Source organism: Emydura macquarii, unplaced genomic scaffold (assembly GCF_026122565.2).
Source record: "Emydura macquarii macquarii isolate MOO-44397 ecotype Brisbane River unplaced genomic scaffold, CSIRO-AGI_Emac_v2 contig_705, whole genome shotgun sequence".
Lineage (NCBI taxonomy): Eukaryota > Metazoa > Chordata > Testudines > Chelidae > Emydura > Emydura macquarii.
Window position 1 is genome coordinate 3,004,125 of NW_027130842.1, and position 69,598 is coordinate 3,073,722.

At 41.7% G+C, this 69,598-nt stretch overlaps 1 protein-coding gene and 1 long non-coding RNA gene across 2 annotated transcripts; one reads left to right on the plus strand and one right to left on the minus strand.

Annotated features, from left to right (window-relative positions):
- The first annotated feature begins 9,375 nt into the window (after window positions 1-9,375).
- On the plus strand, window positions 9,376-31,027 carry LOC137149045 (uncharacterized). The gene is made up of 3 exons (XR_010918655.1): window positions 9,376-9,411; window positions 18,144-18,372; window positions 30,834-31,027. It is a non-coding gene; the product is annotated as an uncharacterized lncRNA (long non-coding RNA).
- On the minus strand, window positions 11,352-40,253 carry IL20RA (interleukin 20 receptor subunit alpha). Its single transcript, XM_067542298.1, has 7 exons — window positions 39,665-40,253; window positions 23,491-23,617; window positions 21,276-21,454; window positions 20,489-20,664; window positions 18,818-18,962; window positions 17,817-17,956; window positions 11,352-15,059 (listed from the first exon to the last, which is right to left on the minus strand). The coding sequence occupies exons 1-7, from the start codon at window positions 39,753-39,755 to the stop codon at window positions 14,109-14,111; spliced, it is 1,809 nt and encodes a 602-aa protein (XP_067398399.1). The 5' UTR covers window positions 39,756-40,253; the 3' UTR covers window positions 11,352-14,108.
- Window positions 40,254-69,598: the final 29,345 nt, after the last annotated feature.

Here is a 69,598-nt window from a genome sequence, read left to right on the forward strand (position 1 = left end):
CACTTTGTTGACTAGAAATGACTAAAAAGTGATAAATGGAGTTGTTTTGCCTAAATCGGCCAATTAACGGAAGAAGGTGGTATTAGACTACATCAAGAGGGTGGCAACTACCTACGTCAAAAGGAGCAGAACGAAATTGTATGAAACAACGTATAAAAAGGGTGTCAGAGGGAATACCGATGTCCGGTCTAGGGGATAATGGAAAGTCCCGCCGTTGGGCCGTGGCCATTGTAACGCTGCCTATACGAAACTGACCCAGAGATACTCTGTAGGTCATTTCTTATTGTGCCGCACGCAATAAACCTGGCCTGGGTGCCTTCGTTGCTCAGCTAATCCGTGGTCGTGTCGATGCATTCGATCGTGAGAGCCGTCTCGGTTTCCTGGCCAGAGCTGGGACAGCATCTACACAGGGACACACGCATGCAGCCTACACTAATAAGCATCGGTGACCAACACACCGTACCACACTGGTGACCCCGACCACTGATCTGGTAAGTAAACGAGCTATCTTCTGGAAGGAATCGCGATCTAACATGACAGAAAAGTGCGAGCTAGGTAATCCCCTTTTGTCCTCCCTTCACATACCCACAGAGTTTGATGAATATTGGAAGCACTGGGTAGCAAGTAAAGGTGGTCCATATGATTTTAAGAAACAGAGTGGGGAAACCTGGACAGGAATATGTAGGTCAATGGCTGAGAGCGTTGCCCTAAAAGAGAATAATAAGAGTAAGAAGTTTAGAGTACTCCAAATCATGGCCATGGCACTGAGATGGTTAAGGCAGCATGCTATTAAAGTATCAGAGCTAGCAACAAATACAATGAAAGAGTTAAATCAGATAACAAACGGCTGAACATTGGAAAACTCAGGCTCTGCTGGCAGGGTAACAAGCCATTCAAATACATAATATGCTCGAGCAATTAAAACAGGAAAATCAACATCTAGAAACAGCTGTAGAAAATGTACAAAAAAGAGAAGTACCGTCCCCCATAATACATTTTGAAGGACAACAGCAAAATCCAAGTACTTTTATAGCACTTGGTATGTGGGGACAGAAATGGAAAAAGGTGATCCTAGCAAAATTAAAAAATGAACCAGGGGCCACCACATTGCAACCATCACCATATGATAAAAGCCAGGTTCCGGTAAAACTTAAATCGAGACCTAGACTGGTGCCTGTCAGAATGGGAGAAGTAAGTACATAGGAGGGAGAAGTAGCAAACAATACTTTCACTAGATTGGTAAATCAGATAAAGGAGAAAATGGAACAGTTCACAGAGCACGTTAGAGCACAGAAGCTGCGACTTGATCACAGGGAAATAGATAGAAAAGAATTTCTAAGTGAAAAACTAAGAGTAAGGAATTTAACATCTAAAATTAATGCATTAACACATGGAGTTGCCCAGAAACAGTTAACTACTGCAGGCAAGGGCACTCCTGCAATCCATTTGGCATGCACACAAAAGCAACACACACTGGGGAACAAATTCAAGTTTTACAAAACAGGTGACAACCCCCACTCTCCTCTCAGAACCAGGATAAAAACCAGGGGTGCGGGTTCCCAACTGCTTTAACCCACTCCCACTCCTCATTTAGAGCTAAAACCTTCTTCTTAAATATTTTTACATACCAGTTAAATTTTCCCATATATCGTCTCTGTTTGCTAAAATCTTTGTTGCAGCCTGTGCTTTCAGATACCTGGATAGAGTTAATCTCTCTCTTGGCTGAAGGTTTCCTCCCTTCTGAGATTGCTCGTCCCCCACTCTCCCACGTCTGCTCACTTATGGCTTGTTCTTTTTTTTTTTTTTTTTTAATAACAAAACAAAGTAAAAAAATATAGTTATTACAGAAACCACCACTCCTAAAAAGACGAAGCAACTGAAAACCGAACAGAACAAAAACCAAAACAGGTAAAAAACTTTACTTCAGGAGAGTTCGGAATGTTTCCAAGGGATGCCAGAGAACTCACCTGAAGATATGGTTGCAAAAATGTTGAAGCAGCGGAGATTCGTACTGCCCTTCTAGTCCTAGTCACTTACTAATATTTAAAACATGGGCATTCCTTGGTCCATATAATACAGTTTTGAAGTAAAGTGAATGGTGGAGAGGAAGTTCATATCATGTTATTTGTCAATTAATACAACAAATTTGATGGGTGGCTTGATGTGAATTTTTTTTTTTAATCAATTCTTATGAAAAACATTTAGGTAAAAGGGTAATAACTTATTTATTTAAATGTTTAATTCTTTGGTTTACCTGTCTATTTTCTAATATGTATTGCCTTAATAATTTAGCTCTTAATATCTTGTAAATTAACTGGCGCCGTTTGTTTTTAATTGTAAATTTGTCCTGTATGTCATGTATGTTGTCCGGTGTTCTGTGTTGTGTGTCACGTAATTTTCTTGTTGCAACAAAAGTCAATTTTATACTTTTTTTTAATATAAGTGGTACCACACTATTTTAATGTTAGGATCAGAGTATAACCATCATAATATCAATTTTTCTCCAAAATTCAAAAGGCCTTATTTATAAATATATGTACATATATATTTTTGCCTCAACAAATAATGCAATTGCAAACAAAAAATTTTTTTTTTAAATGATCAATCATAATTTTTTATTCAAAGGAAAAAATGTAAGGGGAAATCTCAACAGTAATGTAAAGGTAATATTGGCAAATATCGGTTTTTTGTTTGGGTGTTTATAAACTTGTTTTCACCTTTATTAAATATTGAAATATAGTTATAAGAATGTTATAACAAAAATGATAAAATGTATAACAACATATATCATGTCTGGTTCTGTTATGGGGATGTTGGAGATAACCAAACAAATTCAACAGGTTTCCACTTTTACTTCCCCAAATACAACTAAACATTATAAAAGTTTAATACCCTCAAAGTATTTGCATAGACTTGTCTTAACATTAATTTTGATTTAATTTATCTAATTTTAATTTAAATTTGATTTAATTTCAATTTAACTTTTATGCTATGTTGAAGGGAAGTAATGGTTATTAAAATCGGTGCCTCTAAACAGTTAACAAAAGTGGAATTGGTATTACAACCACAGTAACTCTAAAAACCTTGGGTAAATATTCTGTTACCAACTTTTTTGCTCAAACAGAGACTATAAGCAGGAAGGGGCAAGTAAGGTGATTGTAAAAATCCCCCATGCCCTAGGAAAACTATTGAGTCAGGAGAATTTGTCTAAAGGCAATGGAAGGGTGGACAAAGCTATTCAATAGGTTTTTGCTCTCATGAGAGAGAATGTTCAATTAGTTGTCCTGAAAGAGCCTGAAATATCTGTTTGGGGTCTAACTATAACAGGTCAGGAACATATCTGTGAACCCCAAACAAACTCTAAAGCTCACCCCATTTTTAAAGCAACCCCGATAGACCAAGTGCTGGAAAAAACAATTTGGTTTGTAAATGGAAGCTCATATTATGAAGAAGGTACACGGGTCACAGGCTTTGCTGGAGTTTGTTTGACAGGGAACATGCAAGCTGTGGACTCCTTCCAATATAAATTGACAAAGGGGGGAACTCAAGCGGCCGAAGTATCAGCAGTTGTTGAGGTATTAAAAAGAATGGAAAATAAACAAGCTGAAATAGTGATTGGTACTGATTCAGATTATATGTATAAAGGCACCACTGTTTATTTGCCATGGTGGGCTACCAAGCATTTTGTGGGCACAGATGGATCTGAAATCAAACACAAAGCCCTCTGGCAACAAATGGAGGAGTTGGCAACAAAATGTGAAAAAATCAGAATGGTTAAAATAAAATCACATAAGGGAAAAGAACTATTGCAGCGGGGAAATGAACAAGCCGATAAATTGGCTAAAGAGGCAGCAATAACTGGCACCCTTTGGGAAATTCTGCCCGTGGCGATAACTACTCGGGCACAGATGAAACAAGAACAAGTTAAAACTGAAAAATTACAAATGTTACAAGAGATATAGGGAAAGGATGAGTTAATCCAGCAGTGGATTGTGGAATGCCCTTCCTCTTGGCAAGGAGTTCCTCTCAAAAAAGAAAAGGGCTTAATCGTAGCCAAATCTGATAGTGAATGGGTGTTAGTAATACCTCAACAGTTTAAAAATTTTCTGTTAAGGTGGATTCATGGTTCTGGTGTGGGGGGAGACACCCAAAATTGGAAGAAGCATTAGAAAAACTTAAAAAGATAGGTTGGTGGCCAGGAATGAGAGAGGATTTAGATATTCATATCCACCAATGCCTCACTTGTGCCAGACAGGACCCTGCTCGAAGGAAGAGAAGGGGTGAATTAATGCATCAGAGTTTAAAAGGACCCTTCCAATGATTGCAGGTAGATTTGGTAGGACCGTTATCCACTACGTCCAAAAATTGATTTCTGTTTGTAATTGTGGATAGTTTTAGTAAATGGGTGGAGGCTTTCCCCACCAAAAAAGAAGACAGTCGCACTGCTGCGAGAACGCTTGTGACTGAGATATTCCCTAGATGGGGCCTCCCGCTTAGCATTGATTCAGATAACGGACCAGCCTTTTTTGGAAAGATGTACCGAGAAATGGGAACTTGGGCAGGAATTCCATTACCATTACACATCCCCTACCACCCTCAAGCTGGGGGATAAGTGGAGAGAATGAATAAATCTCTAGAGGTTGAACTGTCTAAGGTATGTAATGAATTGGGAACAAATTGGGATGCAATATTCCCCTGGGTACTTATGAGAATCCGAAGTCGCCCAAATCGTCTGATAAAATTCAGCCCCTTTGAAATTTTGTTTGGGAGACCAATGCCAGGTTGGGAAAATCTAATGTGCCCGCCAGAGTGGGACACATTACAAGAATTAGCAAAAACTACCTGGATGAATAGCCTTAAGTATTGGCTGGAAACTGTTCAAGGAGCTGCCGCAGCACAGCAAGCTCTGGAGCAACAGAAAATGGATCAAGCCTTTGATGAGGCTAGTGATCATACACAGTGGCACATAGGGCAGGCAGTAATGGTAAAAATTGAACCACAGCCAAAGAAAAAATTTCCCAAAAAAGAATGGCATGGCCCCTGGCCAATTGTAGATAAAATTGGGACCCTCCATATATCTGGTAGAAATAGAAAAACAACCTCAGTGGAAACATGCAATGCAGCTGAAAAAGTATACAAAATAAAAGATATAGGGTTATAATTTTTCTTACAGAAATGCAGCGTAGGGAAATAATAAAAAATATACTGATGGAAATATCCTCGCTGGTCACATTCCAGTTAAAGGATGGAGGTTCGTTGGTTCTAGATCTCCGTACTACATCTGCATCCCTGACCCTCATCTATGTGGTTTGGGCACAGCTACAAAGGTTTGAAATCTGCAAGCCCTATGCAGTCAGACAATAGAGTGCAAGGGGACAATTTGACTGGGGATTAGGCAATAAAATTACCATTTGGTGGAATGATAAAAATACATCAGTATTGAAATTGGAGCAAGGAGGGACGGAACCAGTCTGGGTTATTGTGCCAAAAACTGGCTGGATTAATTTGAAACCCAGTGTTCCCCTGCTTGCCCGATTCCAAATTACCGGACCCTTAACTGAGGCCACAATTTTGGAAATATTGGACAGAGATTATAAACAGGAACAAATGATGGGTGGAAAAAGACCCAGACAGGAGTGAAAGGGGAAATTGCTGGAAACACTGCCCTTAGGAATCCGAAGCTTTTATTTAAAAAAAAAAAAAAAAAAAAAAGGGAGAAGCCAGTGTTGTGTTTTGTTTTTATAGATTATGAATCCAAACCTGATCTGGATATGGAAATTGCTGCTTGTGGCAGTCCTGATCCAAGGAGTAATCAGGCTATCTGATACCAAAAACTTAAACCAAACTCATATCGTGGTAAGAAGTTTGTGGACCGAAATTTCCAGTGCCAAACATCAGGAATTGTAATGCCGCCTATATGAAACTGACCCAGTGATACTCTGTAGGTCATTTCTTATTGTGCCGCACGCAATAAACCTGGCCTGGGTGCCTTCGTTGCTCAGCTAATCCGTGGTCATGTTGATTCATTTGATCGTGAGAGCTGTCTCGGTTTCCTGGCCAGAGCTGGGACAGCATCTACACAGGGACACATGCACGCAGCCTATACTAATAAGCATTGGTGACCAACACACCGTACCACATGTAGTATGAGGAAGGGGCTAGAAATGGTGCCCTAAACATTGTCTGCATACCGCAGCTGATGGGGATCCCACTGCAGCAGTTGAAAAACACACAAAAAGACAAAAAAAAAAGACAAAAGTTACACCCCTCACCATCGGTGATTGGAATGTGTGCACATTAAAGACTGCATAACAGCAGAAAGACCAGAGAGAAGAACAGCGCTAGTTGGTAGAGAACTGGCCAGATGTAACATCCAGATAAATCAGCCTTGAGTGAAACTCGCTTAGCCGAAGAAGGACAACTTACTGAAAAAGGGGCCGGCTATACCTTCTTCTGGAGCGGACATAGTAAAGAAGAGTGATGTGAAGCTGGTGTTGGGGTTGCCATCAAAACACAGCTAGTCAGCAAGCTTACAAATTTCCCCAGGAGTGTGAATGCCAGCCTCATGCTAATGATATTCCCACCGTTTGGGAAAAGATGTGCAACTATCATCAGCGCCTATGCACCCACCATGATCAACCCAGATGCGATCAAGGACAAATTTTATGAAGACCTAGGGTCCCTTATCACAGAAGTGCTGAAGGCAGATCAGCTCAACATCCTTGGTGACTTCAACGCTAGAGTTGGCACAGATTACCAGGCATGGACAGGTATGATCGGGAAAAATGGCCTCAGGAAATGCAACAGCAACAGGCTCCTCCCACTGAGGAAATCATCACCAGTACAGTCTTCCGCCTATTAAACCGTAACAAGACGTCTTGGATGCATCCACGCTCCAAGCACTGGCATCTCATTGATAATGTCATCATCAGGAGAAGAGACAGACAGGATGTTAGAGAGACAAAGGCCATGAGAAGTGCAGAATGCTGGACTGATCACAGGCTCATAGTCTCCAGGCTGAATATCCAGATAAATCCTAGTAGACGACCGCAAGGTAAAAAAGCACCCAAAAAACTTAGTATCTCCAAAATGAAACAGGAGAATATGAATCAGGCTTTTGTTGAAGACCTATGCAACCAACTCCTGACAATGGATGAAAACTCCAACAACAACAAGGAAAACTGGGCATCTTTTAGAGACTCTGTGTACTCAGCTGCATCCTATACACTTGGTTCCATCACACGTAAACATCAAAATTGGTTTGATGAGGATGATACTGATATAGGGAGACTATTAAACAAGAAACATCAGCTACATAAGGCCTGTTTAGGGGATAGCACTTCAACATCCAAGAAAGCAGCCTTCAACAACATCAAGAGGATTGTCCAACGCAAACTTAGAGAGATGCAAAACTCATGGCTGAGTAGCAAGGCAGATGAGATTCAGCTCTATGCAGACAGGAATGATATGAAGAACTTCTATGATGCTCTGAGGACAATCTGTGGGCCACAGTCATCAGGAACATATCCAATACTGAGTGCCGTTAGCACTACACTGCTCACTGATAAAGAAAAGATAATGCAAAGGTGGGCAGAATACTCAACATCCTCAATCAACAACCCTCTTCAGTAGGATGTTTTCTGCCATGCTTCAGATGCCTTTTGTGACTGTGACACCGGGATTGGCATCTGATGGCAAGCTTTTCAACCTGAGGAGACTACAGGCAAAGACGAAGGTACAGGAAGTGACTGTTTGTGATCTTCTGTTTGCTGATGACTGTTCCCTGAATGCCAGATCTGAGTCTGACATGCAGCGGAGTATGAACTATTTCTCTTCAGCTTGTGACAATTTCGGTCTTACAATCAACATCAAGAAGACAGAAGTGATGTGCCAGCCTGCACCAGGGAAGCCTTATGTAGAACCTACTAACACAGTGAATGGCCAAACCCGTCAGGCAGTGGATAAGGTTACCTATCTCAGCAGTACACTGTCAAGTTCAGTTCACATTGATGATGAAACCAATGCCAGAATTGCCAAAGCAAATGAGGCCTTTGGCAGACTACGTGCACATGCATGGGAGCGCAGAGGCATTAGTCAACAAATGAAACTGAAGCTCTAGAAAGCCATCGTGTTGCCAGTTTTGATGCACGCATGCGAAACCTGGACAGTGTACAGACGCCATGTTATGAAGCTGAATCATTTTCACATGGGCTGTCTGAGGAAACTGATGAGGATAAGATGGCAAGCCAAGGTTCCAGATACTGAGGTTCTTATAGGGGCAGGTATGCCAAGCATCCATACTCTGTTGATGAAATCGCAGGTGAGATGGGAAGACCATGTCATCAGAATGTCAGATGAGTGACTGCCAAAGAAGATCTTTTATGGTGAGCTAAAAGAGGGAAAGTGCTCTCGGGGAGGCCAGAAGAAACGTTTCAAAGACACCCTCAAATTATCCTGGAGGTGTTTCAACTAGACCCAGAGTTTTGGGAAGATCTCACGCAGGATCATTCTACCTGGCAGTCTCATCCATACTGGAGCCACAGTCCATGAGCAGAGGAGATCTATTGAGGCAGAGCAGATCTATTGAGGCAGAGCAGAAGCACCAGCACCTCATAACAGCAGCATGTCCACTGTTAATCAAGTAACCCATAGCAGCAGCTTTTCTACAGCGTGCCACAGACAGTTCAAAACTCAAATTGGCCCGATCAGCCAATTTCACAGAAGCCAAACCACTCAGTGATGTCATGGTCATCTTTGAACTCGAAGGACAAACAAAACAACATCACAGTGTGGACCAATTCTGACTGAGACTTTGGGCACTACATTTTTATAAAGACCAACTACAAAACAGAAATTGAGGCAGAGAGAGGTTAAACAACTTGCTCAAAGTCACACAAGAAATCTGTGGCAAAGTTAGGAACTGAACCTAGATCTCGAGTCCCAGTCCTGTGCTACAGATGCTCGGGAAATGTAGATTACCTACAGCAACGGAAAAACCCATTTGGTCAATATAGGAAGGGTCTATACCACAGCACAACAGTGGCATAACTGCAGTGCCACAGCAGTGCCACTGAAATGCCTGTAGTGTAGACATGCCTTCATCAGCCCCTCTATTATAATGGTATCTTCTCCATATGCTGTTACTTATGGACCAGGATCAAGTCACACCTTAACCTTCTCTTCAAAGCCATCCTTGCCTAACCTAATCCACCCATCTGCTATGACATTTATACCACACATTATTTTGGTATCTGTAAAATGAATGGGTCTGAACTATGTTTTCCAGGTATGAGGAGGGAATACAACCATTTTGAGAATGTCGACTCCTGCCCATGTGAATAACTGCCTAACGCTACCAACTCATTTCACATGTGAGCAGCCATCAGATGGGTAAAGACTTGCAGGGTGCAGGTAGGATGTTGATGGAAACAGAGTGGTATGGAAAGCACAGTGGGCATTCCGCGTGGTCAACAAACAGGGGAGATACATTTGCCCAAGTGAATTTGGATTAGCCTTAAGAGATGCAGGAGTACAAAGCTTCTGCAGCCCGGAAGCCATTAAGCCAGTAGGTTAATTGTTTGATCCCTTGCGGAACAAGCCCTTTGTAAAATTAAAAATCCAAGTTGAACTGATCTCACATTGCATATAAAAGTGGCTTAGCTCACTGTCAATGGCTTTTGATTTTACTGTAGTACGAGTCACTGAAAGAGTTGCTTGGTACTTATTGGCAAGTCTATAGCTAGGCCAGTGGTCTCCTACCTCTCTGCAGGTTCTCACGTACTCCACTGAAAAGCAGGCAGAAATAAGTAGTAATCAAATCAAATCAGATAAAACAGAGCCATCTGCTGTGTATCTCAGCAGTTCACAGCTGATTAGAAGTTAGAGAATACACTAAATTTACAAAACAAGTGTCACTGAGGTTGCATGTTTGGTTCTTTAAACAAATTTCTCAGGAACTCTGGCAATGCTACAGAGGATAGCCTGGAGTTAAATGCAAACCAAATTATGAAAAACAGGTCTATCATATTACTGATGAAAACCATAAACAGTAAAAAGCAAGTAAAAACACTATGCCATCCAGTTAATTGATTTTATGGTTTTCCATTTACTGGAATATTTGGCTTTTGATCAAAAATGAAGATGTCACATCAGAAAAGAGCCTTCATTATCCACTCCTCCTCCCCCCATCTCCTGGAGATGGATATTTTAACATCATCTCTGGCACTTCTGATGCCAATCTTCTAAGGCAACCAGTAGCAACATTGCTGTTCACCTCTCAATCTGTGCCTGGTAGGTAGGATAACCTTTTCTCACATATACAATTTGAAGGGGTAGCAGGTATCGGAGGATAACACTAAGTAACATCTCAGCAGGTATTTCATTATGAGGCCTTAGACGCCCCTGGAAACCATTCTGCTCATATTCTTTAAATTTTCTTAGTTCCCATCTCCTCCATTACATTTTGCAACAGAGGTAGATATTTGTTCTACATAGAATTGCCCCACCCATCTGACTAACACTTCACAAAATACCACAGGGAGAGCCCTAATGATCAATCCCATAAACCAGGGGAAAGAAGACGTGGTCTTTGCTTCTGACCACTTTTCACATTCTCTACTGCTAAGGGAGGCTACAGAGCTCGACATCTTTCTGGTGAAAGTTCAGGGTGAAGCATGTATTCGATCACTGTCTATTTCATTGTTCCCCAACAGGCCCTGGATACAATGCATTGGGTCCGAGCCAGGCAGGGAAAGATCTTGCCAAGATCTGCCTAGAAGTTAAACAGTAACAAAAGAGAGCTAACTTTACTATTCACCGTGCTTAAGCCACGTAGCTGAACTTGGCGGTGATGTTTTGAGAAGTATGATAAAACATCTGTGGCAATAAGAAAGTAACAGTATTGGAAGAATTGGAAAAACAGAACCTGGAGGATATTCAAAAATAAAACACAATGAAGACTGATTTATTTAGGCCCTGATCCTGTAAAGAAAACCATGCAGGAGGGCTTCTATGCCCATGCAAATTCTCACTGAAGGGTCCATTTGCACAGCTCCCTTTGCAGGATCGGGGACTCAGAGACCAGGACTTGGCTTTTACTCCTGTGGGCCATTCCTCATTTTCAAGGATTTTTTCCAACAGAAATGGGCCTCAGCCAAAAGCCTGGATCAACAAGCCCCACCCTCTCCCTCCCACCAGCCAGGGCTGTGTGAGGGAAATCTGGATCAGCCTTTAAAACATTAATGAAAATGAAAAGCCAGGCTCTAACAGGTAAAGCTCCAACTATTTCAATATGCAAAACAGCTGGGATTTTTCTCTGCTGTTTGTGTTGGAACAGCTTGCCATGGATATCATCAGATTGCAAAATGTTGCTTTTAATTTCACTTTTAATTATAACAAAACTGCTTTAGGGACACAATTTTATATATATAAGATCTACAAATGTAAATTCAGGTTGCTGTGTTTGCAATTTAAAGGTAAATAAAGCACTGTTAGCAAATGAAGCGATTCCCCAGTTCGTCATACACTAAACAGAGGCATTACCTTCTACATGTTAAAAATAAACTTAAATCCTTATTAAATATAATGGCAAGGGGAAACATAACCTTAGTGGTTAAACACAGGTCTGCGGATCAGAATATCTGGGACTTATTTCTGGCTCCACAGTTTACAATACTTGTTATGTGTCTTCAGTCAAGTCACTAACCTTCCCCTGCCTCAGCTTTCCTGTCTGTAATAACACCTTCAGGTTATGATGATACTTTGTTTAATGTTTGTAAAGTGTTCCGGGGATCCTAGGAGAAAGCATTAAAATCCATACTAAAATATACAAATATTGGATTTAAGTATCAACATTCAGAATGACCACGTTTTAAACTGAGTTAACAAAGATTAAATTTCCATATGTTCCTGAGATGTGTTGATATTTACACACAACTATTTCAATAGGGAATTCGGCTTTTAAAAAAAGGGCATGATATTTGCAATGGGCAACAAGAAACCCCAAGTAATTTACAGCATTGGTATTATGCCAGGCTTCTGCCACCATGCTGACCTGCTTTTGACCAATGGGCACACAACATTTCTTAATGCCATTTGAGGCATTTATTGTAAATCAATGCTGATAATGCCTGTTTATGTCAGGTGCTGCCGCTGATCAGGTCAGCACCTGCACAAATCACTAAAGAAAATGAGAATTGATTATGGCACTGCAGGAGTCATGGTGGTTGACTATTTCTTTCTCAAGCTGCTATTGGACCGCAAGGTCAGTAGTATCTTTGACCTTGATGAATGAGTGTTTAACTTTGACAAGTGAATAATTAACAGCCTCCCCAGAGTCAGATTTATGCCACCCTTCCCCCAGAGCTGGAGTTTAACCCGCAGCATAAAGGCAGCCAGGTCAGCAGCAGAATTCTTTGGCTGATCTAGCTACAGAGGCTCAGGGGATGTGGATTACCTATAGCAATGGAAAAACCCTTTCAGTCGACGTAGGAAGCGTCTACACTACAGCACTACAGTGGCATAACTGCAATGCCACAGTAGTGCCACTGAAATGCCTGTAGTGTAGACATGCCCTGCTCTTGTTATGTCTTCATCTGCCCCTCTATTATAATGGTATCTTTTCCATATATTGTTACTTATTGGCTGAGATCGAGTCACACTTTAACCTTCTCTTCAATAAATTAAATGGATTGAAATCCTTAAGACCCAAATCGAGGACATCCCAATTCAGAACAGTACATAAACACAGGCTTAACTTTAAGATTTACCCTGAATTCAGTAGGACTTCAGCATGTGCTTAATGCTGTCTTGAATAGGGACAGACTTAGGCATATGCATTCCTGGGTAGGGGACTTGGTCTTTTATTGGAAGGTGTGTTTTCCAGACCTTGAAATGATTCTTGTACCTCTTTTTCAAACCCTTCTAATTTTTAAACATCTATTTTGAAATGTAGATGCCAGAACTGGACACTATTCCCATAACGGGCTCACCAACGCTGAATACAGAGGCAGTAGTACCAGCTTACTCCTATTTAAATATTCCCTGCTTATCTGTCCAAGGAATGCATTGATTCTTTTTATCTACAGCATTGCACTCACTACGAGCTCCTATTCATTTAGTTAACTCCAGTGACCCCCTAAAATTGCTTTCATGTGAAAGTCTTTCTTTTGTTGTGGATTATTTTGGCTTGATGAAAGTACCTAGCCTGACCATTTTAATAAGATTGATTTAGGGTAATTAGAATGTTTAAGGGTAATATATGCAGTTTCTTTGAGCATGTTAAAAGCATCACCAATAATTTACTGCTACTGTGTTGATAGAGACTGGGGTAGTGACTATGGCGTGGGTGGTCAAGCAATAACAATATTTCTATTTTTCCATTGCTGTCTGTTTAGACTGTAAGCATTTTGATGTAGGGACTATCTTTTACTAAGTATTTGTACAACATCTAATGCAATGGGGCCCAAATCTCATTTGGGGCCTCTAAGAGCTTTTGTAATATTAATAAATGACTAACAGTAGATAACGGTTCTGCAAAAACAATATACAATGGAAGTTGTTAATTCTCCCCACCTCTCAGCAAAAGTAGAAGCTGTAATGAGTTTATTTAAAGCTCAATCCAATTCCCAAGGAAGCCTACAGAAATCTCTCAAGTGACTTCTGTGGGAGCTGGGGATTGGGCCTTTAAATAAGTCTGCTTCATTTTTACTAAAATATGCTAAAGAACTTTCCCATGGAAATCTGTCCCGGCCATTAGAATCCTTGTGGCAGAAGATGCCTCATGTTCTCTCTCTGCTCCTTCCTATATTTTAATGAGATATTTAAGTGCATAGTGGAGAAAGCTTCCGAGCATTCTCTAAAAATAGCTGTTTTCAAGCACAGATTTTTTTTAATGTGTACAGCACCAGGAAGACACCAGAATAATCCTTGCAGCATTGTCTTTACAAGATAAATCTTCAAAAATATGACAGCATAGCAGAGATTAGGTAATTTCAGTACAAATCTAGCCTCTAGGCCAAATCCAGCCACGACTTGGATGCAATAAATACCACGTGAAAGTATAAACAAGAATTGACATTTAACGTTTTAAAACCTTGAAGGAAATCTGTTCAGTCTTCCATTTTTACATGCAGTCCCCACTGCTCCTTGAATTGCAGGAGATACGGTTCTTGGTCTTCTGATGGCTCATCAGATGCCTGCCTCTCATAGAGTTTGGACAAAAGCCCCTCTTTAGCAGGCTGATCACATTCTTCATGCTCAAATACTTGTTCATGTGCATCGCCCTCAAAACTGGACAAAGTAGGTATACAAAGTCTTCCAGTCTGAGGATCCCAATCTATTAATATGGTCTGTTCATCCTCCTCTTCTACCTCCGCTGTCCCAGTTTGATCCTGGAAGCTGTGTGTTATTGTTCTTAAGTGGGGGCAGTAAGGCAGTCCTATTTTTTCAGTACCCAAATTCGCCAAATCAATCTCTGGATCATCCAATAGTTCCTCTGGTGAAGCATCCTCCTTCCAATTGAGTTCTTTTAGTTTCTTCACAGAACAGATGTCTGTATCCTGCACATCAAGCTGGGGACAGTATGACTGTTCCATTTGATTGTCAGCCAACTCCCTCAAAGTGATGTGCGGCTCATCTAGCACTTGTCTTGGTGCACAAGACTTCTCTTTCAAACCATGTTCTTTTAGCTTCTGCACAGGAAAAAGGACTGCAGGCCTCACATCAAGTTCATACTCTACAATCGCTTCATTCCTTTGACCCAAAGCACAGTGGGATCCAAGTTGGCATAGAGGCGGCCAGTTCCCATACTGCTCAAGGTCAGGTAGAATTTTTACATCTCCACAAGTATCATCCAAGTGTTTCACTTCTAACGCTCCTTTCAGAGGCTTATCATCAGCTCTGCTTTCATCATGAATGGTACAGCAACTGTGACCTATTAAATTAGTGGTTTCCTGGGAAGTCTTGTACTCATCCACAATATTAATAGCGATGAAGTTAATCACTATTTTTTCAGATGGCATAAAAACACTTTCATCACTTTTGTCAGTGTAGCGCAATATCTGGAATGGAAAGACATTTTGATTTAAAAAAAATATAATTAAGAGATACCATCTAATTGCAACTTATTTGGTGTCTACTTTTAAAATGTACGATTAGGTCCCACCTGGTCAGGGTTCATGAGGAGGGGAAGGGAGAAGTGGTGGTATGCACCCTCAAAAGTGATAGTATGTGCCATCTATTTAATCTTATTCCTTTTTTATTTTAACAGAAGTAGGGATGTACTATGACCAGCTACACTTTCCCTTTTCTACCTTTCCCAGTCCAAGAAGTGGTCAGAGCAGCTGGGCTAAATTCTACCCTTGGTTATTTAGTACAGACTGGAGTAACTTCACTGAAGTCAGAGTTATCCTGGTGTAACCAAGTGCAAAATCCGGCCCACTATCTTTCAGCAGTGACAAGCGGAGCTGTAAGTCCATTGGCAGGATCATTTAGAAAGCTAAAGGCAAAGTTAACACTGGATTCAATACTTGGGCTTAACTTCACATCAGAAGTTGTGGGTTCAAACACAGGACGGAGAGTCCAGAGATGCTGGTTCTGCTTTTGTCTCCACCCCAGACTGCATTTGTGATCCTGGGGCAAGTTATTTCACCCTCAGTGCACTTCCATTTCTCCATTTGTAAAATGGGTATGACAGTAGTTACCTATTCCTCACAGAAGTTGTGTGTCTTAACTCGTGTGTTAGTGTTTGTAACGTGACTCAAGATCTTCAGTTAGAAGATGTTACAGGACTGCAAAGTACTAGTTACATAATAGCTATACTTAGGTTTCTTGCTATTAGAAAGATATTACTGGTGTCTACCAGCAATCCTCATTTTAAGTACAAGGAACCTCTCTCCAACCAGCAGACCCTTTCAAATGCAGTAAGTGCAGGTACTGTAAATAAAATGCAAGGAACAAAAAAGAAACCATGCAGTTGCCTTTTTTGTTGTAAATGTGTAGTGCTTTAATGCTCGGTGCAGCACGAAAGCTGTTCCAGGAAATCCTCCTAATGCTCTTCAGTCCTGACCTGAAACAACTTGGTTATTCCACCTCCCCATGTCTGGAGACTGCCAATCAGGGGAGGTGGTTTGCAGACGTGGAGAAATGGTGGCTGGGATAATGGAGTCATTTTCACTTGTCACTTAAATCAGGATTTTAACCCAGATGTCGAGAGGTGAAACTGCAGCTTTTGCAATGGAAGGAAGAGAGTTCAATAGCCATTACACACACAAACACCCCAGATGGGTGCGCAAGAGAGGTTGGAGATGTACCTTCATAGGGTCTGGCCACAACAGCAACCTTGAACTCCCCTGAGTGCAAAGGCTGCTCTATGCTAGTGACACTGCCAATTCCAGCCTCCCCAGATGAAGCTGGCCCTATATAAGAGGGATGGAGTGGTCCAGTGGTGGTCCACAAATAACAATGGTTGCACTGGATTTCTGAAACTATTGCACCCTCCTGAGGCACAATACCTCCAGGAACTCTTGTAAGATGCTGCATCTCCCGCACCAACCCTGCCATGGGCTGGCTTCTTTCAGATTTAATCCCATCATTCTCTCTACCTCCTTCAAATCCTCCATGCCATCCTCTGTCACGGAGAGTGCTTTAACATCACAACTGAGTGCTAGTCTACACTACAAAGGTAGAGCGGCTTAACTGTATCTATCGCTCAGGTCTATTAAAAATATCACACCCTGTGAGATGTAGTTAAACCTACCTAGTCACTGCTAGGTGTAGACATCACTAGTCGATGGAAAAATTCCTCTGTCGACCTAGGTATCACCTCTTGAAGAGGTGGATTTACTACAATGATGGAAAGACCCCCCTGTTGCTGCTGTAGCATTTCCAGTGTAGACATACCCTGAGTAATGTATTTTTTTTATGATGATGCATCAGCATTTGTGCAACTTGCTGAACAATATATATGAGATCAAGTTCTACTTTTAGGGATTAAAAATGAAACCTCCCATACCCACCTCGTTCTTTTAGATCTTTTCTTTAAAAAGTTGTTAACATCATAAAATGAAGGAGACAAACCTGTAAATGTTTTTACACGGAAATATCTTTGGACTATCTAATGAGTAGAACAGATCTGCTAGTACAGTTGGATGCTAGTAGATTAATATACAAAAGCAGACCTAAATGAGATTCCACTGTATTTGGAAATATACTAAAATTCAAAGTTAAGTAGCCTTAGTGCATTGCAGACCTGCTGAATCCTTCAAAAGATAATTAAACTGTGCACTGGAGTAATATCGAGCAATAGTCCAAGAAAACATCAATATTTAATTTGGTCTTGGCTTTTTGCATATTTTAATTCCCTCTCCTATTTAGTGATGAATTAATCGAATTAATAATTTTTGCTCCTTGAATCCTCTCCATGAGTGAATATAGAAATTGTGCCAGCTTACTAATGGTTTCTGCCTCGCTGCATCTTAGTCCGTGCTTACAGCAATGACCCTTCCCAAGACTAAGAGAATAGTTCCACTTCGATGCTTCTTAACTTTGGGCATCTTTTCAGGAAAGACTGCCAGGCAGTCATGCCTAACAGGCACAGTCATTCATTTGACTCATTCTTCTGTATTTCTTATATTAACATTCATCATGTGATGCCCTTTTCTTGATGTGAGTGGGACCTAAGGCACTGATCCTGCAGTATAGGGCATGGAGGCAGGCTATAACCCACACATGGAGGCTTAGTGAATTCAATGGGGCACTGCACAGGTGCAGTGTAAATGGCAGTACTGGGGCCTTACTGAGTAATGAGAAGCACTTACCAAGTTAGCTGGATGTTTTTGTTTGCTGACATGAATATACCCGTATACACAATAGCCTGCCATTGAGACAACGAGGGCTGTTAAAATGATGGGCAGAACATATCCAAATATGATTGTCACAGTCTGTGCTACAATTGGATCTGTTAATAAAACAGAAGTTATTGCATTATGTAGTTAACTTCTTAATATTACAAATTGTCACAGGCACCTATCACGCTGCTGTTTGAATGTGCTGCATTACTAAGGGATTTTTGGCATTTGTAGGGGATGAAAATGGTGGCATTTGTTACAGGGTCCAAATTTTGGCAATTCCACTTGTCTTTGCAGGTGGAACTAGCTAACCTAATTCACCCTCACTGTGAGAAAAATGCCTACGAAAAACTGTTTAAATCCAGATTTCTCTTGAATCTACGGCCCCAAATCCTTTTCTTCAGAGAAAACTCTGTTTTACCCAAATGCCTCAGCTTCATGTATCAGAGCTGAACAGTCTGCTGTGTTTCCTGCTGCTGCTGGTGTAGGCATACTCCTGTGAGCTCTGGATTTGAAGACTGGATGGGTGAGTGAAAGAGAAAAAGCATACCCGCACACAAACTGATTCCAGAATCCATTAAGAAAACTGCAGCAAGGACCATAGAGCTACTGGGGGAAAGAGAATGGAAGGTGGTGAGATTTATGCGTGGCTGGGGATGCCCTAAGGAACAGCCTGCTGACAGATGAAGTCATTTCAAGTGAGCCCCAGTCAGTAGGACAATGTGTGTTTTGCAGCCAGGGAAAAACATTTTGGGAGATTCTTTAGCAATGCAATGGATCAAAATCTAGTGGGAGAAGAGAGAAGAGGAAGCTTTCTAATCTCAGAGGTGCCCCTTTCGTTTGACACCGGAGGCAGTTTTACCTGCACCTATTTCTAGAGTTGGCCCTGTTTTAACAAGACATATACCTGTGACAATTTCAATCTCTGATCTAAGTTTCATTCTCTTCACATGTTGTTGATTTGTACATACCTTTCAGAGTAGTAACGCAATGTTCTTTGGAAAATCCACTGAGCAAAAGTGGTGTTGGAACATATGTTTGTACACTGACACAGTAATCTGTATTGGATTCCAACCGGGGCAAAACCAGTGTATTGTTTTTAATGGGGAAGACCCACTAGAAGAAAGAATATGGTAACTTTCATTTAGATCCTACCCTAAAAACACAAATTATGGGTTTTATTAAAACAAAAAACAAACAAAACTTGGAAAGAGCAACATTCTAACCATTATCATGACCTAGACCATGAATCTTAAATTATTTCCATATTGCTGAACACTAACGAAAACAGAATTAGTTATTACATTATCTCATCTGAGCATTTTACCTTCTATTTAATGTAATATTCTACAATATTATTCACCAATTCCCCCTTTATAGAAAGGGGAAAAAAATGGAACACCACTAGCATATGCTCAGATGAATATTGTGATATACAAGAAACATCTCTTTGGTCTTTATCAGACCTTGTTAGTGTGCCCTACAGAAAGTTACATTTAGTTTTCATTTTAGGTAAACACGTTGGGGCCAACCCTGCTATCTATCAGAGTTAATGAGAGTTTAAACTTTGACTTAAATAGGAACAGAATTAAGCTCTCTCCCTTCTGTATTGGCTTGGAAAGCTGGATCATTACTGAACAGCATTGGTGGAGTTCCACTACATTAAAAAAGCAAGCTGTGACGTCAGAGGAAAAAAATCTGCTAGGAATGTCTCTCCATAATTCATCTGTGGAATAACTGCATCTTTTAGGCATTTTAAAGAAACTGTGTAATATTAATATGGAGCACATGATAGGGCAGAATAAAGATTCATGGGTGTAGGTTGGCAGTAGTAGTTACAAGTGGTGAATCCACAAGTGAATTATGCAGGACAGCTCAAAAGAGCATCAATAAAACCTTAATGCTACAGCCTTTATTCTCTACGTGCCGGGTTGCAGAAAGACTGCTTAAGAGTCATGTTAGAGTTTTACAATTTTTTTTTTAAGTTAGGTAGTATTTTGTAACCCTCTGGCTTACTGAACTAGGTGCCTAAATTTAACAATAGTGATCTTGGAGGCAAATTAAAAGTAACGATTACATTTAAAACACTGCAGAAGAGTTCTAAAAATAACTTTCCTGTATATAAAACAGTTACAGTGTCATTGGCCAATATCTTGTCACTTTCCAGAGCTTGCACCTAGCAATGACCCCTTTGAAAGTTGGGAATCTCCCCTTTCCAATAGTATAATGCATAACCCATTTCTAGACCTGCAGAATTGTAAGAAATTAGACCTGGCCCATGACTAAATATTGTTAATCCTGAATTTCACAACATGGTAATTTGGAAGAGGTAGGGAGGAACGGGGGAATAAATATTTTTGTAGCAAGTCAATGTTTTTTCTTTTCCCATGTGTCTGTCTGAAGGTGCTCCATGACTTGGAATGTTAGATTGAATCTGGTGAAATGGATTGGTGGGCAGTGTTCAGATGTGATGGTCAAAGGATGTGGTTTATCACATAAGTATTACAACCAGCTATGTGGCATATACAGAACTACATTTAAATAAATGAAGTGCACCATCCATGTTATTACTTACATGCAAGTTCCATAAGCACGTGAAAAAGGTTTAATATGTACTGTTCTACAGCCTTTTTCAAGCTTACCCTTTTCTTTGTTTTTTTGTTGAGTACAGACACATTATATTGCAGGCCAGAGTAGACTTGATGCAAAGATATAGATTCCTCTTCAGGGCTTCTTTTCCATTTCTCAGGAGCAGTTAAAACAATTGATATAGATCTTTCAGTGGAAGACACAGTAACTGCTGGTGGATCGATTTTAGCTGGAAAAATAAGTGTACACACTTACATAAAGCAATTTCAGAGAGCAAAGGTACATTTGATATGACTACTGTGATTTTAAAATTTCCTAAATAGTGGATGATATTAAGCTTCATTATTCATTTTTGGGACTTAACTGTAACTTAGAATAATTCCTTTTATATTGTTAGAAATGTATTATCCAGAGAAGCAACTAAGCCTTAATATCGACAGTGTGGATGCTACTGGATTGGGAGTTTGGGCTAGGAATCCTTGTGCCTAGCAGACTAAAGAGCAGGGGTGGGCAAACTTTTTGGCCTGGGGTCCACATCTGCATATAGAAATTGTATGGCGGACCATACAGAGGGGCAGGGGCGGGGCTGTGGGGGGGGAGAAGATGCCACGCAGCACTGCTTGAGGCCAGGAGCAGCTCTAGTCAGGGCACCGCTGGGCCTACATGGTGAGAGAAGGATGGGGGGAAAGGGAGGGGGGGAGTGGCTGCTGTGCTCCGACCAGGGCGCCACTGCTATGAAAATCAAAATGCCTTCCTTTGCACTGGAGGGTGAATGTTAATAAATGCTCCATGATGTAATCACAGCTATGAACCCCTAACTTTGTTATTGTCTTTCCTTACTCTCTGTGAGAGGATTGAACCGTGTAGTTTCGGACCATCTGGAACAGTTTCCATTGAAGACGGCTTTAACACTTGCATAATATTGGTCCTCATGGTTATATGTTTCATTGGAGAGATCACACCATGTTCTATTGATGTTCTTGCATTCTGACTTTTTAATCCATTTACCTATGCCGTATCTACAATAGAGAGAGAGAAAAGAGCTGAACAAGAACCATAGCCACAAATATAGTAGTCACCTGGTAAACTGCACACATTAAGAACAGAACTCAGTCTTCTGCTCCCAAACCTCAGGCATCTACCATTTGTAGAGAGATTTCCCATTAGCTGGTTGTAATTACTAAGGGTTTACATCTTTTTGTATAAATCAGTGCAATATAATTACTCACATATTGGGTCCACCAGAGGGTAGCAGTGAACATGCATACTAGCTGATGAGCCACACCCTGGAGATGTTATTAAGGGTGTGTCATTGCTACTCTGGCAAACTCCCTATTTTTAGGGGAGGTTTATTTGGATGCAAAACACATGAAAGAGATCTGTTTAAATGATTACAAAGTTCTACTCATTGGGTCCTGTCTGGGCCATTTTGTTCCTGAAACCCGACTCAGCCAACTGACTTAGCCAGATTTAGGCACTGACGTCTCAGTTTTAGGCTGAGAGTCACAAAACTTCCACCAAACTCTGTATGTGCCTACACTGACTCAGTGCCTCAATTTTCAGGATAAAAGTTCCCTGGGTACCTAAGTTTCTGCCTCTCAGCACATGCACTGCCACTTTCCTCTAGGCATCAGGACACCTATCTGAGAGTCTACCTACTGGATCGGATCCCATTCAAAATCTGGTTGCCGGAGAAGGTTATGGAATCCGCCTTGCAACTGTTAGCTTAGTGGTTAGAACACCCAGCTAGGATGTGGGAGACCCAGATTCAATCCTCCCAATCCCAGGCATAGGGGAGAAAGGATTTGAACTTGGGTCTCCCATCTCTCAGAAGAGTACTTCAATCACTGAATATTGGGATATTCTGAAATGAGTCTCTCAGTCTCTCCTATTGAAGCTCTTTCGCTTTGGAATCATACTTAAAGAGTCATTGGGCCGGAGAGAGAATGGCTCTGTAGCTTGATGAGTATCAAAATACCTTAGTGACTAGGACAATGAGCCTATGCCATCCCTCCTCCCAGCACAGAAAGCCAGGCAAAGGGAAAATGGGAGTCTCCTATGCCTGGCTGCTGGAACAACTCTTTGAGACCTTTAGCAAAAGGCTTAATGTACAGCAACTTGCCCATGGTCTGAATTTGGCTTCATGTTATGATAAAGTTATTACAGTAAGGAAGGGGTAAAGTGACCTAATAGGAGGAGGGGAAAACGGAAGCACTGTGCTGTCCATCATCACTGTTATCTAAGGGCCAAACTGAATAGTACTTTACTCCACAAGTGGTAAAGGTGCTTCTGAATGTGGATAAGAGTAATCAGATTGTGGCCCTACACCACATTCTTAGTCATTCTGGGTCAGATGTAATGCTTCACAGTTTAAAGGCCTGATTCCCATGCTTAATTTGTAATGAAAGAGGTGGGGGGAGAGGGGCCCAATCAATTGGGTGCCAGGGCTCAAACAAGTTTTTTACTTTCATAACTTATGTGGCAAGCCCAGGGGTCCCGGGGTTATGAATTGCCAAGCCTAAAGATGTTGGGGTTCAACCCTGGCAAGCCCTAGCATAAATTAAGCATTGCCTGATTCTGATCTCACATCAGCATAATTCCATTAATTTCAGTGGAGTTACTCCTAATTGCCAACAATGCATATAAGATAATATTTGGACCTTCATTTTTTTCCATTAGAAAATTCCAAAGAACAATCAGGCACATTCTACCTTCCATCCACTAACATCCCATGCACAAGTGTTAGCAATTTACACAGTTCCTCTATGGTTTGGATTCTGCCTCTCCATAGCAGTCATCTCTTCATTTCATTTCTCCATAATGCCCCCATAAGCTCTCACTTTGTACCCTTCACATATTCGATCTTCACACTTCCTGTAACTGGGTCTAAACTAAGTAATATCAAAATAACAATTTAAACTTTTTTTTTTTTTTTTTTTTTTAACATCTCCAAGCACTAATTCATGTTCAAAATTGGTTTTCCATCCTTGCCTTTGCATAAAGATGCCTTTACTTAAGCTACTAAAATGGGAAAAGAGACAACAGGCAAACTTACATCAAATACCTCACCGTATAGAGTACTCCCTCTCCTAGTTCAGCTGGTGGTGACCAGTGCAGGACATTCTTCAGGTTTTTAGATTCAAAATGGACATGCCTAGGACTGCACAAAGAACAGTGCAGTTCTGCTGGAAACGAAAATTAAAAAGGAACAATATAGACTAACAATTGCAAAAGATATTTGCTTCAAAGCAAAGTTATTTATTTATTTATTAAAGAAATCCTAAATGTGCAAAAAGCAGAGCTGTTCTGCTCATGAAATCTGGATTATTTCCTGATGTTGTCTCATCGGAATTGCCCCACTGGATCGCACAGAAAGGTCCACTTAATCCAGTATCCAGTATCTGATAGTGGCCAGCACCAGATATTCAGAGGAAAGTGTAAGGACCACACAGTACACAGATATGGGATAACCTGCCCTTCCTATTAGGTCTCATTCTAATCTCTAATAGTTAGAAGATGAAGCAACTATTTCAACCTATTTGCCAGGAAGGCATACTGTTCTGTAATCCTCTGGAGACCACCTCCTAGAGCCTTTTAAAAATGTAGGTTACAACTCATTCTGAAAAATTCAGGTTAGAGAGTTTTTAATCTTCAGTCAACTACTTCCCAAAATAATAATTTGTGTGTGGTTTTTTTTTTGGAAGAACCCTGGGTAGCTCAAAAGCGTTTCTCTCTTTCATCAACAGAGGGTGATCCAATAAAAGATATTACCTCACCTACTTTGTCTCTCTAATTGTTGGCTTTTGTGAAGCAAAATTATTCTACATTAAGCTTGCATGCAGGGTTCCTATGTAATAGCAGCCTTTTTGGTTAAAAGAACATTGTTTTGAGTGATGCCGCTGCATAGCCTTATTATAATACTGCAATAGACTACAATCACTTATTATTATTATTACTGAGAGAGGCGTGTTCCAGAAGAGTAAGCTTCTATTGTACTGTTGCTGTGACAGTAATAATTTTGTTACATTATTATAGTTTAAAATGGGACGTTATTACCTTTAATGTTACTCGCTGAGGTTACAGTCCAGATTCTGATCCTACTTTCACGGATGTAAATCTGTATAACTCCAATGACGCCATTGTCTGTATTCACGCACACATAAGTGAGATCAGAATTTGACCCATTGTTAGCTACAGGAGTGTTACTGAACTAGATTACTAAACTACTCATTGAGCCAGTTCTTGAACTACAGGATTAAACAAGAAATTTAATATTGGTCTAATATGGGACCCAGTTCAGCAAAGTACTTAAATAAGTGCCTAATTTATAGCATATTTCCACGTCAGTGGGAAAACTCACGTGCTTATGTACCTTGCTGAATTGGTGTCTTAATGAGGATATCATACGCAAGAGCCAAACCTGCACTCTTTCCTCACAGCTCAATCCTATGTGTCTCCTGCCAGGTATTGTTTTACATCACTGGAAGCTGAAGGCACTCAGCAACACTTAGGATCAGGCCTGAAATTTCTGAAGTTGGACGACACCACTTCTTTGCATTACCTCTTGTCCTAAATATGAAACTATGAGAGTGTAAGTGGGAATTAAAAAAGGGAATCTGTGGTCATTCTGGACTTTTCAAGGCCCCATAAACCCATCCTCTAAGCATGCAGTTGTAGTTCTTTAGCTGAACAAAGAACCAGAAGAATGAGGAAGTAAAACATTATAATTTAATGAACAACAGGAATCTAACAGAAGAACTAGTCCTTGTGATTAAACCTGACCTTGTTACTGCCTTAAATGGCTTTAAATAATTTTCAGAAGTTTATTTTAGTATCATTTAAATATTTATTCTCCAGACGTGTAACACTTGATTATACTTATGACACTGGTCTATGAATCAAATCAATTTCACTCCTGCTCTCTTAACGGACTTCTCTCGCCTTAGGATGTCCTTACGTCAAACTTACTTTCTAAAAATCAATCTGAGAATATTATTGCAACTCTTCTGGAGGCAGAGTTAAGGTTGCTGTTCTTATTTGAAAGTGACTCTGGTTTAGGGTAGAAATGTAACCTTAACTCTGAATTTCCCAGTCTTCTAAATATATATATAAACATTTGTGAAAGATAACATACAGTCAAAACACTGGTATGTGCCTGCATGCTTAACTTCACCTTATAAATATCCTCTACAAATCTCTCGATTAATGTGGTCCCTGTTGGCTTGAATGGTTAGCCAATATTTGGGGCCTTGCAAGATTGTTGCCATTAGGAAGAGAAATTAATTATATGAACTATGCATTTGTTTGGTGCAATCCTGTATATTTACAAAGACTGTACACAGAGGCCAAGTTCCCTGAATACAGCAGAAACAAACCAACAGCAGGGAGTTTCCCTGCTCTCTATTTCCAAGTCTGCCTCTCCAGTGATTTCTGTGCCCAAGAAGCATGGTCTCTCTGCTCCCTTTCAGAGCCACACTCATGACTTCTTAGCTTGCTTTCTGCTGGCTTTTTCGGCATACATCTTGCAGATGCAGGAGCTACACGATTGTTAGACAACCACTCCCATAGAAACCCTCATAATTTCCTAGGTTTAATTTTTGCTCAGGCCTTGCCATGTAGCTTGTTGTCTTATGTGGTGACTTCTAAAGTTTCCAGTGATTTCAGAACATAAAGAAGCATTTAATTGCTCCTTCCATTTAGCCTGAAAGAAAGGGTGCTTAGCACACCCATTTGCATTATGCAAGTCTGTGATCTCTTATAGACCTGCTTGATGGCAGTCATTCATGCCTTCCAGCATAAGAACAACCAGGGACATAGGTATTGGAACTAGGGGTGCTGCTGCACCCCGGGCTTGAAGTGGTTTCCATCATATGCAGGGTTTACAGTTTTGTTCAATCGCTCTCAACACCCCCCACTATACAAATTGTTCCAGCACCCCTGACCAAGGATGATCTGGTTCGGACAAAATAATAACCAAGGGTAGATTTTCGAAGATATTTAGGTGCCTTACTCTCATTGACAGTCCATGGGAGTTAAGTACCTTCGAAAAATCTACCTCTCAGTCACAATTGGTCCTGATCCTCTTATTGAAAATGCCCATTTCCTCCTCCCAACTCTCTGGTGCTCAAGTCCCAAAGTCCCCAGCCTCTCCCTACCTTTGAGGATCACAGTGGAGCCCATCAGCCATGGTAATGTCATAGGCCAGGTCTACACTATAAACTTACAAGAGCATAACTATGTCGCTCAGGGGTGTGAAAAATCTACACCCCCAAGTGATGCAGTTAAAATGACCTAACCTCTGATGCGTAGGCTTCTCATGTCAACATAGCTACTGCTTCTTATGGAGGTGGATTAACTACGTCGACAGGAGAAGCTTTCCTGTTGGCATAGTAGCGTCTTCGCTGTCGTGTTTTAAGTGTAGACCTGCAGACCTGCCTCTAGTTGTGACATGCTACAGTTCCTCTCAAATTTCCCAGCACTCTGATGCATCCTTGTTAGGTTGCACCTCTGATGGGGAAGCTCCACAGCACATGGCCCAACAATCAAGTGCTACATACTCTGGGTCGCCCTGTCAAAAGCACAAAATGCACTGTGGGTTGCAACTAAATGAGGAAGTCTCAGAGTATACAGTGCGGTAGCCACATCAGTGCCAGGATATTAGAGAGACAAGGTGGGTGAGGGGATATCTTTTATTGGATCACTTCTGTTGGTGAGAGAGACAAGCTTTCGAGCTCACACAGAGCTCTTCTTCAGGTCTGGGACAGGTACTCAGAGTGTCACAGCTAAATACAAGGTCGAACCGATAGTTTAGTTTAAGTAGTTAGAATATGTGCTAAGGGAGCATTCAAGTGAAGTGTACAGCCAATAACAGCCCTGTAGTCATAGGACAGAGGGAGGGAGGGCGAGTGGGTTACAGATTGTTGAAATAAATCATAAATCCAGGGTCTTTATTAAAACTGTGATTTTCCAGTGTCTAGCAAAGTTATGAATTTAAGTTGTTTTGCCCTGACATTTATCTCCAAAGAGGAGGGAAGGGAAGCACAAGGCCTGAGGAGTCAAAGGGATATTTAAATGCTAGTGCTATTTCAGCCAAAGCAGCAAATGCTACACCACACTGCACTAGGAGGATCAGAAACTATATCCAGATGAAAAGGTGAAACCTCCTGACAAGGGGAACACACACACACACCGTGGTAAGAATTCTTTATATGCTAGATCACCATCTAACACACCAATATACATTCACTGCAAAAAAAAAAAAACCCCCAAACCAGCAACAAGCTAGCCTGCTAAAAGACCTATACCCACAACCACCACACAAGCAGGCTACCTCACTGCAGTGAAATGTACAAAGCTAAGGCAAACTCTCCCTAAAAGCAGAACCAGTGACCAGAAACTGGAGGTGAAAACTGGGAAGCAAACTTACAAAAGAACGATTGAGCAACCAATGTAACAAAAGGACAGCTTGAGAGACAGAGGCACTTTTCATTCCAATGATCAATGAGGAAGTACAAGAAAGGGATTTTCTCAAATTACCAGGAGTCATAAAAGACTTCTCACTAAAAGGCTATGAGGAAAACCTGTGCCCGACTCTAGCAGAAATACGGTAGACATGGCATCAGATTGTGAATCAGCCTGCCACCAGATCACAAATGGATGTTGCTGACAAACACACACAGAGGATCAAACTCTAAACACGGTGTTAAGACCTATCCTAGGTGGGCTGTAAATAAGTTTGACAGATCCCAAGAGCTCAGCTGGTCTTCTAAAAAGCATATTCTGGCAATGCTTGTATACTTGTCGTGCCAATAAAGTCTCATTGAATTGCATCAGATAGAGGGAATCAACTCCTGTTGCAGACACAGGAGATACCAAAACCTATGGAAGTCAAGCATCTGAATTTAATTTGCCCTGCCTACCTGAACCTTTTGAAGTTCGTCCATCACTACATGAAAACATTTATATTTTTCCAGCATATTTATATAGCAGAACTGAGTCATGTATTTGTTTACTATGCTAAAGTATCTTTACAAAATATACTAAAGTATCAAGGTAGGATTTTCATTTCATGTTTTGCATCCCTCCTCCTCCCACTGTGGTTTCTGCGAAGTAAGGAGTACTCAAGGCAGAGACATTGCCTGCAGCGGCTGAGGCAATCTCAGTGAGCAAACCCCACAGAACTTGCAAGAGAACAGCTTTTCTTCCAAGGAGGTCATGCTCCTGTTCCCCCTGAAGTCAATGAGAATTACACTATTGACTTGGAAGATGGAAAGATTTACTTTAACTGACACGCTCAGTAATGCACTGGATTGGTTTGGGACTCAGAAGATCTGATTTCTATTCCTGTTCTTGTCTCTGTCCACATACGCCATCTAAATTAATACAACAGTGCCATAGGAAAGCCTATAATAAACTAATTTAAAATTATATTCCAAGATTTCTATCCAAGTTAATGAGCATATGTAACTCATTCATTAGCTGCTTATTTCAGTGTCCTGTCATTACATATTTTGATCTCAGTTACACCACTGAGAATCAGGAGTAAATCCACTGTTCCCAATTTATGCCCACATAACCGAGATCAGAAGTTGGTCATATTCTCAACATGGCCAGATTTAACACACACATAAAAATGTTGTATTTCATAGGAAATGTCTGCGATGACCTTTATCACTTTCCATTATAATTAAGCCACTTCCTGTATTTCTCCTATGACTGAAGAAATTTGGAGCCCCTACTAAAGTTCAGTAGGGACCGTGTCTCCCTCTGCATTTGTACAGCACCCAGTACAACAGTCCCTGATCCTGACTGTGGGCTCTGGATAATATGCTAGTATAAATATTAAATCATAATAATATCTTACATTTCAGGACTCAAAAGAATAACTGAATTAGAAGGGAAGCACAAATACGGAATAATACATTTAACCACATAAAGAACAATCAAGCAATGACCCTAGAGTAAACTACTGCAGAATTTTTTAAAATAGAGAGACTAAACCTGGAACCCCCTTTCTCAGATGAGCAGTCCTTATTCAAATCCACTAAAGTCAATGAGACTACTCCCATGAGCAAGAATTTGCAGAGAAGGCATATAATTTGAAGTTGTCTTTCTTCACACGAGATTGTGTTTAGTCTAAAAAGCTGGTTAACTTTAATTACAGTTCATCACCATTTCTGCACTTTGCTTGAATCATATCTTTTCAGAGTGCAGTTATGGTTAAAACAGTGATCATGTAAAATGGGACCTGTTCAACAGATCTCATGACTCTTTATTTGAGTGACAAATAGCAAGCGTTTAGCACCTTTTATTCATATTAGAGCTGCAAAGCCCAGATAGCTACCAGACACTATCGGATTCTATTTGGGTACAAGCATCATCAAGAGGGTTGATAACCAAGGAGATAGGACTGAAGTGAAGATAAGAAGGATATTTGAGAGAGACAGCAGTGGGAGAAGGCACTGAAGCAATAGCAGGAAAAGTCAATAGAATTGGTGTAAAGGAGAGAGGAGGAGATGCTGGAAATCAGAGAGAGAGAGAGGGAGACAGAAGGGAAAGTTCTGAGGGGGCAGAAGGCCTGGAAGTGGGAAAACAAGCACAGGATTTACAATGGGAAAGTGGAAGGAGGCAGAGAAAGGCTCAAAGTGCACCGCTTCAGCAAGCCTCCAAGATATGGAGACACATGCTTTGGAAAGAGAGCATTAATTGAGGGGCCATTGAGAGGTTCCAGGGCAGTACGGGGTCAATCTACAGGCCAGCAGAGAGAAGTCCGTGCTTCCAGCTCTGCAGAAGGTTTGCTGGGAGGCTGCTGAGGAGGTGGTGAGGGAGGCTGGCATTTTGGAAATTAGGCATGACTATTCTTTTTGGCTAATTTTGCTGACAGGGCGAAACAAGTTGAGTGTTTGTCACTGCATTTTTCATGTTTGCTCCAACTCACCGGCAGGGCTGGCTCGACCAAACTTAGAGCTGGCTGCAAAGTCATGTGCTTGAATTGTACTCTATAATGAAGGGGAAGTAGTTATGGTCACTCGCTGTAGCTTTATTTTGAATTCAATTGATGAATTCAGTACTGGTCTCAGACATGTAAAGTGTGTGTGTGTGTGTCTGTGTGCGTGTGTGTGTGTGTAAGAAATGTTGACAACACAACTATTTTTGCAATGGAAACAACTAAAACTGAATTTCTATATGTTTTAAAAGCAAAACCATATTTGCCTAAAGATAAATAAAAAATGGCCTTTTCCTTTAAAAAAATATTATATGCCAGCAGTTTTTCAGAAAGAAGCTTATTTTGAATTTGTAACAAAACGTGGGGGGAGAGGAGGGAAATCCCATGTAATTAACCATTTATGAATATTTTTCAGGCCTCTCTCACATGCAACCTGTATTTTGCATTTTTAGTGACCACAGTGATAGAGGAAGCTTCATGGAAGTTACGGTCTGACTTTTGAACATGGATGTGCTGGAGCAGTTCCAAATTATACACATGGGACATCAGAATGAGCCTCTCTTTACATATAACCTCAGCAAAGGATGGTTATGATGGTCACACTTCAGAGCACTATTATCCATTAAGCAACAACGGTTCAATTAAAATTGCTAACTATATATTTATTGCTTGGTTGCTAACCTTATTCTTTGACCTATTAACAAAGGCTTTGTCTGGACTAGAGTTTTTGCTTCTGTGAAATTAGAGATAATTGACTGAGTTAAACTCCTATGCCTGAGTCGCCACCATTTCCTAGACCTAAAATAAAGCTTCTGGATGGTGGGTGAAGCCTTGTCCCCATTCTCCAGGGCTCATTGCTCTTTCAAGGTGTCAGATCAATATGCCTCTCTAGCCCAGAAACCCAAAGGTGAGACAAAAATGGCCCATAAGCCTAACAAAGGCTTCTCCATCTCCTGACCTCTTGCAGGCAGCAGAACTAACAGGTCAGTCTAATATGCCAGCTTGAAAGACAGCAAAACAACCTCCTTGAACATCTATCTTGAGCCTACAGTCAGACTTGCAAATAGCAGGACACTGTTCTGGGGAGACAGCAACTCCATCCCTCTGATGCAGCCCAGCAGAGCAGAGTGCTCCCAACTCAGTGTCTGCAGGGAACGTATATGAGCTAAACATCCATCAATTCCCCCAAATCCAACAGCCAAACAGCAGGTAGTGCCAGAGGAACCTCTGCCCTGGGTCATATCCAATCCAGAGAAGGCATTGGGACTACCTCCATGCCCACCCCAGAAGAGCACTACAGTTTATTCCCACAGGGTAAGCTCAACAACTCTGCTCTGGTGATCTCTCACATGAAATTAGGGGCCAGCGGGAAGTATCTCAGTAAACTCGAAAGCATCATCCTTCAGTTCACGCCACTGGGGTGCTTTTCACTGTTCAATGTGCACACAACTGTTTTCTCCTCCTTACGCCCCACATTCAAAATTTGACATATGGAGCATGTGACACAATCACATTTGACAAACCTGGTCCCACCATTCCCAAACCCCAAGGCCCCTCTGCTACCTCAGGTTTTCCGGCATGTCTGAACTAGCCTTGCTCAGTGGTGTGGTGAAAGGGAATTGCGTGAGAAGCTGGGCTGCCACATAAGCCTGAAGGAAAGGAGTACTGGAGTCTCAGATTGAGCAACTGTTCTCTGATAACACACAGGAAAAAAGGAATTGTTGAGGTGTCCAAACATTTATTTCATTCTGCTGCAGGGAGGAGTCCAGTCTGATCTGAGACACTGTGAGCTTCTGTCCCTGTTGCTTTAAATTTCAATTTTAGGTAAAGACCACTAACAATCCATTTACAGCTGAAACGTCGTTTTTAGTAGTCTGCCCGTATATTAAAAGAGTTTTCCTTTTGGAAAAGCTACCCCTCATGATTTTTACACATCTGCTGCTGTTTTAAATTAACCCACAGTTTTAAGTGACTGTTGCTGAACACGGAATCAAAAACGGGGAGGTATTTAGCCTAACCATCTGCCTGTTGCATATAGGTACTAGAGTAATGAACACCACCAAAAAAAAATGCCTTTAAATAAAATAGATATATACAGTAGGATGAGAGAGACAATGTTCTGCACTGACCAAGTCATGGTTTGCAGGAAAGGTACACATATTTCAATTACCTTCTGGACAGAACCCTGAATACCGTTCTTGCTATGACCCGTAAAAGGCTATGACTCTTGGATGGTGAAACTTGAAATACTGCCAAGTCCTGTCTATAAAGCTATCCAAGGCTGAATTATATTTGGACAGTTGAACAGCTCCATCCCCACTTTGGTCTGTCACCTTCTGAGGTCCAAACTTCCATGAACAAACACACGTGCCTCCACCTTCCTAGAGCATAGCTAGTTTTAAATGTTTCTGATCTACATCCTGTACATTACCAGTTCAGACATTTTACACTGTAAAAACAGGATGCTGCTGTACTTTCAGATAAGACAACGACAGACAAGCTAAGAACAGTTAAATCTTGTGCAAACCACAAGCAAGAACACTTACTACCTTCAGCTTCTGACAGTTCTGGGAATCCCCTGAGAATTAATAGAAAAAATTATCTCCTTTTATCTAAATGCTCCGATACCGATTCCTTGATGTCTATGTTTATATGGTGTACTGAAGCTCAAATGCAGAGACCAGCATAACCAGATTCAAGGTTCTACACCCCCCAGTAAAGTAACATTCTACCAGTCTGATCTCTCTTACGCCATTCCTATGTTCAGTCTAGGAACAGAGGTGGAAGCCAGAGGAGGCAAAGATGGCTTATGTCATCTTTGTGCTTCTTACAATCAAAGCTCATCCAAGGGCTTGCCTGTGGCCATTAGTCAGAAGAACCTCAGGAGCTGTGGGTAGCAGAGAATAACAGGAGTCCAGTGTGCTATGGTCATGCCCCCTATGCTAAGGACTGGGAGAAGGGTTAGTGCAGGCCAGGCAGATTGGGTAAAGCACCTTTACATTGCTGGAGCAGCTAGTTCAACTCAGAATTAGACCTACAAATCTTCTAAATAAGAATCTTTAAACAAAGGCTTATTTAAAATTTAGAGACGTATATACTGAAGTGAGAAATCCAGCTACAAATCTTAGCTTCCTCAATTTGATCTGGATCTGTAGCTTTGTCTTGGCTTCCCATCTTTACTTCAAACAGGTGTTTTTTGTCTCTTTTAATCATTCATCATATATTATTGGGAGGAGTTACCCAAAATTAAAAAAAATCCCCAAGAACAATGACATAGCTTGTAAATTCAACAGTCTCTTTAAGATGAACAGTAAGAATAAAGTTCCACACAAGCCACAATCATAAAAACAAACATAAATGAAGGCACTAAAGAAAAAAATTAAGACTCCAGGAACACCACATGATAATGGTTGTCTTGGAATTAAGATAAGCTACCACACTAGAGAGCAATACCCCAAGGAAAACAAAGTTAACAACTGAAATAATGAGGTGAAATTGAATGTTGGCATGTGAAGCTGCCATACAAACCCAGCTCTCTGATTTATTCCAAACCCCAATGTTATTTTATGTTTCTATGCCTAGTTATTTTGCTCAGCTACTTATATTTCAAATTAACAGCGTAGTAGTGTTTAGTTCTGGAAATCAGAGTCAAAAGTATGAATCACATCATTTTCTGAAACAGCTTCATATGAGTAATATATAGATTAGAAGGTAACAAAGAACAGCTTGTTTGTATGCAGGGATCATTCCTTTCTTACATTATTTTCCATATGCCTACACCTCTTTACTTCTTGAACCCAGCTCTTCTTTTCTCCTTGTTCTTCTTTCTCCTCTCACTGCACAAAGCCTGAGAAGATCATGTAATTATAGACCAAGCAGGCCTGTCAAACCCACTCCAGGATTCCCCTGCATATTGGCTGATCTACAGCTGGTTCAGAGTCCCTTTCCGTGATATACAGGGGGTATGGATGTTCCCATGGTGGCCATAGAGTAATACAAAATACTACATATCTGATGCTGTGAGAGCTGTAATCTAGAATTTACTGGGTTTTCCCAATGAAAATCTCACTTATAACATCAACATAATTTTTCCACCTTGAATAATATACCTAAATCAAACAAGTCATTCTCTCACAATTTATGGTGGTAGCCAGTGTTCCGTCTCTTCCCATTAAGATCCAATGATCCATGCCCCCCAGTGACTTATACTTCATTTTTATCAATGGATTGCAAAGTCATACAGTGTATATTCACAAGGCTACACACTGGCCTGTGTTGTGTGCCTTAAGTTTGAGATTCTCTGTCTGGCACTGCATTAGGTTATGTCATTTATTACTATAGCTAATAAATATTCTGCCCTTTTATCCTTTTCCTCTTCTCTATTTCCCAGACAACAGCTTCTTATTACAAAGTGCTATTTTGTGTATTTCAATGCTCCAGTGAGTGCAAAAGGAAAACATATCCTCAAGTTTACTTAATGGGATGGCAAGGGTTGCCTCTTGGCACTGAAGGACTCTGTTTACTTTCCAAATAATGGAAACTGTGTCCTGACAGTAACAATAACAAAGCAGCAGATTAACCACAAAGAAAATAAAATCAGATATGGCAGCACATCCACCTTTGAGAGCCTTAATTACAAACAAAATATATATTGGAAGGAATTCGGAGAAGGCACCTTTCAAGGTCTTCTGGTACTTCCACACCACAATTACAGCGCTATTTAGGCACTGATAAATATATCAGAGCACTTGTACTTTAAAGATACAACCTGGGGGTTAATTTTTGTTTCCTATAGTGAATGGATTATGGGTTGGGTTTTTGGTGGGTTTTTTTGAGTGGGGGGAAAAGGTGTTGGTAGGGAGGATTTACAGAGCTGTTCATGAAAAGAGCTGCGTTCTCTCATGTGGTCAAGAAGAATTTACTAATTTCTTCTAATTTTTTGTTCAGATTCAACAGTGAAATCAGCAAGTGGGGGAAAAGGTCCTAAATTCTCCTCTCTTTCCAGAGGACAGATTTTAAACTGAAGATTAAAGATTGATTTTCAAATATCTCTTCCCCTCCCCCCCCCCAAATCCTCATTAACATAGCATTAAAGAGTACTACATATGGGATTTTTCTCTTTAACACACATCCTGATAATTGTCAGATCATGCTCAGAACATCAGATAATGGGACTTTAAAACCGGGATGTCTAAAATTTCAGAGATGTCTAAAATACCACAGCACAAAACAAACAAACAAAAAAAAACAACAACTCCAAAACATTAGGTGATCAGTGAATTTGAAAGTTAAAATCCAGATTAAGGTCAAATGCTGCTGCCCCACTCTTGTACAGAAGAGTGCCAAATAACAGAAAATCCAAAGTAGAGGGATTATGGGACAGCTCTCACGCCATGTCAGAACTGAGTTTGTGCAGCTCAGCTGCAAAGTTGTCTTTCAACCACCTTTATGCCTCTAACAATCCTGGCCTGTTCCTGTTCCAGTTCCAGTCTAGGCCCTCAGGACAACTCAATTAGATTTAGGACTATATTATGCCCATCCGTCCAGATCATAAGCCCTAGAGGGGTGTTCTGGCTGCTGGAGTTCCCTGCAGCAAGAAAGCTGCTTGGCCACAACCCTCTGCTGAGAGCTAAGAGAAGGGTGGAGTAACTCTGATAGCTCTGTACCACATGAAACATAATGCTGAGAGAGGCCAATTAAAATAGCTTTTCAGTTGCCTTGTGCTGCCAATGTAGGGGAGGACTGAGGCTATGGCTCTACCTCTGCAGCTCAATGCACAGCTTCTCTGTTATGCCTTCATGTGGTTGACTGCACAGAGGTCATTTGAGGGCCTGCCTAAAGCAAACGATGAGACTTTGGCAACATGCTCTCAGCCAGTGGCTGTTCTCATCTCCTGCTTTGCTGGAGGAGAACACTGAGCAGCCATTCCCCACACCCAACAAAACTCTTTTCACTTTTTTATTAAACCTTTCTCAAACAATAAAAAGCAAAAACAATCTTCTATCAATCAAAAAAGCAATTGGATGCCAATTTTGTAAAATAATTGTTCTAGGACCCTTCGTGCTAGCTTTTCACCAGAAGCAATATTTCTGGCATACATTCACATCCCTCCTGGACACCTGGGATTTCTGACTGATTCATATTGACAGAATCACTCCCCTAATCTCATGAACAATTGGAAGTTAGCCCTAACTCCTCAAAACAAAGCATGGTAATTAAGGCCACAATCAAGAAGAGCCAAATCAAACAAGGGCTCTCTCTGCTTGTCTCTAGAACACTAGTAGATCCTATGGGGCATTTAAATTGGTGAGGATGATACATTCCAGGAAATGTCAGGGTTAATGGATTAAAGTTGATGAAGTACATACAATTAATTGACTAAAAGGAAATAGAGTCGAACAGCTTGCACACTCTGAACTCCTGTTAACAAAAAATTTCAAAACCATAGATGGCATAACTGAATAGACTATGAAAAGAAGTACCAGACACCATCACTATAGGTATTCAAAAGCATCCAGGATAATCACACTTATGGGTAATTCTGTTTCTCTTGGAACCAACGGCAGTTTTGATATGGATTTAAATGGGAGCAGAATCAAGCCCTTATGGGTTTAGGCCCAGATCCTCAAAGGTGCTTAACTTCTATTGAAATCAATGGGAATTAGGTGCCTAAATACCTTGGAGGATCTGGGATTGAATGTTGAGGGGACTGGCAGTAGTGAAATGGAGCAAGACAAAGTACGCTTCTGAGCGGTCATTTCCAGTCCTAACATAGAATCGTAGAAGATGAGGGTTGGAAGGGACCTCAAATCATCCCAGCCAGCGCTTTGTCAAGCCAGGCCTTAAAAACCTCTAAGGATGGAGATTCCACCACCTCCCTAGGTAACACATTCTAGTGCTTCACCACCATCCTAGTGAGAATCATCTAAAACATCTAGAATTCATTGAGCTACTTTATCTTGGAGGTGCAAAGAGATTCCTGTAAGATGCTAAGTAGCATGGGCCCAATTTCCCTCTCAAAAGCATTTAACTTACTGACTTCACTGGAATGACTCTTGATGTTCACCAGTGCAAGATGAGATTCAGGCTCTCATAGAACCTCCATTCTGTAAGGGCCCAATCCTGCTATCCTCCCACTGACCTCACTGGGACACTAAAAATAACAGGGTGGACGTTGCTACACTGGTGGCAGCTGGGGCTAGCTGCCTGAGTCCAAGCCGGCCTGATGCCTGCTGGGTCTGAGCTCAGGTGGACACCCCAAGCTGCTGCCAGGGCAGCAACTTCCACAATGCTATTTTAGCACGCTAGCTCAAGTCTGTCTAGTCTTGCTGGGAATCACACCTCCAAGGGATGCCCGAGGTGACATCACTTGGAAACAGAAAAACAAAAGTCACAAATACTCTGTGTAGTACCTAAGTTTCTACCCAAGTGTTTTTCACTGCTTCCTTTACTGTGTTTCCTTTGGACTTGGGCAAAAGCAGACTGATTCTCAGCAGGGAGATATAGGAACAGTTCAGGGTGAGAGGTGGAGTTTGCTGTGTTGAGAGAGGATCCAGGAAAGTACGGGCATAGGTTAGCCAGGGTTTTACTGTTTGTTTTCTCTAACAACACAATACTGATTTGTAGATGAGAGCTCAGTCAGGAACCAATAATGTTTTGGGGAAAAAGGGTTGGGGACAGTTTATATTTAAAACTAACATAGTGTGTGGCTATCACTGACCTAACCAGTTTATCTATATATATGTTGTCTCCCTTCCCTTCATCTCTCTTGTCCATTCAACGTGAACACTCTTTAGGACTGTCTTTCTCTGTGATTGGCAAGCACCTAGAATATTTTCGGTACCATGCCAATCAAAATAATATTTTAAAAGGGCTCTATGAACTTACCTTTGGCTCAAAAAATTACATTTGGTAAACATACACTTTTATCAAACCTGAAACTAATACATTTAAAAAATCCAATGAAAAGAGTTTTTAAATATTACAATCCCCTGTAACATTTGGAATCCTGCAGGCTAGAGAACCTGAAAGTGAAACTAACTATAAACAAAAGAGAAAATTACCATGTTAAAGGTAAACAAAGAAAAGTGATTGGGATATTAGATTTTAAAAATCTTTACACTTAGTCTACAATGTTATTAGTAGCACTGGTAAGGAAATTTGTTTACATCTGATTTTTAAATTGTCAGTCCCTTTATTTCATTACTGGTTTAGTTTTTTGTAAAACTAAAACAAGCTATATATATTTCATGCCAATGATTATTTTTAGGCTTACAGCCTGTGAGATATAGCTGCACTTTTGTTACATAGTCATCTCCCCGCTCCCCATTATCACCAGACAAAGGTCTGAAATAAAAACCTGAACATGAACTTCAGAGAGGAAGTTCATGTGCGGATAATGGGCAGCATCAAAACAATCATTCAAAATCTATGAAAACTCCCAGACTCCCCGGGCTTCCCAAAATCCAGTAATCCGATGAGGTCCCTTAGAGAAAAGCAAGCTGCGCAACTTGCAAACACAGGTCTAGATCCTGCTACTGGATCCAAATGGGCAGACCTCCAGCTGCTGCACCAGATCCAGCTGCAGGATTGGTATCTCAAAGGCTGCTCCTGTGAGAACACCTAAAACCAAGTGAATAAATTCACTTTTGTGGCTCAAGCACTCCCCGGGAGCCAAGCGACTCAGACTCCCAAGTGTTCACAGAACCAAGCCCTTGGAGCCAGGGATGCGATCTGGGCACACACGTCTTAATCTGGGCTGCCCTCATGGGCCCTGTCATTTTTTCCCTCCCAGGGATGGAATACTGTATTTTTACAAAGGATTTTAACACTAATTACACATCCAAAGAATAGCTCATCTGGGCCTGTATATTTTTGTGTGTATTATATTGTGGATTTTTTTATTTCATTTCGTTTTTTCAAGAGGCAAGTTTGTAAAGCATGAACCCATCCAAAGCCAAGGCAAGCCAGAAATGGTCCACTTTAAACCCAAATTCGGGGGCTGTGTGTTTCGCTTGCTTTCTCTGCTGTTGCTGCTCGGTGTTTCACTAGTTTCATATCGGCGAACTGGAGAGCCACGCCGCTCAAACGTGCTTTGCTGCAACAGGATCCCACCAGGCTAAACCGCTCCAAGAGTCTAGCTATAAAAGGAGCAGCTTCGAGAGCGGGAGATGCCCATCGCTTCTCTACCTCCCCCAGCCCACGCCTGGCGCGCACAGCACAGGAGCAGCTCGTAGGGCAGAGCAGGGGGAGAAAGCGGAGGGGAAGAGCGGCCCCAGCCTACCTGGCTCCCCAGGGGAAAGCAGCGGGAGCAGTTGCAGCACGAGAAGCCAGGCTGCTCCCGCCCGCCTCCAGGACCTAGGGGGGACGCACATGGGGCGCGTGTGAAGGTGTCACATCTCCCGGCCCCCCGCAGCGAGCGCAGGCAGCAGCCGGAGCGCTTCGCTTCGCTTTGCTCCGCGCGGCGGCAGCTCGGAGCCGGGCTCGCCTCTCTCTCTCCGGCGCAGCAGGTGGAGGGAGAGGAGCACCAGTGTAAACAGTAGGCGGCGCGGCCCGGGGGCGGAGCCGCTGGCGTTCGCCTGGGAAGTGGACGGCGAGGTGCTCGCCCCGCTCCCTCCCATCCCCACGGCCGGGGGTGGGGCTGAGGGAAGGCGCAGGGTGCAAGCGGAGCCCGGAGAGCAGCCCAGGCTGGCCCCCGGTCAGTGTGGGGCTGCCCGCGGCCCGGAAAGGCAAAACCCCGCCAAAGCAGCCGGTGGAAAGTGAAGCTGGCTGAGGCTGGTAAGCGGGGCCGCGCCGTTTCCTAAGGGGCACTGGAAGCGAGCTGCTGCTGCTCTGCTGGGCTCCCGACGTGCCGTTCAGTCAGGACCCCATGGGGCTGCTGACTGAACTGCAGCGGCGGCGGCCCCGTGGGTGTTTTGTTTTTGAGGAGGGTGTCGTGCAATAAGAGGTGCGGCAGTTTAATAGGACCCAAAAGGGAAATGGTTTAATTGCACAGCCCGTGCTGCTCTAAAAGAACATTCAGGTTGCCAAAGCGAGCGCTCGAAAGTCAGGCGTTTGCAGAATTAAGGTCGCCTGTGGCACCTCCGTTCAGTCCCTTGTGCACATTAATTACACTAGCCTTTATTTATACATTCCCATTCTGTTTCTTTCCACAGGCAACTGTCACTCTGGCCTTTCCTAACTTTTGAGTGCTTGACTCTGCAAACTTAGTAATTTAACAGCTTTTGTGGGCATGTAATATCCTAGTCTTTTTTTTTTTTCCAAAGAGCAAACTGAAAGAATAAAAATGTCACCATATCTAGCACCGTATTGACTGCCATATGTCGGTCATCAGAAGGTTGGAACCATTCGACCCACTGCACAGACTGCTGCCATTTTGAACTAATGGAGTAACTGAAGACAGGATGGTGTCATTTTCTATGGGGACCAGCATTAGAAGGGGCTGAGACACTTTGCCAGTGGGTTTTGCAGATGTTTGCTGACAGTGAGGAGCGGTGAGAACCAGGAATGTTGGTTCTGTTCCAGGCTCTGGAGGGGAGTATGTTCTTGTGGGCTCAGACTCTTCTGCCCTTTCCCTTCAACCTATCCCTGTCCCAGTCCTGTCTTGTCCCCAGCCCTTCCTCCTCATTCCAAACACATTTTCCTCACCTAGCCCATGCTAGTCTCTATTTCTTAAATTTTTCATCAGTCCCTGTCTCCTTGCTTGGCAGATCCTAGTTACACTCCTTTGGACTCCCCATTCCAGGTCTGCTCCCTCTTCCAGTCCCAGTCTCCTCGCCCAGCCATACCCAGTTCTCCACTCCTGGTATCTCATCCAGTCTATCTCTTGCCCCAAACTGAACCTCCGTTTGCACCCCCACACACATTCCCCATGGAGACTCAGTCCCAATCTCTCCCCCTGGGCTCTCTGTTGACTCTAATTATACTGCCACTGGTTTCTTCTAGTCTCCTTGCCCAGCCAGTCCCAGACTTCTGCCCAACTCCCAGTCTCAGTTTCCCTCTCCCACACCTCCAGTCCCAGTTTTACCACGCCCAGCCTTTTTCATGTCTCAATCTGTACCTCTCTCCCTTGCAGATCTGGTTCTTGTCTTCTTTGCATTTGTTAGGCAGCTTCATTCTCCAGCTTTCTGGGCCCAGCAGGTGGGGAGGGGTGTGTGAGCAGGTCTCACTGAAAGCATGGGAGATAGACTCCCTGCTTTCAATTCTGGTGCCTGAATCTGGAGTGGGCATGGTTCACAACAGCCCAGAGCTGCAGTTGCAGGGAAAATCCTGCTGAGCCCCAGGCTGGAGCATGGCCAGAGTGGATGGAATCTTCTGAGATTTTAACAACTACATTCTTTTAAGTCTCTACTGAACATGTGCAAACCTGGAGTTTTTCAAGGCTTAACATTTGGTTAGATTTGGGCAGATTTTCACATGGATGTCAAAAGGCTACCCCCTGCCACAGCTTAAGTCCATTTCCCAAAGCATAAGGGCACTAGAGCTATTCAAAGAAAGGATTGCTAGAATTTTAAAAAATGGCTTAAAACAACCTATTTTTCCCTGGATTTTTTCATGGAAATGGCTGAGCCATTTTGGCTAGAATCCAGAGAAGTTCAGCCTGAAGCAGATACCCAGCAAGGAAAATTTCAGCCCATACAGTTAATTTTTGGCCAAATTATAAAGAACTGAATACAGGATCTTTTAATGGAAAGTGCCAGTCTACTTTAATTATAGGCTGTGCTGCCTGTATTAAGGTTAATCTGGAACCAGCTTTAGGCACAGGTGACACAAACACACAGACGGGGGTCTCGCACTCTTTGAGGGCCAAACCCTGTAATTTTGCCTTGAGCAGAACGTTTGGACTGGGAGGAAACTCACTGCCATTTGAGAATCTCTCATCCAGGAATCTCCATGGTGCCCCCACAACCATACAGCTGGCCATGGGCATGAATGCATAACCAACGGTCTCCTCTGTCTAGTCCAGGGTGTTCTTCCTTTGTCTCCATTCTCAAAGGGTGACAATTTCACTGCTGTCAAATTACTTATTTCACTGCACAGCCCCAAATGAGAGGACAGTTGTAATGAAAACACATAGTTAAAAAGCAGTTTCATTTGTGAACTTGCTTTCATTGGTTCTCTCCTTTCTATATAGAGTGGAGCATATGCACACAATCAAATGGAGACCTGTCAAACTGCATGCTCTGATTACCAGCCTAGCATAAGAACATAGGTGCTGCCCTACTAGAACAGAGAAATGGTCTCTGCTTCTGACAATGGTCAGTGCTAGATGTCAGAGAGAAAGGAGGAAAACCCAATCATCCCCATTAGAAGTGCCCCTTGAGACATTTTGCATTTACTCCCATGATGCAGAAGAAATTAAGGTTGCTTTTTAGAACATTAAAGCAGGTTTCCATGTTGCATTTGATATTCCTTTCATTTTCTTCTGTGGTATTGGCTGCTGTTTTATATGGAGGATAGGTCCATCAATGGCTATTAGCCAAGATGGTCAGGGATGCAACCCCATGCTCTGAGTGTCCCTAACTTCTGATTGCCAGAAGCTGGGAGTAGACAGGGAATGGAGAGAGGAGAGTGGTGAGTCATCCCAGCAACTGCTTTAGAGAGGTGGATAGAAGCCCAGAAAACCAAAGTCCAGTGAGATGAAGCCCTCAACACATAGAACTTTTGTCTTCAGAAAAATATGAGGCATTTATATAAACTGAAACAACATATATAATTATGCTAGTTGGCACACAAATTCAAAAGGATGCTTAGTCCCTCTAGACACCTCCCAATCACCAATATTTCCCAATGTGGCTTAGTATGATCTCTGAATAGCTGCCTCTGAATTGCCCAGCTTTAGCTATTGGTGGATGCATCTAATTGGATGGATCAGTATCATAGACTAGATGAATCATTTATCTGTGCCACTATAGTCCTTCCTATATTCCCATGATAAGCACATCGTTATTTCCCAAATCATGCTGTCCTGACTGTCACATTCTTGCTGCTGAGTTAGGCTCTTCTATGCTGCTTCATCAGATTGTGATAAAAAACTGTTTTATTTTGATCATAAGTAAATGCAGTGAAGTTGAAAGGTTGTGCAGTTATGCTATGCTAAATTTAAATTGCTTAGTAATTTCAGTTTTATTTTGGGTATCATGATTAATGCTACATTTTATTCATATCCTGTGTTTTCTTTCTTTGGAGTGGCTGTTGTGTATGTTTCAGTGCAAGAAGTGAGCCAAGGCTGTTGTTTGGCTTATTTATCTGTCTGTATTGGAATTTAGATCACCTTCATCACTGCAGTATCTGACCACTTCCCAAATAATTAAAAGTAACAATAACAATTATCTCTATTTCCCCCCCATCCCCCTTTCACCACTTCTAGGGAAAAATTGAATAGGTAGTTGATTTTTTTTCTCTTTTTAAAAAAAATGTTTGTTAAAGAGGGTGAGATTGACTGTGTGTGTGTGCATGCGGCGGGAACTGTTGAGGGAAAACTAAGCTGAAGAAATGGGATTTGGTTCTGGAAACTAAGAGGTATATGATCATTCTCATGTCTTGTTGATCTGAGTTCCAAAGTCTGGGTCCAGTGCCCATTAAAGTTCAGTCTCCAGCACTCACAAGCCTCCCCTATTGGCCAGCACTATTTCACTATTATTCTAGTGAAACGTAGCTGACGAAGGAGGTCATAGTCTTAGAGGGAGAGCTGACCCTCTGTTGAGTAGCTTGAGTAGATCCCATGGAGGGCTTTGAATGTTAGAACAGGGACCTCGGATTAGACTCTGTTATAGAGGGAGTCAATGTAGAGAGAGGAACACCAGGGTGGTGTGTTCACAGGCACTTCTCTTACTAAGTAGATGGGCTGGTGTGTTTTATTCTAGTTGGAAGTGTGCAGCTTCATTCTTAGATATAATGAATTGCAGAAACTAAGCCTGGGAGGAGGAGCTGGGGGGTGCAGGTCACAAAAGCATGGGCAGTGGTGACTAAATCTGTGCCTGTTAGTGGGCATTTTCAGCAGCTGGAGCCATTTGGGGATCAAAAGCACTAAGGAGTCCCAAAAGGACACTGAGATTGCAAACCAAGTTTACATTCCATGGGCAATTGCCTTCAGTAGTGGAGGGTGTTGCAGAGGTAGTGAGTTCTCTGAAATGTTCCCCTTTTCCTATCAGCATCACCCCATTCTTCCTAGGTTCTGCCTTAGCCAGCTGCTCATCATCCAGGTGCTGATCTGTGCTAGGCATTGGGAAAGCTGGGAGAGAGTGGTATTTATCTGCATTAAAAGAGATGTAGAGTTGGGGATAATCTGTGTGTTGCTGGCATATAAATCCTTGTTTTATAACTTGCTCCCCCCCCCCCCCCATGGTTTCACACAGATGTTGAATGAGATGGAGCACAGGAATGAACCTTGCTGGTCATGGCAGAAAACCTTATTGAATTCGGAGCAGAAGAATAACTGCTCATCATGCTCTAGGTTTAGGCTGAGAGGAAGGACTTGAGCCATTTCTGGACAGGAGTATTTGGTGATCAGTGGTATCAAATGCCATAGAGAGGTCCAGCAATCCATAGAAATGATGTAGCTTCCTTGCCTATGGATAGGAGAACACAACAACATGCCGTAGGCTCAACTCTGGCTGAGAGGCATCCAGGCTGAGAAGTGACTGGTAGCTGACAAGTGATGTTGGAGTTTTTTTGAGTGGGGAGAATGTCATAAAGGTAATCTCAAGGAGTTTCTTCTCACTGAGTCGTCTCCCACAGGTTTCACCCTTGCAAGGGAGTTAATTATACACATCTCCATTTTAGACTAATTTTGGGAGACGGGGGGTGGGCAAAAGCCAGAATAAAATGGAGATGATCCCATGCTGCAAAAAGTTGATTATAAGCTGGAATTCTAAAGCCTGCCAATATTTGGGGTTGGAGTGTTGGTTTGGCTCATCTCTAAAGTAAAATACATGTATAAGTTACTAGAGCAGCAGAAGAAAGGGAAGGTCTGGCCATCTCCACATTTTTTAAATATTAGGCAGGTCAGCTAATTTTTTAATTAGTTTAGGAGATAGATTCATCAGAGACTGTGCAGTCATAAATAGAACTGTAATTTCCTATAACCTTCCTGGCTATGGTTTGATACATTAATTTTGTAGTAAGGGTGAGACACATAGAAGTACTAGCAAAAAATTAATCTTTATTTCCTGGCCCCAGACACCTGACATGGTCAAGGTTACAAAAAATTATGGGTAAAACTTTCAAAAGTGTGTAAGTGACTTAGGAGCCTAAATCCCATTTTCAAAAGTGACTTAGGCCTCTAAGTCCCTTTGGCTTTCTGTAAGTCTTAGGATCCTGTGTCATTTTTGAAAATGAGACTTAGGTGCGAATGAAAATTTTACTCTGTACCCCTGCCACTTAACAGGTCAGTATCCACTGTCTCCAGTGTTACAACTGTCATTCAAACTGAGAGATGAAATGTTTAAAACTTTTGGGCTGGGGAAAAAGCTTTAATTTTGGCTTAAAATAATAAATATTTACAAATAAATCCATTATAACCTAGCATCCTCACCAGGTTTTTCTTGTGGTGTTAAGAATAGGTGTGTAGGAGCGTGTAGCCCTTAAGCAGTTATTTATTAATAAATACATGTTGGGCACTACTACCATCAAGAATAACACCAACAATAAAATGGAATTGTTTGAATAATTGCAGGACAACATAAGCTCCATAAAACAGACTTCTTTAAATACTGTACTTTCAGCTGACCTCATTTTTATTTACTAACAAAAGAAAAGATTGACTCTGGCTGTAAGAACTACTATCTTCACCAGAGATTTGAATGAAAGATTATAGGAAGCATAGAATTGTTGGATGACTAACTGGGGAACTTTATGACATAATACAGGCCCTACAAGATACAGATCCTATCCATTCGGTTATATATTTATTTGTACTTTGAGTTAAATGAATATAATGATATAACTTGCGGCAGGCAAGGAAATGCTGAAAAATGTTTTCACAGTTATGACCCCTAAAGCTGGCAGGGATATCAGTGGAATGTGCGTAACCTTATTACGCGGAAGAATCAGAGTTCTTCCTAATAGTTTCTGATAAGCCTGTAGGAACATGCGTGAGGGATGAAATTCTGGCCCCATTTAAGTTTTTATTTACTTCATTTAAAGTTTTATTTACTTCAGTTGGGTCAGGATTTTACTCAAGGTGTTTTTAGTTCCCCTAACCCATTTCTGGAAATCCCTCCCTGAACTAAAAATTGACACTTTGACTTACACGTCATCATAGAATCGTAGAAATGCAGGACAGGAAGAGACCTCAAGAGGTCATCTAGTCCAGCCACCTGCGCTGAGGCAGGACCAAATAAATCTAGATCATCCAACCTGTTCTTAAAACTTCCAGTAATGGGGATTCCACAACCTTCCTTTGAAGCCTGTTCCAGAGTTTAACTATCCTTATAGTTAGAAAATGTTCCTAATATCTAACCTAAATCTCCCTTGCTGCAGATTTAGCCATTTCCTCTTGTCCTACCTTCAGTGGACGTGGAGAACAGCTGATCACCTTCCTTTTTATAACAGCTAACATATTTGAAGGCTGTTATTGGATTCCCCCCTCCATCTTCTTGAGACTAAATGAAACATGAAATGTAAAATTATGTGTAAATATATACACACACATATGCATATCTTGGAGACGATGCAAGAGAAATTGACAGATATCTAACAGAAGAACCCACTGAAGTATTGTGGGCCAGATTCCTTTCTCATTTACTGCAGTATAAACCTGAAGTAATTCCACTGATTTCTGTAGCCTGACTCCAGATTTATTGTGCAACAGAAAGTGAAGATTATAACTTAGCCCATAACTGTAGCTGCTGTTGTTAAAAGATGATTTAGATTGAATTGGCTGAAGAACTCTCCTGTTCTCTCAAGGGAGTGGTTACAAATATGAAGGAGTTATTCATACACTGGAAGAAATTAAATCACAGATTAGGATTATATACCAGGTCATTTTGCAGTAGCTACTAGCCCTAGATTTGTTGATTAATATTTCATTCTTGCTGTTGTGTTTGTAAGATGCATCTATCAAGTACTCTTTTTTGCCTTTATTAAACAGACGTGGGAAAGAATTCACAGTCTTTCCCGATAACATGCAGTGGGGGCTGGTGGTTGAAGAAGCGAAAGATTAATTCTCTGCCTATTTGCAAAGGGCTTGACTGGATCTTTAACTAAAGAGGTGTGCAGAACCCGGACTTCCACAGATGGTACAGCCTGCTTCCCCAGTGAGTCTGTTCTATTGGTAGGTGCCGAGGGGTGTGGCTTCCAGGGCTGTACCACTCTGATCAGGGGATTGTGCTAATGAGTGGCCCTGGACCTGGGAGCACAGGAATGTGGGAGAGCCGCCAGCTTCTCGTACCCTTCCTCTGCTTGGACAAGAACCAATCAAAATCAGGTCCTGTTTCATATTACAGCGGTGCAGCAATGTGGTTAAGTTGCATCACAACATCTGTTTAAAGGTTGACATTTTTTAAGGACAGGTCTACACTTCAGACCTATATTAGTGTAACTAAGTCACTTAGGGGTGTGAAAAATCCACACTCGAGTGACGTAATTATACCGACCTTAACACGCACACCCCTCCCCCCCTTGCGTAGACAGCACTATGTCAATGGGAGAGCTTTTTCTGTCGACACGGCTACCACCTCTCGGGGAGGTGGATTAACTAAGCCGACAGGAGAGCTCTTTCCTGTTGGTGTAGGAGCATCTTCACTTAAGTGCTACAGTGGCGCAGCTGCATCAGCGCAGCTGTGCCGATGCACCGTTTTAAGTGTAGACCTGTCCTAAATCCTCTAAAATCAACATGCTTAGTTGGATTTCTCAGGAGGGTGCAGGGCAGGGTTATTGACTCTATTTGAGTTATTTGAGCCAGGGGTTCTGGAGATATAAGCTCTGAAAAAATAGCTGTTTTCAAAAAGTTTCTAGGTGTATTTTTTTGTTTGTTTTTTGCCCAGAGCTAGAGAGAAACTATTAATGTGATGTGGGGCAAAATGTTCTCATCTAACAAATTTTACCCAAGGTAGTGCCTGGCACCCACTAAGTATTTGAGGGATCCAAACTGGCAACTGAATTTAAGGAAATGTACATTTTTTACACTGTGCATGTGCCAATATTGAAAAACAGCTAGAGAGTTTTCATGCCTGCCAATTTGTACGCTTTAAAGCTCTACTCTGGTAAGTGCTCTGAAATCTGAACAGTTAATCAGAGTGCTTTGAAATTTGTATACCCCTTGAGGGAGCAGCGTAGTATTAGTGACCCCCATCTGCGGTCATTTGACTGAGGGGTTCCTAAATTACAACCCCGCCACGCCCCACAAAACCAGGTTTCCTTTTGCTGCCTTGTACCGTTAAACTGAGAGGTACTAATCACATGTCTTGTTGAGATGGATATTTGTGAACTCACCCTTCAGTGAACATAACTAAGGATAAATTAATGACAAGTCCCGCACCTAAGACAAAAGGAGTTTTTCATTGAATGGCTGGAGGTTGCAACAATTTGTGAGTTATGGGTGGCAGTTTTATTTTGGGGGGAATGTAATCAGTCTTTTGGGGAAAAAAATTAGTCATGGAATGTTTCCTGGGAGGGGAATTAGGAAGTGGAAGAGTGAAGGAATTGGGGTAAATGGGTTTGGGGCTGCAGCTAGAGGAGGAAGTTGTGGAGAGGGGCATAAATGAGGATGGATGGGGTGACAAGAGAAGTTGGGGCTCAAGTGAGGGAGGCCTGGCACCCCTCAACTATGCCAATGCACCCCAACTCCGCTGCAGCCCTAACGCTGCCAGTGTACCTAAACCGCCCTGCACCCCAACCCCCTGTATCTCCAGCTCTGCCAGTTGTGACATTTCCCCCTCCCCCCTGCAATCTGGACTGTTGTGTAGCTGGGTTACCCCAATTCTTCACTCCTGGGCCCCGATTTACCCTGCTTTGCTGTGTGAACCACCCACTCCTGGGTCAGCCCAGGCCCAACCTTCTGTGAGTAATCAGTCCCTTATCTAATGAAGGAGCGCTTCTGGCCAGCCACTCATGGGATAGACCCCAACAACACCCACAGTTCCAGATGCAACCCCGGAAACTGCCGTCTTGCAGGGGTCAGTGCTGTACACTGAACCCTGCAAGCTCATTTACATTTGTTCTTCAATTTATCAAAGAAATTGATATGCACCAGCTCTGTCACTCTAAGTGAGGTCTCTGCACACACTCATTCCACATGCACTGTTCTAGATAAAACAAACAAATAAGTTTATTGATTACAGTCAGATTATTAATAAATCAAGGAGTTACTCACAATCAACTAAAAGCTAACTCGCATCTTAATCTAAGATTAATATTTCAGTCTATATTCATCTTACCACACAGGCTGATTTCGATGCCTTTTGCAACCAGCCCGCCCCCCGTGGTAGATTCTGAGTCTTTGGTGTTACTTAGAAGATGGATTCCAGGGAAGAGCCTGAGACAAAGAGGCCTCAGTTTTTAACCAGTTTCCCCAGCACTCACTGAGGTCAGTTGGTCGGTCATGTCCGGCAATGGGCATGATTTCTTCCACTTGAGCCAAAGTGCTCACAGGTGCTTAGGTCAGTCCATTGTTCCTGTATGCATGCCTCTGCGGGGCGTGGAAACACAGCCTTGTGTTCCTCTGCATCTATTCAAGCCATATGTGAGACACATTTGGGGATATGACACAGCAGAGTTTCTAATCTGTACATATGTTTCCTGCAATGTCATACATGCTACCATTAACAGTAATGTTCAGTATGTCATGAGCATTCCAAAAACACCTTGCATGGCATACTTTGCATCAGACCATACACAGTTACACTGTAAAGGCAAACATGAATGATAAACAAATCACATCATAAAGGTGTACATGGGGTACAGGGTGTCACACCAGTGCATCCCAACCTTCCTAACCTTCCTGCATCCCCTGCTGAGCTCCACCAGTGTACCCCAACTCCTCTGTCCTCCACTGGTCTGCCAGTGCCCCCCAACCACCATGGACCCTGACTTGCCTACACCCCACAACTCTGCTAGTGCACCCTATCCGTGCACCCAGCCATTTTGCACCCCATCCCCCTGCACTCCCACCTGTGGCAAGCACCCTGCACTCTTCCACTCTAACCATAGGTGTCCTTTACTTGAGGTGCAGGCACTGCATGTGAGTCAGGTTATAGGAAAAGGAGGGGAAGTAACAGCAATAGAAATGTTTGTATGCCAGGGAATAAAGATGGCAGGGCGATGGTTCTTGCTGGGGGCTAGGTTGGAGTGGGGAGGGAGGAATGCAGTCAGGGAGATGGCTGGGGTGGTGTGCTGAAGCAGGGCCGGTAGGATGTAGCTGATGTGTGTGGTGGGGGGGATGGGTGCATGTGCTAATTGCTTTTTTTTTTTTTTTTTGGTCCTTTAATTGTGTCAGCTGGAATCTGGTGTGTGAGAGTGAATAGGTTGTAAAAGGAGGTGAAGCACCTGTATATTTCAGCAAGGGTATGGTTGGCAGAGTAAAGATATGTGTGCTAACAGGGTGTATTGCTGAAAGAGGGCAGAGTTAAGTTTGCATGGGCAAGCACAACTGTGCATTTCCTGGTTTTCAGATGTTTGAGTTTTGCTGAGCTCAGATTTCTGCAAGGAGACAACACACCACCAAACAATGTGTATATGCTGTAATCTCTGATTTGGGCAAAAGTACTATTGGGAATTCGGCCTGAGTAAGGTATTCAGGATCTGGTCTTACGTTTGTACCAGAATTGTGAAAATGCATTTTTGTCACTATTTATGGGAAAGCACTAAAAAAAAAAAAGAGAACATAAAGCATGAACTATGAGGACTGAACAGATATTATTAGAGATAATGTTTATGAAGACTGTGACCTGTCTGTGCCTAGAGTAGCCCAACTGAAAATGCCAAGGGCAGGGCAGGCTGCAAAACGGAGAGCAGATTCTCCCAAACTGGTGGCTAACAATGCAGTTAGATTTTCCAACCAGTTACGAACAGTGCCTCTGATTCCCCACACTGGTTATCAAGAAGCTAAAACAAAAAAGTTACACAGCCCCCTTTACTGCATTTCAGTCTCTGGCTTCTAGTCAGCAGCTACATCCAGTAAAGCGATAAGTTATTTAAAACTCTATGCTCTTTACCAAAATGTTCTCTTTACCCCAAAGGGTCAGCCACATCGCCAGGCCAATATACGTTTGGATCTTACCCAAGATACCACACTGCCAGCCAATCCTTTAGTGACTAAAACTAAAGGTTTATTACAAAAGAAAAGAAACAAATGGAAAGAGAAATGTTAAATGGTCAGATGCATACAAATGACTGTAAAGTCCATGTGTATCAGCTCCTCAGCAGAATTGTGGAGTTTGCAGGCTTGTATATTTCTCTGGTGTACACCCAAGTACCTGGATGGGTCTCAGTCCTTTGTTTCACAGCTTCAATTGTAGATGAGTTGATCCAGAGGTAGGAAGGAGAAATGAAGACAAGATGGGGAAGAGATCATGGTGCAACTGCCTTTTATGTTCCTTTATCATGTGGCATGTCCCAAACACAGCCCCACAGCACATGACATATAAAAGCCTCAGAGTGCCCTGTCCCTGGGCATGTTTGTCCTGGTGACTCCAGGTGTGACCCATGGGTTCTTTCATGGGATTCATAGGACCTTTGAGTTCCCTTGATGAGCCATTAAGCAGGCTTAGTGCTGCTGCCATCCTGTCTGGGGTGTCACCCAGAATCACAGCACAAGTTGAAATATAAATCTACCGTACATATTTAGAATTCAATACAACACTGATATGTATATATAAATGTGCTTATCAATGTTAGCGAATTAAAATCTTTCCAACAGTACCTGACATGGCATATGAATTATTGCAATATTGATATTTTATAATATTATAAATGGTCACTCCTAATCCAGACACCATCAGAAAAACAAAATAACCAAGTAAATAAAACAAGATAGAATTTGTTTGATTACTTTTACTGCACTCTTCCCTCATGTTCCCTGTAAATTTGTATGGCAGGCAATTAAGAGAAAAAATTTCAAGAGATTCCATAATACTTTTCTCCTCCAAATAAAATTCATTAAATAGAAAGATACATTCAGAAGATGAAAACCTATGCATGCTACTGGAAACACTTTAAATTAGAAATTTAAATGAAATGCACAGATTCAATCCAAATCGCGTCAAACACAGTCAGATAGATTAAATCCAAACAATGCAGGAATTTGGATGCAGTTGGAGAACTCTGAGATATGCCAAAAGTTGAAGCCAACTTCGCAAAACTCATCTCTTAGGCAAATATTTATTGAATGTAATTAAAAGTGCATGGGGTAAGCAGTCTAGTGCTTAATTTTAAAAAAAATATACACAGAAATGGCAATATTATACTATAAATGAGGAAAAAAGCGGCAGCAAAATCTGGGTCTTTTAAAGTAACCAAATAGGACAACACCTGTTTAATATTATTCCTTCATGCTTAAAAAAATCAGCTCGACAATGTGTCAGATTTCTTTTTTTGAAACAGAACTATGGAGAAGGTTGGGTTTTTTTTGTTTTGCACTTATTAGGAAAAATCCTGTATTCCCTACAACCCCAAACTCTCTGTCAACATACAGTCTTGTATAAGACTGTCTGGCATCATCTAATAATGGCATTACTGCTTTTTGGCTGACCAACCATTGCAGGAGCTCAAGGGCCGCCCCCCTTCTTCAGCATCTCTGATGTCTAGCACAGGATGCCATACTGCTCCCAAATCCATTGAGCCACTCTTCTCCTTAATTCCCTAAGGAACAAATTTAGAGAGTTAGACCTTAATGCTCTCGTTCTCATACTGGATTGTTTATATTATTATAACAATGAAAACTGCTTCATCTTACATGTTCATGGTACTTTGCAAATTTGCCAATTCTCTGGCCCTAAACCTCTGTCTTTCCAATCATGTTAAAACTTCAAGCACAGGTTACTGGATCTTGCTGGAGTAGACCAGGGATAAATGATCTTACTGCTCACTGCCACAGAATATTAGTTTGAATGTGAATTTATTGCCAGGCACTAGCATCTGTCATCCTACCAGTAAGCTCATTTAGTACTGTCCCCTACTGAGAGAGAGATGGCTTGAATATTTGGTTTTGCTGCCATCAATGTTTATATTAAAATGAGGTTAGTTCAATAGTACCAAACTGAGGAAAGAAGAAAATATATTAAGAAAAATTCAAAGGGAAAAATATTAGCTTTATTCATCCTTATAGATGATGCGTTCTGGCATGACTCTTGCCAGCAATGGATTTCACACTGGGAAAAATATGAATTTAACTAAGCTTCTCCACCTGCTGCTGAAGTATGAATCACATTTCAGAAAGAAAGTTGAATAGGGGCAAAACAAAACTGTTCTCGGTCTTGGCCAAGAAATGTGATTGATTGATTCAGGTTTCTCTAGAAATGAGTTTAAAGGTTGTTTTTCAAATGCTGTTAGATTTAGTTTAACAACGCTTAATTATCCTTCTCCTATAAAGAAATGCTTGTGAAAGAGCTTCTTCATCATCATCTTGTTTCCCCAAGATGCTTTTGTCATCTAAGATTGGAAACACACCTTAGAAATCATAAAATTCCAGCTATTTGGTATAGACATAGTCTTGTGTTCACTTTCAATCACAGCAGAATAAGTGGGTCAGATATTAAAATTTTCCTAAATGTATGAGCTCAGCCTAGAATACAGAAAACACATTAACAAATCTCTTTTAAGAAAGTTTATGTCACAGAATTTACAAGGTTTCTTTTCCTTCTTTGGGGCTGAGGAGCCTGCCATTGCTTACTATGGACTGAACAAATGTTATTTTTCATTGTATTTCCAAGAAAAGTGTAGCTGAATTATTCTAAGATATTTTTAAAATATTTTAAATTGCATTTTCTCTTGGCCTGTGTACATTCATTTATAAATACAATAAATAAACAAATAACAATAATAAATAGACCAATGTCAATGGAAACTAAAATCTCTTCCTCAGACTCAGCTATAAACAGAAATAAAGCTTTGCTAAGATGCCATTGTGACACTGGGCCAGAAAGAGTTAAACCTAGCAGGCTGAATAACCCAAATCCGACCTCTGTCTATTATTATTGTTCTATTGATTCAGAGATCAAAATGAAATATTAACATTTAGATGAACTCTGGGTTTAATATCATTGTCTGTATTTCTCTTTGAAGTTTAAGTAAACTGTCTATTAACTATTTAATGAATAATTACCAATATGTGCTTAGGAAATAGAGGTTACTTCTAAGATACAAGTAATTACCTATTATGCACCCAAGGATTACTTGCTGTAATGTCTGCTGTCAAGTGGCTACCATAAGCCTGCTAAAAAACTATAAAAGAAGCATCTGACCCAATCCTTTTTATTTTAGGAATGCTTAAGCCTTGACAGGGAAGGTTTGAGTCACAAGTCTGAGATCCCAGCTTGTTCTGGTTCACCCTGCTATTTCTCATGGAAGAAATGATACAAACTCTATATATGGAGTATCTATTGGACTATAACCTGTGAAATGGATCCTGGAAGAAATTTCTGCAACTCTGTTTTGAAACTGACTTATGGACTTTATTTTCATCTGTATGTATATGATCTTTTAACCAATACTTTCTCTTTCTCTTTTTGATAAATATTAGTTTAGTTAATAAGCATTGGCTTTAAGTGTGTATGTGGGTAAGATATGAAGTATTCATTGACCTGGTTGGTAATCTGTCTAGTCCTTTGGGATTGATATAATTTTTTTATATATGATAGACATAATTTTCAGAAATCCGTGTCATATTTGACTTGATGCCAGAGGGCTGGATGGCTTTAAGGGAACTGTGTTTTTTGTCTTCTGAATAACCAGTGAGGTAATCAGAAGCTCTTTGTTGCTGGCTTGGTATATCTTATGGAAGAAAAATCACCAGTATGGGGGGTCTGCCTTCCCCCATTCTTAGCTTAAACAGGGCAAAATTGCAGTCTCAGCATGGCTCCCCTAGAAGCCAATGTCACAGCCATCATGCTATAGCCTGAATAAACAGCTGGGCTGTTGTGCCATGCTCTGAAAGTCAACACCTCCGGGTTTGCCAAGGGGGTTCCCTAAAAATACTCTGTCCCCAGCAGCTTCAAGCTTTTGCTAACAACTGCAAGGTTGGTTCCCACCCTAGTATCATTCATGATCTGACTTTGTACAGACACTTATCTTTGCTAGTGTAGCAGCCCACACAGGCTCTCTCCAGGCCAACCCACACATAACTGGATACACTCACTGCACTGATGTTTAGCCAATGAGTGGACATTGGGGATATACAAACACATCATTGTCTGGCCACACTGGAAGAAAGACAGGAAGCAATGGATGTCGTTTAGTTAGGCTGAAACTATTCACGTAAAATATCTGGGAGTACCCAGCAACAAATTGTTCATCATCCTTTCCTTAATCATTTCCATCTAATCTTTTGGGACCCCACTGTCTTCCTTTTGCATGAGGTGAATAAAGAGGGCTATAAAAGGAGAGAGGTAGGCTTCCTGCTTTTCCAGATGTAGGTTCCCCAAGATCCCCTTCCTGAGTTCCTTTAGAGGGGGCTAAAGGGGGGGGGGGTCAGCTCCCTGGTGTGGGAGCCCCATCCCCCCCCTTCTCTGCTCTCATAAGGGTTGCTTTCCTTCAGCTCCTTTCCCAATCCATTTTACCACAACTGTATCCCTTCCATACGGAGTACTTGCACTGGACATCTGCCACAAGTGCTACCTGCTGAGTTGCAACAGTATAACCTAACCCCTCTACTCCACCCCACCGGGTCCCAGACCTCCAGTGGGGAAGGTGAAAACCCCACTGTGCCTTGGCCAATCTAGCAGTGAGGGAAAAATTCCTTTGCAGCCCCCACAAGGAAAAGGGCAACTAGCGTAATGCCCATAAGCGAGTCAAAAGGGAACCTGTCCCTGTTGCCAAATTCATGGATGGATGGATGGTGGCTGATGCCAAACTGAACCTGGAAAAAGAGGGCCTCTCCAGGACTGTAGGGGGTATAAATACCCCTGTACTCTCCCAGTCAGCAGGAAGAGCAGTGCAGTGATCTTCTCTTGCCCTGGTCTCAACTATTTCCTGCCCTTCCTGTTCATCCCGATAAACTTTCCCCCTTCTCCCCATCTGTTGTAATAAGCTCTTAAAAAGACTGGACAGAGACCCCGTCACATGAAGGTTGTGGTCAGCACATTCTCCTCATCTGATTGTCACCTAATTTAGGTGAAGATCTGGGCCTTCTTGCACCAGTGGAGCTATTGAATCCACCAACTTTTCAGTAATCGCTAGAAAAGCAATCTGCCCAATTTAAGGATCAATGTACTGATGAACTGGAGTAGTATTATATGCCCATGGCAGCCAGAGCTGTTATTGCCTTTGCCCAAAGTTGCCCCCTCCCTGTATGCTAAGTAAGCAGACCATCATGATTCACCGATGGACTTGTCATGCTGGTTGGCTTGGGGGGGGGGGGGGGGGGAGGGGGTTGATGCGGGGGCGGCATTTGTTATATTGTTGAACATCAATATGTCAAAATTGTAATAATTCATGAGAGATATGCCATGTCAGGTACTGTTAGAAAGGTTATAATATGCTAAGTAAAATAATAATACGTATGTTCATGTGTTACATGTGTAATGGAAGTTATGGATATATTTGATATAGCTGTATTTCAAATTGTGCTGTATGAGGCACACCCTAGGCAGGGTGGCGGCAGAACAATAGCCTGCTTAATGGCCCATTGAGACATCCACAGATGCAAGGGGCCCAGGGGGAAAAGCTAGAGACATACCTAATGAGTCACCAGGACTTGCTCATGTAACTCTGAACTCCATTTTGTTCCTGTGAAATTCCACAAGCAGCATGGCAAGGACAGAGGGTATATAAGGCAAAAGCCTTGGGAATCCATTTGTCTTCAGTCGTCATTCCTGTTCAGCTTCCAGCCACCTATCTACCTCTGGATCAAGCCATCTGCAACTGAAGCTGTGAAACAAAGGACTGAGACCCATCCAAGTACTGGATGTATACCAGAGGGACTATACAAGCCTGCAAACTCCACATTTCTTCTAGAAACCTGATATATATGGACTTTCAAATCATTTGTATGTATCTGATTGCTTTAATCCTTTAACATTTCTCTTATGGTTTCTTTCTTTCTTTTTATAATAAACCTTTAGTTTTAGTTACTAAAGGATTGGCTGGCAGCGTGGTATTTTGGGTAAGATCCAAACTTATATTGATCTGGTACTGTGGCTAACCCTTTGGGGTCAGAGGGAACCTTTTTAGTAAAGAGCATAGAGTTTAAATAACTGGTCTTTTTACTGGACTGGTTTTACTGGACATTTACTGGAATGCAGTAAAGGGGGCTGTGTGTATTTGTGTACTGGCTTCTTGATAACCAGTGTGGGGAATCAAAAGCACAGTTTGTGGCTGGTTGTGAAGTCTGGCTTCAGTGCCACCCACCAGCGCTGGGAGAATCTGCTCTCCTTTTACAGCTTGCCCTGATCTTGGCATTTTCAGGTGGCTGCCCTAGGCACAGAAGGGTCACAGACTGCATCAGAAGATGTGCATGAGTAGATGTGGGGAAACTTCATTTGAATCAATCTGTCAATTTCACTCACAGGAATACACCACTACTGTAAAGGAAGTGAAAATTACATCCTCATCCTCCTCAGCTGCAAAATCACAGCTGCAGAGCTATTTTGAATAGTGTACTGGCTAATCAACCTAGACTGCATAAGCTAACATCTGAACCAAGCCCTGACCATGCCAAATACAAGGTGTACTTACTGAGACAGAAAATCCTGAACCAGACAGAGACAGATTAATCATGCCACCAACCCTGACTGCGGTTGGGTCTATCACACTCAATGAAGCACAAAAAGCCCTGGGAAAAGTTCAGGCCACCACCTGCAATACAGTTCTTTACCCCTCCTGGCTTTTGAAGCCCATAAAGACCCACTACTAATCGAACTGTTCAATGCCTCTTTCAGGGGAGCAAACCTGCCATCTTCCCTTGTGGGATTCGATTTGCTCAGTCCTCAAAAACCAAACCAAACCAACAATAAACACTCGAAACAAACAAACACAAACAAAACAAAACAAAAAAAACCCCAAACAACAAAACAAAACACCCTTCCCGCACAATCAGAAACAACCACCACTACTAGCAGCAGAACATCTCTCCAACTACCATCCCATTACCACTCTTGATCTGGAAGAACCTGAAATTATTAATCTCCAGGCTGTGATGAAAGTTGCATCTCTTCTTTGCTGGCTGTGGCCAGGGGCTGGGTTATGTGTGGTTGGAGGGGTAGAATAACTTAAACAGGTATGATGAGAAAGAGCCCAGAGTAAAAGCTGCCCTCCATACTCAACAGACTGAAGTCACGTGTTTATGTGTCTTAGAGTAGGTCTACACAGGGATTAAAAAACCCTGGCTGGCACAGGTTGGCTGTCTCGAGCTGGTAGGGCTCAGGCTATAGGGCTGAAAAATAACTGTGTAGATGTTTGGGCTCGGGCCAGATCCTAGGACCCTGCAAGGAGGGAGGCTCCCAGAGCCTGGGCTCCAGCCCGAGCCTGAATATCTACACAGCAATTTTTAATCTCATGTTCTGAGCCTCATGAGCCGAAGTCAGTTAACCTGGGCTAGCTGTGACCATGCTGTGGTATTTTTGTCCGTGTAGATGTACCTTATTTCCCTAGACCTAGCTAGGATCTCTGTGGACAGTTCCCTATGCAAGTTATTCCTACTTTTAGTGGTAATAGATCTGTACATTTTAAACTGGGTTTAGGCCTGGTCTCTCTGGGCACAGTCTGCACTCACAAATGAACTACAGGTACAGATCTTAGCAGTTGCAGTCAATATTTTCAAAAGTGACTGGTGATTTTGGGTGCCTTCATTTTTGGATGTCCAACTGGAGACTCCTTGAAGGGATCTGATTTTCAGTTTTGCTGAGCTCCCAAATTATGAAAATCAGGTCCCTTTAAGGTGTCTCCAGTTGGACATCCAAAATAGAGGCACCCAAAATCACTAGTCACTTTTGAAAGTCTTGGCTATGTCAAATTACCTGATTTGTGCCTTTGGAAAGGTAGTTAGCTATCCACATGTAACTACTCTCATCATCCCATTTTGTGTGCATAAATATTGTCATACAGCAGCTGTGCCTGAAAGAAAGAGGCCAGCCATTTAAGATATTACCTCATAATGTACACCTGCTGGTGTGTGGTTTCTCACAGTACTTGCTAGAATTCATATTATAGTTTGTACAACTCTTTAGGATCCTGTAGGGTGTAAGCTATCAAATAAATGTAGATATTCAATTATTTTCCTGGAGAACACAGTGAAAAATAATACTGTTTTTCAGTTCAAGATAGTATTAAGTTACAATGCTTAATATTGACCAGGGAAAAATCTTGGGAACTGCTAAAAAAAAATAAAAATAAAAAATCAACCTCTTCGACATTTGAAACATCCATTGAAAAGAATTAAAACAGTTTAGCATCATATAAATAATGAATTGCTTTTCTCCTCTTTAACCTCTGAATGGTATATGGCATCTATTTAAGAGAGCACAGTATCGCTATACAACAGTTGAGTAACCAAGAATACAACTGAAACTGTATGAAGACAGTAATAATGTAGCAGTTTTGCTGATGAGGGTAAATTTTCAGAAGTGCCTAAGTGACTTAGAAGCTTAAATACCGTTTTCAAAAGTAACAAGCTCAGAACCACAAAGGTATTTAGGTGCTTAGCTCCCATTGACTTTCAAAGAAATGTAAGCTCCTAAGTGTCTAAATCACTTTTGAAAATGGGACTTGGGCTCCCAAGCCATTAAGATCACTCAACTACTTGGACTACTTGGTGGAAAAAGGATAAGTCTTACCAATGTAAAATTTTAGTATTCAAAGCACCAAAAATACAGCAGTGAAACAAGCATTGATGATCTGGTATTTGCATTAGATTTTGATGAAAATCTGGCCTGGACTACAAGAGGAAATTCTATGTTGCTCAGTGGTGTAAAAAAATCACACCCCCTGAGTGATGCAGTTAAATGGACCTGACCCCCCAGTGTAGATGGGAGAATTCTCCCGTTGACCTAGCTACCGCCTCTTGAAGAGTTGGAGTACCTATGCTGATGGGAGAACCTGTTCCGTTGGCATAGGTAGTGTCTTCACTGAAGCACTGCAGCTGAATTGTTGCAGCATTTTAATGTATTTAAGTTCTTAGACATGGTAATTAGCTACACTGCTTTTATATGTGAAAGTAAATTTCCCACCCTCACACCTTTGGGAAGAAAGAATTGCAATGTTGGTATGAACAACGAGAGTCCTGTAGCACTTTAAAGACTAACAAATTTAATTTCTGCAGGCATAAGCTTTCGTGGGCTGTAACCCACTTGTAAGGGTGTAACAGATGTAAGGAATAGAAATCACGTAGGAGGTATATATATACACATCCAAGGGTAAGTAACCACAATGGGGAAGGTAGATAAAAGCAAAGTCCATTCACTTAGAGTATGTTGGTATGCTTTGTCTCTCAGCAAAAACAGCTGGCTATTCCTCTGTCAGAGTGCCCTCTTCTGTCTGCTTTATGGAATAATGGAATTACAGTTTGCACAACTGCAGTGACTCTCTGCTTTAGAAACACTTGTCCTAGGGGAGAACATGGCATGTTGTTAAACTAAGCAACTAGAACATATTTTAAATATATTAGCATTATCAATTTAGCAGTTATTTAAATAAAATATCATTTTCCTAAAATTAATTGCTTTTGTCCCACAACATTTGAGAAAAATAATTTAAAAACCTAATTATATCGAGAAGCACAATTACTCCAGCTCCAGGGAGGAGCATATCCTTATTGCAAAAACAGTCTTTGTATATGCCCATATTCTGATCAATCCAAAGAAAACTTTCCTCTCCACCTTCCCTTAATTTATAGATTAGGAATAAATTGCACAGATCACATACACCAAATCAATATTGAATTTTTAAAAATCATTAATACACCTTTTTTTTTTAAAATCTCCCATCCATCAGGCTTTATCCCTGGGTCATGGTGGGTGCATTTAGTATGTAACCAGAAAGTTGAAAATAATGTTGCCCCTTTTGGCCTGATGAGTTAGCCAGTTTTGGGATCTGTGTGTGTTGTTTCCATCAGGAGAAGAAATTGATGATGGAATCAGGTGTTTCTTTGATCCAATCCTCTTTATTGACAAAGAAAGTACACAACGTCCTGTTTCTGTGAATATAGTGGGAATCAAACACCAGCAGGCAGTTTCTTTGCTCACAGTTGCAAGCTTCTTTCCAGCCATCAGTCTGCCTGAAAAGCTCTTTCTCTTGGCTTCCTCTCTGGGTCACGCTGCAGTGCCCTGTTGCTGTATCCCTGGTTTTCCTGGTGCCTTCTCTGTTTGCTTGTTTTCTGGCTGCTTCTGAGTGCATCTCTCTTTGCCTGTTTCTTAACTTCTTGTGGGTGCTTCTCAGACACACTCACCTCCACCAACCAATACCCAGCCCCCTGTGTTTGCATTCAGTTCCCAGTGAAACCCTTTCAGCCCATAGCTCTGCTTCTGACTAGCTTTGCCTGGGACCTGTGTTTTGGATGCTGGGTACTGTGATTTCAGCTGTGTTATTTCAAAAAGGAGCATAACTGCTTCTTATATATTTACCCTCAGTGAAGGATGGCTGATATGTCCAATAGTTTCAGTGAGGTTTCACCCAATCTCCATTATAACAGTAATATATCAGATCAATTTTAAGGAGATGATCTAACAAGCAAAACTGTCTATCCATCTTTCAGACTGTGAAAGCTCCTGTAAACCAGGCAGCCAGATTTTTCAGGATACTTGCATCTTTGATCATGTTTCTGAGATATGAAACATACAGTATTCTTTGCTGAATCCATCCTTAATTTACAAAAGGAAGTAATATTGTAAAAATCTCAGGTCTCTTATTATGCACAGAGGAATTACATTTAATAGATTAGTTGAAAGAATCTCTTTCACGGCTTGCATTTCCAGCAGTTACTATAACGCAGCAGTGTCCCCTGACACGCATTAAAGTGAAATCTGATTGTAAAGTGCATGTAGTCAACAACAATATGAATTTATGCACCTACTTAACTTTACTACCATGCGATTTGAATGGGACTACTCTGGTAGTAAAGTTAAGCATGCACATAAGTGTTTGCAGGATTGGAGCCTTATATTTCAGAGGCTAAAGGATGAGTTTGCATTTATAAATAAGAAAAATAACTAAAGAGAAATGCTGAATCTATTTTGGTTGTCCATGAGTGAACAAACGTCACAGCTTTTGGCTGAACAAAGTATCCTAGCATTATATTTGTTTAATTCCCATATGATAGTCTAGTCCTGAACTCAAGTCTTTACGAGCCATTTTGTGCTAATGGAGAACTGGTTGTAGTTCTTGAAAAATAATAGCATATCAAGCCAGATATTATCTCTCAGCACATTTTGTTGGTATTGTGCAAGTGTCTGTTATTATTCAAATCTCCTAATTTTTTAACTTTTCTGAGGAAAACAAGTGTTAAATATACCACAGTTCTATGTATGACTCCCTTGATATCACTCCATAACATGTGAACGCTTTATAGTGTGAGATTTCAGTCAGTGCAAATTCAACTATATGCAATAATTTTTGAAATGCTTTCTTTTATAGGTAACTATAACTTGTGCTGTAGCTAAGAGCTTACATTTACCAGCCTTAACATCATTATAAGGTTTTACATCTTAGCTCTATAAAATAAATCCTTAATTTATATTTACTATAAATAGAGTCAGAGATAGTCGAAGGGTGAACTTTATTCTTTGTGTGTGTCTATAGTTCAATATCTTAATTAATTTTCACAAACAATTAGAAGAATATGTACAATTTTCCCTACTTAAAGATATCGGTGAAAATCCACATTCAAAGAACTGTGTTGAAATAACATTTAAAATAAAACATTAAATAAATGGGAAATCAATAGCTGAAGTTGAATATCCACCCTTAAGTCTCAAAACTAATGGCTGTCTAGAGAGTTGGTGGGGCATTAGAATCTCATAACAGACCTTAGTTCTGACATTCCAGTGAGGGGAGGCTGTTTGTATTATGATAAACCCAGAATTGCCTAAATGTAGACAGCTGACTTGTGATCCAAATTGGCTTCTCCTAATATTCTGAGGAGGAGCCATGGGTAGGCAGTTACAGTTACCAGTATCTACTCTTTGACTAAATGAAGAATAATTTATTTTTATTCGGAGAGTTATATTTTTTGGGAATCCTTTTTAACTTTAATTTGTGACTAATAAACCACCTGCTCTGGGAGGGGTAGGGAATGACCAACTGATTTGGGACCTTTTCCTAATTCTGGCCAAACTTGCTGGAACATTACATCAACATCAAATCTGTCCACTCTTCATACACCAATCTTCATTTTGTTCAATAATGAAATACCAGATGACTGTCATACATTTTGACATCGAAGGAAGATCTGTAGGGTAGTCAGGAAAAGCTTCCTAATTCTGTGTTGGGTAGTGGTAGGAAACTCTTGAGTGTTCAGTGCATGTGGACTATACCACATGCTGGGTTCTGCAGTGTCTCCACGCAAGGGGTTGTGATAGACCAATCCACTGGTTCCCAACCTTTTTGGCTCGAGGGCCACAGATATCATTTTTACAACCTGAAGGGCCACCAGTCTCTGCCAGCAACCCCCCTCCCTCCCACACTGCAGCCAGACAGAAGGAGTTCAGCGAGGAGGCTGCCTCCCTTCTCCGTGATCTCCCGTTCCCCTGACTGCAGCAGGGAAAGCGCACCTGTCCTGTAGCCCAGTGCATTCCACCTGTGTCCCTAGGCAGTGGCTCCCTTCTGCAGCCAGGGGGACAGAAGATCAGTGCTCCCCTCCCTCTGGCTCCAGCAGGGACCCCAGCACCTAGGGACCTAGGCAGAGCACTTTGCCATGCTCCCTGTTACAGCCAGGAGGAAGGGAGCGCTGATCTCCCATCCCCTTGGCTGCAGCAAGGAGCCTGCACTGGTCTTTTAGCCCTGCAGCAACATGCTCAGCCTGGGTCCTTAGGCAGCGGCTCCTATGAAGCCAGCAGGAGGGGAGCGTTGGGCCACTTTGCAAGCCTCACTGGACCAATCCTTTCAGGTGTGTTGAACCCAAACCTCCAAGAGAACTCCCACCCTCTACCTCTCCCAGTATCCCATGGGCCCTGCTCACCAGTTGCCCGGGCCCACCCCCTTTGTCATCCTAGAGGAAGTTTGCCAGTGCTGTGTGGTTTAAGGCCAGTACAGCCTGTGGCTGGGCAGCTGACCCAGAATTGGTTTTAAAGAATGCACCTGGTGCTAGAAGCTTAGATAGAGTGAGAACTGGCTGTGTGTGGTTTGCTAAGTTTAGTAAGGAAACTGAAGGAGCAGCAGAGCTGCTAGAGTCCCCTGGGAGGGACGGCAGTGAGAGCCTAAACTGTGATGGGTGAGTGGAGGAACGGTTTTGTCTGAACAATAATCTGCCTAAAAGAGACTGTGGGTGTAGCAGCAAGTCTTTAGCAAGCTGGGGAGAAGCCCTGCCTTGGGACCCTCTGACCTTTCCCCCTGTGCACACACTTTCAGCTGGGTTAAATTTGCTTTCCTGGGGCTTTAGGGGGAAATAGGGAGCAGCTCACTATAAAGATTTGGGGTGGTCACGTGGTCAAGACTTCTGTCTCTTACCTTGTTCATAAATGTCTTCATAGGGGTAGGATTTTTGTGGCCTGATGGGCCAAATGGCCCCTGATACACAATTCCCTCCTCTCTATTAGCGTCCCATCTCTCTTCCCTTTATAATGTCTCTCTAAGGTAGTCAGATGAACTATGAAATTCATCTAACTAACTGGATGTCACTGTTATCTCCCATTTCTACTGTGGCTGTTTTATTGCAATGTTATAACTTGCTTGTGGGTGGCCAGTGAATGTGTAATGTGAACTTAAAATCACGGGAAACTCAGATACTACATCCCTAAGCAATGAGCCTCTTAGGGACTCACTATGAAATTAAACTATAGTCATTTTCAATATGGAATTGTTTTATTGTCTGGGTACATCTGCACATAAAATTTACTTGAGGTTCTAGAAGGCTTGGAAGAGATAAATTAGACTAAGTATAACACGCTCCATTAATCAAGAGACTAAACAAGCAGGCGCCCTGGAGAATGAACACAGCTGCCAGTCCATTTATCTAGCTGTCAAAAGGTGATTCTCTTGCAGAGAGAAACTCAGAAGTGACAGTTTGGGGTCTTTTGTGTGTCTATATTTAACAGCTTGCAGAAAATATTCTATGTGTGTGTGATACTAAAATCACCTAAAACTTAAAGTGCAATTCTGTGCTGAAAAGTGACTGAAAGTGTCCCCTTCCTGCCCAACAGATCTGTACCGTATGTGCACAGCTGCCTATGTAAGAGACAAAAGTGTTTACTACTTCTGTTTCCACTGCCAGGGCAATGAATGAGTATATTAGATTGTATTCTGACTCACTTAACTGAATTCTTATCTATACTAAAATTAGAGACCTACATTCTGCTCTCAGTTCACCTGTGCAACCTAGCGGACAAGATGCATCTTAAGGTGATGTGGTAAGATAGAAAATGCACAGTTTGACTTTCAGTTCAGGTTGAATATGTGATGTTGGAGCTGGCAATTACTAAAATCCATTTTTCTGTTCTTCAACAATAAATCATTGGGAGTTACTAAGTGCCTTGTTCTCCAATGCCATTTTCAGTGATTTTTTTTCGGTGTCAAAGAACATTTAAAAACAAATTAATCAAAGAATAATCGGTTACTAGCTTTTCTTTTGAGTCTTAAAATTATCTCAAACACTAAATTTATAAGGCAAAATAGTCCAATGATTAGTCTTTTTAGTTTGACCTTTTACATGAAACCAATAAATCAACCAGCTTTGCACTTCTCTGGTTATTGTCCTGAGCTCTTGGAAAAGAATGATTGAATCTGAACTAATAGTGTTACTGCATTGAATTTAGCCTAACAGATTAGATCATCAGCCGTTCAAGTCTGGTAGCCTACCTCCTTCACTACCCTATATCTGATGCTTCAGAGGAAGGCAAAATAGTGCCCATAAATGACTTGGCCAATTGTGCAATACTAATGCATAGTGGGAGGGGGGATTCTTTTCTCATTTTATTTGTGATCAGTTTCACGCTCTGAAGCATAAGATTTGCTTACCATAGTTTTTTTGTATAAAAAAGTACTATAAAAGCTTAAGTTTTGACAGCCATCAGGTCCTGAAGCACACTTCCCTGTCTCTCAGCCAATGACTTACGTGTGAAAAAATAAAGTAGCCACTTGGACTGAAAGTGCCAAGACAATTTGTGTTTTGTGCACACAAAGATCAGGAGCATGACAAGTTTCCACAAATGAATGTGAAAGGTGCTCGACTATTATGGTGACAAGAGGCAGCATTAAACCCTAATACGGAAATGAAAGGAGGTGCTGAACGATCTTGCTGCCTTGGGAATAATGCCTTGCTGTATTTCCAAGGCTGCCTGCAAACAGTTATGCAGCCTGGAGATAAGGTGAATTAGACTAGTCTCTGAGCGGACATCCTGTATCATGAAATCAGCAGGGGGAGAAGCTCACAAACTTTTTCGTTTCCATTTTTTCTTTACAGTACAGCACATGTTCTGTAAATGTATGCATATAAACAGTTTGATTCTATCATCACATTATATTATAATGTTTCTCCTGCTCATTAGGGTCATATACGAATACGCCATTTAGAATTTGTGGCGAACTTTAGGATTCAGAACAGTGATGGGACTATAGATGCGGAGGGCTCTGAGTTGTTACAGAGAATTTCTTTCCCAGGTGTCTGGCTCGTGGAACTTGCCCACATGCTCAGTGTCTAAATGATTGTCATATTTGGGGACGGGAAGGAATTTTCCCCCCGTGTCAGATTGGCAGAGACCCTGGGTGTTTTTCACCTTCCTCTGCAGCATGGAGCGTGTGTCACTTGCAGGTTTAAACTAGTGTGAATTGTGGATTCTCTGTAACTTGAAGTCTTTAAGCCATGACTTGAGGACTTCAGTAACTCAGCCAGAGGTTAAGGATCTATTACAGGAGTAGATTGGTGAGGTTCTGTGGCCTGCAATGTGCAGGAGGTCAGACTAGATCACGACAATCCTTCTGATCTTAGTCTATGAATTTAGTGTTAGGGCTTGCCGAACTCCTTCCCTCTATTGTTTTCTAGCTGTGTCTCCTCATTTTCTCCATTTGTCGGACGTGGCTTCCTCCAATTCTCCTATAGCTCACTATTACTTTTCATGGGACTTATGATTCTGAAAGTCAATCTTGCTGGTCATGGGCTGTCACTGCTTTGGAACTCCTCATGCTCTGGTTTTGTACAGCTGCATCTCATCTCGGTATCTCTAAAGAGATTTCTTCATGGATGTTTTATGATTTTTATTTCAACCTGACTGGCTTGGTTTAGAATAGAAACAGGTGGGTATCGCAATGTTTTACACTTGCATGCAAACTCTCTGGGTCAGAAATTGTCTTGCTATTCTGTGTGTATATATAATGTCTATTCCTTCTCTGATACTCTACCACATTGACATTGCATTATTTAAATACAAATAATAAATAATGACATAGGTGCTCAGTTTATCCACAGAGAAGGTATACAGTACCCAAGATGGTTAGAGTATAAGCTTGCCAACTCTAGCCCATCACTGTGTCTCAGTTCTATCCAGAAGGGACCACCTCTAGATGATGACAGAGTTACGTCCCCACGCCCATTAGCTGAAATTACTGACAAGGTTATTAAGCCCATTGGCTGAAATTGCTGAACAAGGTTACCAAGGGTGCCGGCTGCAGACGTGGCTTTGTGCTGTGGAGCTCTCTTCATTTGGAGCTGGACTGAGACCCTGTTTCTTCACATAGGCTAAACTGCCCTCAGAGTTCAATGACCACTTCTGTTTGTTATGGACCTGGGCTGAATTTAAACTCGCATCTCCGAAATAAAAAGGTCTGTGTTCCATTGCCAGTCCCCTTATCCATCCGTTCCTCCTCACTTTCACTCCACGTTCAGCCTAATAAACGCAGTCAATCTGCACTTCCTTTGTGCTGCATAGGGTGACCAGATGTTCCGATTTTTTTTTAATAGGGACAGCCCCAATATTCAGAGCTTTTTCTTATATAGGTGCATATGAACCCCCACCTCCCAGTCCCGATTATTTTCACATGTGCTATCTGGTCACTCTAGTGCTGCAGACCCTCCCCCCCCAGCACACAATTATAGCAGTTGTCTGCACTGCCTCCCAGCGTCTCAGGCTATTTTACTTTGCGCCCAAGGCCAGTGCTACTCAAATGTGGTATTAACATTTCTCTTCTAAAACAATGTTATTGATGATGTGAATTCTCCTAACGATGCTAATAAAATTAACTTACTCGTCCCCTCCGCTAGATTCCCCAGTGCTTGCTTATTCTGTGTCTGTTTTGCTTAGATTGCAAAGCCTTGTAGGCAAGGAATGTCTGCATCTTGTAGAGAGACAAGGTGGGTGAGGTAGTATCTTTTTATTGGACCTACTTCTGTTGGTGAGAGAGACAAGCTTACACAGAGCCCTTCTTCTGGTCTTGTAAATGATGTAGCTTATTGTTGGAGCTTAGATGCCACTTGTCCCCTACTTCCGGTCTCCACTTTTCGTGCTCCAGAATGGCATTGTTTCACCTACTAAATTGTGATGAGCTGGCAGGTTGGAGGGAACTGAATTATTACTCCTCCTCCTCACTGCATCTAGTCTAAAGTGGCAGCACAATAAACTGAACTCCCACCCCATATGATTTTAACTGTTTTTAGAAGATTTTTGAGCCTCTTAAAATATACTCACTAGTCCTGGTTTGAGGGATTTCTTACTGAAATAAATTTGTTGGAGGAAGCTGAGTTGGTGTGACTTTCTCAGGTCAGGTGGTACAAATCAACCAACGGCTTAATGCAATTCTGATAACTCTGAGCACACGGTTGCAGTGTGGGTCCATGATGTAGTTCATCTCCAGAAAGTCCTAGACTTAATGCCTATGGAAGCATTAATTCATGTTTTAGCAACATTGCACACTGATATTATAATTCTTTGTGTGTTGTCTTACCATCTGCCTACCTATAGAAATTAGTCACATTGAATTCTAC

What these genes read in the sequence shown, in the direction of transcription:
- IL20RA (XM_067542298.1), bottom strand. Translation starts at nt 39,755, where the DNA reads ATGTGCGTCCCCCCTAGGTCCTGGAGGCGGGCGGGAGCAGCCTGGCTT. An exon ending in GTTCAATCCTCTCACAGAGA is followed by an intron (nt 20,665 to 21,275) that starts GTAAGGAAAGAC and finishes TTATTTTTCCAG; the next exon opens with CTAAAATCGATCCACCAGCA. An exon ending in AAAAACATCCAGCTAACTTG is followed by an intron (nt 15,060 to 17,816) that starts GTAAGTGCTTCT and finishes TTTCCATTCCAG; the next exon opens with ATATTGCGCTACACTGACAA.